This window comes from Tinamus guttatus, unplaced genomic scaffold (assembly GCF_059628265.1).
Source record: "Tinamus guttatus ecotype Peru unplaced genomic scaffold, ASM5962826v1 Tinamus_guttatus_pri_ptg000133l, whole genome shotgun sequence".
Classification (NCBI taxonomy): Eukaryota; Metazoa; Chordata; class Aves; order Tinamiformes; family Tinamidae; genus Tinamus; species Tinamus guttatus.
This window is the reverse complement of record NW_028288667.1, coordinates 3,116,224-3,179,001: the sequence shown is the minus strand read 5'-3', so window position 1 is coordinate 3,179,001 and position 62,778 is coordinate 3,116,224. Positions and strand designations below refer to the sequence as shown.

The 62,778-nt window shown below is 43.2% G+C and overlaps 1 protein-coding gene across 1 annotated transcript; it reads left to right on the top strand.

The window, feature by feature from the left end:
* Positions 1–31,846: 31,846 nt before the first annotated feature.
* Positions 31,847–58,877, top strand: NXPH2 (neurexophilin 2). Its single transcript, XM_088521759.1, has 2 exons — positions 31,847–31,932; positions 58,043–58,877. The coding sequence occupies exons 1-2, from the start codon at positions 31,888–31,890 to the stop codon at positions 58,784–58,786; spliced, it is 789 nt and encodes a 262-aa protein (XP_088377885.1). The 5' UTR covers positions 31,847–31,887; the 3' UTR covers positions 58,787–58,877.
* Positions 58,878–62,778: the final 3,901 nt, after the last annotated feature.

Sequence of the window (62,778 nt, the reverse complement as noted above, 5' to 3'; positions counted from 1 at the left end):
AAATCAGGCAGCATGCTGCCAAGGAAAAAGATCTGGGGGATATATTATGCCAGGAATCCTTTGAAGGTTACAGAAACGTGTTTCTAAAGAATTAACATGGGGATTGTGGAGGAGGAAGGGAAAATTATCAGAGGCATAAAATATACTGTAGGGTTTTGCGAAAGCTTAAGAAAAAAAAAAGGACTTAATACTGAGGGGAAAAAAAAGCGAACTACGGATGCTCTGATCACACTTCTTCAAAAGTTTTACAAAATTTGGGTTTACATATGTATCTAGACAGCCCAGTTGCAGTGCCCTATTTCAAGTTAAATCCTTTAACTAGCATAACATATTACGGAGTTGCAAAAATCTTGGGAATTCACAGCGTTTTTGAAACGGTGCGGTAACGAATGCCCGATTCCCTGGGAGGAGGGAAGAGGGAGAAGGAGAGGGAGAAGGAGAAGAGCGGCTGGAAGCTGTGGCCCACTTAGCAGGATGTTCTCCCTGGTGCCGAGAGAGGTGCCGGTTCCGGCCCGGATCAGGGATGGCCCTGCGCCTCCTCCCGCCGAGCCGGACGTACCCGGCATCGCTGCCGCCTGTTTTGGGCCTCCCAAATGGCCATCCCGATGCTCGGCCCCGCAAGAACTGCAGCACAACTGGGCATGAGCCGGGTAGCCAATTAAAGATTTTATTTTGAAACTTAGAGTAGGTATTTAAGGTCACTTAGGCAACGAGCAAAGATCCTCATGAATTACTCTGCTACAATTAGGAACCTCGGTAGCACCTAGCTGCAAATTCAGAGGTGCTTATGTGTTTTCCCCAGCAGTTTAAGGCAGGCTTTTCTCCAGCCACTCTTCCCTGACCTCTCAGCTATGTCATTGCAATTCTTTGTCCATCTTCTGTGAAGCCAGGTGGGACAAATGATTTATGTTTGGAAGAAAAGAGAAAGAAATCTGGCTCTTACAGGGATTTGACCTACTGATACAAGTGGACTGCAATGCAACAAAGGGAAAACAACCCCAGTTTCAGCACTGGATAGAATGTTCATGTAACTAAACACTTAGATACTGAATTGCTTTAAAAGAGCGTTATCTTCTCTCATTCGCTTAGTATTTTCACATCACACTAGTGTTGGAAGGTTTTAATTAAACATCTGTAAATTGCTCTGGGTTCTTCCAAAGGAGAAACCAATAGAAACAAGACAATTTCATTGAAATGGGGGATGAAATAAGTAAGTGATAAAAGCAGTTCTATTCATTACAGCAACTCTAACATCTCTAGCATCTCTGATCATCTTTCTTTCTCATTATTAAAATCAGCCTTTCTTTCCAAACGTAAGTATGCACATCGTTTTTAAATGCAAAGATTATTGAAAAAGGCAATTGTTTCAAGAACAAGAACTTGGCAGAAAGAGTTGGCATCTGTCAGGTCTCGATAAGATCAGTCAGCTGTGCTCCATCCTGCAAGGGTGCTCGGGAGGCAGGCTGTCCTTGGGAAATGGCATCTTTGCTATGAAAAGGAGCAAAATGTGATGAATTCTGCAAATAAACAAGACAAGAAAGCAAACCCTCAGAGCTCCTTTTTAGCCGAAATACCAACCCCGTATCAGGGGGAAAAAATATGGGATGAGAGGAGGATGACATCTTTATCCAGCAGTAGAGGATTGTCTCATTTTAAATTCTAATCTAAAGTATTAATTTCATTGAAAAGATAAAGGTAAGAGGCCACTTAGGCAACAATAAGGGTGATTTTGATTGACATCAGGTGAGATGTTTTTCACCCCGAACATGGTTGTCCAGGCAGCCTGTGCTTCCCTGTTCCTTGGAGACCTGCTCCGCTGGACTGGGAAAGGCCCTGAGCTATCCTGTCTAACTGTGGTGTCAGCCTTGCATGGAAAAGGCAAGGACAGAGCAGAGGGCATTCTCATCCTCATTTTTTACAGTGATTCTACAAAATGAGGAGTTTGTGATTCTTTGGGGAAAAAAAAAAAAAAACAGGGAGGTAGAACAGAATTATAGGAAAAAGATCCCCAAAAAATTTAGAAAATTGATAAGATTTCATGGGAAAAAAGTCTCCTAGTGCTGGGCACTGCCAGGCTCCAATACTCCAAGTGAAAATGAGGAGTGTCCAGATACACATGTCAGCATTCATGCTCCTGCAGAAATGAGGCACTGAACATGCTTAGAAAAAGGGGGTTCAAAGCAGAAACAGGCTGCTGTAGGGCCCTGTTTCTAAGGCTGTATCAGGAGGGGTACTCAGGTCTGTTCTGGGCTGGAATTAGTAAAAAAAGAAAAAATAATGAACTGAATGACGGGTTAAGATTTACATTAAGAGGTGATACATTTGGAGGATAGGTTTAGAATGCAGCGTGAACATGAAAAGCAAAGAAATGTTCTTAAAAAGATGCAATTCAGTCCAGAACTATACAGAGAATACTACATACAGATAAGAATAACCAACTGCAGAAACAAATGATGAAAAATGACTAGAAGAAAATGATTTTGGAGGTGTAGCATATCATAAACAAAATGACAAACCTTTCCAAAGTAAACCTCGCACAGGGATGCATATTTCATCAAAATTGCTTTCTGTACTGTTTTCTATGATTATTAGCCCTTCCACAATTTCTACCTATGGAATATCTAGCTGGGTGGAAAATCTATTTAAATTTGTAAATTAAAGGAATATTACGTGCAGGGAAATACGTAATCTAGCTACTGTGGCTGTGCAAATGCAATGATGGAGAGGGACTTGACACTGTGAATGCCAAGCAAACCAGGCAACAGAATGACACAGGCTATTTATAACCTATTAAAGAACTAATAAAGGTCTATCGAAGGCATGTGCAGCAGAATAAAAAGAAGTTATGAGAACCTGAAAGCTTCAAATGGAACATTTAAGGAACACATGATGCTCCAGAGCCTGGCAGCGTATGGCAAATGTATAGACATGGTAATTAATGTATAAGAAACCCCTGAAGGAAATTTTAGCCAAGTGAGAGTTTCTGGGCCGGGCAAGAGGCAGCCTCTGGAACACACGATACCTGAAGTGTCTCCTTGCTCCATGGCCAATGCTGGAACGGTTGAGCCCACGCCAAGAGCCCCAAAGGGCCTCGAATTGCCAGTGACACAGAACCAAGGAGAAACAACCACCTGCAGCAGTCCCCAGCCTGCCTGGGCTGTGCCCAACACCCAGAATAAAGCCAGAGACTACTTTGCTGCTACACAGAATGTGTTACTGCTTATTTTAGCATCTGTAATGAAATAGAACAGAAATGAAATGCATGTTATGGTGTGCCTTGACATTCCAGCAAATGCCATAGCATTAGAGGGTACTTTACTACACGAGACAATCCATTGATTGGCACATTTCAGCTGCCTGTGACAAATGAGCAGATCCTTACCGTGCAGAAATCGTATTTCTCTGCAGTTCTGGTGCTGAAGGTTCACACAGTTTGTGCCACCTCAGCGTATCTGTGAGGCGCCGGGTGGCCCAATTTCCCCCGGCATGAGCACTATATAGGAAAAGTTACTTAACAAATCAATACTGTTAGGAAAACACCACCACTCTTTAAATGCTTTAATTAAGCCAGTTAAACTGTTTAATTAATTAAAACAACTTAAAAGGCACATTCTCATTTCCATTATGGACTTTAAAGATCTTATGGCCTCTAAAAGTATAAAAGGGTCCAAAAGTAGCCGCAATGTAAATAAGAATTACCGACGCTATTTTCCCTGGCATTATTTACAGTTAGTGATCATCATCCTAATTCTAAAAGGCTAATAATTTCACTCCATTTCCCTCCAGAACGGGTTCTTTCTTTCATAAGTAGTTTAACAGATGCCAAAATATATTTTAAAAAAATGTTTATAAGAGCCTAAATGATGTAGGGAAGGGAGGCTGTTGAAAGACAACACTGGGCAATTCCTGCACCAGTGATTTAAGAGATAGTTGGCCACCATCTCCATCTACTTTAAAGTCATTGTCAGGACCAGAACATAAATTTTGGCAGTACCACTCTTCACGGGCTGGTGCATTACCTTAAACCAGACGAACAGCAGCTTCAAAGGGGACCTCAGACTGTCAGTTGTGGTGGCTGAGGATCTGGTTACTTGTGCTAGCTCTGCTGCCCACGTAGTGAGCTCAGCCACACGAAAAGGCCAGACAGCTGGGGCAACAGCACCCAGAAGTGTACAGACAGGAACTTCCAAAATTCACCTATCCATAGCTAGCTTCATTTCAAATTCCACAAGGTTTGGGTCCTTGGAAATGAAATTAAGAAAATTTGGGGAAGAGAAAAAAGCAACAGCATTGAGATGTTGATTAGAAATGCAGACACACAGTATCTACCTATGTGCTAACACTCTTCTGTGTACTACTTGTAGACCAACAGCCACCAGGAACGCACCAAAACTGACCAACATTGGACTGAAAAGTAGTACAAGAGACCTACTTTGTATATTCCATAGGGAGAAAACGATCGTATTAACTGAGACTAATTTATAAGGGTGATGTTCAGCAGGAGAGCAGTGAGCAGAGTGCCTCGTCTCTCACGGTCGCTACCACTTACTGCCTGAAGACGTCTGCAGCGGGACACGGCGGGCAGAACCAGCCATGCAGCCAGCCAGAGAGCCAGAGCCCAGAAACAGGATCTGCTCCTCCGTGTGTGATAGAAACACACTCAGGAACTTCACATATTCTGTAATCTCCACTGAAAACCTCCCAGGACGCACAGCTGCTGTTCAGCAGAGATGAGCAGCAATTCCAGGCCCAGGAGAAAATGGGAATGAGCTCAGCGCACGCTGGGGAAAACACAACCCATCCCTGTGGCTACCTGACCACGTATCAGACGTGGTGTGGGCTAGTTGTGAACCCCTGGCTAGTCAGTCTGCTGGCAGGATTGGAATACTCTCTTAGAAAAGTCTCCCAGCCTCGATTTCTCTCAGGTTTGGTATTCTGTTATGCTCCTATTTTAGGCAGAAGGGAAGCCTACATCTCACTTTAACATTTGAGGATGTGTTTCCATTCCTAATAATTGCGTGTCACCTTGGAAAATAAAATAACAGCTCCTGTTCTAATTGTATATGAAAGTATAACTAAAGCAAATTTTATGGCACTGATTAAGCACTGTATTCACTGAAGTATAGAATCCTATTATGGATCTTCCTATACTGGTGTTTGGTATGCTGCACAGTAAGTAAGAAAAATCAGATTTCAGTGCTTACAAGCATGACAAATAGGCACTGAAGTGGCCTTTAGCACTGTGATGTAGGAGCTGAGAGGAAATTAAAGTATTCAATATCCTGAGGTGCCCGAGTCCCCTGCAGATGGGTCTGGGAGACTTGTTACTAATCTAGCCAAAAGAAAATTCCCTCAGTTTTTTAAACTTTCAAAAGAAATAATCTTAATGCACGCAGTATAATGTGAATAACAATAATATGGACACTAACTTGCAGCAATTACTGCAGGTGTTCATCTCCAAGCCAAATTCACAATTTAGCATAAAAAGTACCTTTCATAGTAACAAAACTTCAATTTCATGAAGTTATTGTTTATTTCTCTGTTAATTGGGAGCTCTGCTTAATTTAATTCAAGGTTGCTGATAGAAAGACTTGCAAGCAGGAGTATTTTAAACTTCTGACTGACAGTAACAGCAGTGCTACAGTCTACTGTCCTAGCTGGTCTACATGTTCTGCTCATCTTCACATCCCAACATTTCATTAAATAAGTTAATGGTTAACAGCTTATTTTAAAATGTACATCTATTTCATAGTTTCATAGTTGTATATATCTGCACTTTATAATTGCATGTATGATTTAAATGCAGACATCACATTACATGCTTTTATTTTTATGACTGTTTCGATCTGGGAGGCACATCTCTGGAGAGAAATGTATTCGTAGACAAACATAAAGATATATAAATATATAGGTGTCCTGAAAATATCCATATCCACTTAGATATGAAGACGAGATCAGTAGGTATCTGATAATTAGATGCCATTAGCACATGCATAAAGACACTTTTGTTTTAATGTGTTTCATTTCATTGAAAGCATGATGGCTTAACCTTTTAAATTTAAGAACTTCTCTGGTTTAGATTTGCAAATAGATGGAGGTGTTACAATTCTGAAATAAAGTTTAATATTAAAGAGAGTGCCAAGAAATAGTAATAGTGATACTTCTCTAATCCTGCAGCACACACAATGCTGTATCTTTAAATGAATTGCATTTAATTATTTGGGTTGGAGGGCCACTCATCATGTGGAGTACTAGCAGATTAGAACAACAAATTGGTTATTACTAAGTAATACACACAGGTGTGACCCAGCAAAGGTCAACAGCCAAACACTTTGTTCAGGCGTGGAAAGCTAAAAATACACCATGCAATTACAGTTTATATAAATAGGTGATGTACAGCATACTTCCAAGGCCAGTGCAAGTGAAAATGTGTGATTAATTACCTCAAATTGAACTGACCTATACATGACAAGAAATATGAACAGCTGAATAGTTTTATGAAAAAAATGAACTGGTACTTTACAAGAATAATAGAATTTATGTTGGCTTTGTGAATAACTGTGTCCTTGATTACTTTGTTTTCCCACAGCAAAAGAAATTTCCCACAACAAAAGAAATGTAATTATTGCTTAAACAGAATCTGAGCACTTCCTCAAACACAATAATTTAATAAATCATGATGGAACCCCAATTCAGAAGCAGAGCCCATGTGGGTGCAGTGTACTGCAGACTGACACTTTGCTACCTCTCCTTATGCTACAGGACAGAAGCAAATCAAGCAGGGGATGAAATCAGGTAGCTGTTGCTTGTGCTAAAACTTCTCCGTTACAGCCAGCCTCTGCACACCTGCGATGCCTTCAGGACCAGCCCATGGTCTGGCAGCAGTGATTGCCCACCAGGGGCCCACAGTGGCCACCTGGACAACACTCTCCTTCAGGAGGGAACAGGGCTGTGTTCCTACTCACCGAGAAGAACCAAATCAAAATGATAGCAAAAAATAATAGACTCTTCTGACTCTTCTCAGGATGGCAGGACTCTTCTCAGGATTCTTCTCAGGATGGCAGAGCTGGTGACAGCTGGGAATGCAGCTTGCAGTGCTGAGGAATGCTGCAGGCTCTCCGAAGACCGAGGCAGATATTGCTGCATCCACTATGTCTGCATCTAGGTAATAAAAATCAACGCAGATTTACCTGGTGATATTCTTCATGCCTCCTTTCAGTGGAAGGAGGGTTCTTTGAAAATTTAGTATCAATGCAAAGACAACCAACCACCACATCTAGCAGTGACCTATCTGTAAAGCTTTCAGAATCACACACGAGGTCTAGATTCTGCAGCTGAGGGTCATCCATGATACTCAGGTGCAAAAACTAATGCTGATTTAAAATTGCATGATTCTGCACCCTCAAACTGCACATTTTTTAAAAAAATAATAATTTATACAGCCAAGATTCATCACTAATCAATTTTATTAATATAGCTTGGTACACTTTCCATAGTACTTAATCTTTTGTAAATACTAGTTACTGTCTTTTATATCTTTTAGTCTTAGAAAGTCTTTAAATTCAAAATATATCTGGTACTTGTGTTCCAAGTAAAGATTAAAAACTAGTAAGAAAGAGCTTCAGACTGACCTGAAGCCACCCTAGAATGGTTACAAACATGCAGAGGTTACAGAGAACAAGTCGGAGGCCATTCAGCAAAGAAGCCTACCTTCTTTTTTCCTCAAGATTAAATGTGAGCTTAAGATCCAAGAGAAAAAAATGAAAACTATCAAAAACACACAGAATGCGAATCTGCAGCAAAATTTAAAATAGAATTGCCTTTAGCTATTCAGCACCAAAATAAATAGTGGGAATGCTATAGAATGTGGTCAGGTGAAATTAAATCCAGCAGGGACTAAAAACTCTGAAGATGATGTTTAGACTGTCCAATTTTAGGCAATCAACCTATATACCTAGAGAGGGAATCTTCTGCTTATTGCTGCTAAACCATATAGGACAGCTACACTCTCAGTTCAGGTCTCTAGATTGAGATGCCCAAATTAGATTCTCTGCATCTCACCGAGACAGCTGTTCAGTCTCAAGCTTTCAATAGGATGAGACAGCAATTTGCACTGAGGTTGAAGAGGTTTTACTAGGTTTTACTATTGAGAGTAAAAGTAAAGCTTGATGTTGTCCAAATGAACACATCAAATAATCACCACTCCCCAAAAAAGTTTGACGCACTATTTATCCAATAACTCTATCAACTTAAGGCTTGAACAGAGAAAATACATTTTTTATGTTTTTTTTTTTAAAAAAAAAGGATGGAAATTGATAGAACTGCAGATATGTTAGTCTGACTTCAAAAATATGTGAGTCTTTAGAATTAAATTTGAAGGATTTTATTTAGTGGAAATGAATGGAGAGAAAAACAAAGGCTACATACTAAAAGCAGATTGTGCCACACTTGCACACTCTCTCAAGAAAGAACAGGAAGAAAACGCAGCCAAACTCTACCCGTATTTGTAGATGAACGACCACATGTGAGGCAAACCCAGAGCCATCGTGTTTTCCGTAATATTCCACATGCAGCTGCGAATCTCTGCCTTAATGCCAGTTCATCTGCAGAGCTATGCAGTGAGGAAAGGGAGTGCTGGCCTCAGTACTGGAGAAATCCACCGCTGTTCAAACACTGCAACCAAGGGGCTGCAACCTCACATCCTCCTGGACCCCAGCAGGCCGGAGCAGATGGGACCTCAGTAAGCACTAAATGAAGGAATAAACATTAAGGGTTTGAAAGGATATTAAAGCAGGGGACCAGGAACAGCTCTGCTGAAAGCACTTCACACTTACATCTTTTTGTGATGCTTCCAATCAAGTGAGGAGCTCATGGTTTGAACCAAGACTAGCAGCGTACCATTGGTCTAAATAAATCTTTTTTTTTTTTTAAAAAGAGTAAAATAAAAACCAAAGAAAAGACTCCTTGGGAGAGCACAGTGTGGCTCTGTATTTACGTGGTGCATCAACTTCAATCAGTCCTGCAGTTATCTGAGCTTTTGCATCCTTGCAGTTAAGGCAGAACTTATCCCTTATGTCCTGCAGTAGGAGGGAGCCTTTCAGCTTGTTTGGGGTTTGTTTTTGTGGAATGCCTGGCATTCTCTTTTATTCCTACTCCAGCTGAAATTTGGATTTTTTTTTCTCCTTCCAGTAGTCAAAGCTCTAGAGAGCAAATAACATGAAGATGAAAAATTCTTCTTGCTCAGCTCTTAAATTAAAGACTTTTTGTGCTCTCATTTTCTGTGTTTCTTCTAATTCTTTGAAATCTTACGGTCAGTAGAAAATGTACCATTTAACTGCCTCTTTTTTCCTGAAACCATAGCAGAAACCCTCTATCCTTTTGGGACAAGCAAACCAAGATAAGACACTCCTTTGTTCCTCTTGCCATGACTGAAGACAAAATGGCTTGCACCACTGGATTATAACTTCATTTTACAGGGATTTTCTTAATAAGTGGAAAGTAGGAATCAGACCAGAGAAAGAAAGATGAGGGAAGAAAAGCAGAAGAGACCCATAAGAAGAAAAAAACCCTCAAAAGCCTTTTTTTCCTTTTTTGCAGATACCATATCCTAACTTTGATGTATACCACCTCCTTGTAGAGTGATTCCTATTGCAAACTTTTTTTTTCATATGAGCTATGTTGCGTTTAGGGAGGTTTTTCACATAAAATGTCATCCTGTACATCCCATTGCCTTACAAGTGGCCCTACTGTTTTGCCAGAAAGCATTCCTGTCATTTTATGAAACACCCCGAGGACAGTGTTAGTTGCAACAGAATTAGATACAGAAGAGGATGTGAAATGAAGTCTTAATTCTGAATTCCCTGGCCAACCTTCTTGTTCAAATAGAAATAAAGAGTGTGGAGGAAAACCAAACAGGCGAAGGAGAACACAGTTTCCTTTGCTTATTCAATGGATAAAGATATCCTAAGGGAACTAATACAAGAAAATGAAATTGTACATAGGACACCTCTAGTACATCTAGTAAGTCTTGTAGGAAAAAACAACAACAAAAATCAATAACAAAAACGTATTCACAAAGAAGAAAGCTAGGAAAAAGTCAAGCTTGCTAGAAGCAACACTTTTGAAACGCATATAGTTTGCTGGGTTCTAAAACCTGAAAATTATTATTCATAATCCAGGCTAAAATTTAATCAAGATGTTTAACCAGAATTCACCTCTTCCATTATGTAGCCAGGTATCAATACCAGGGAACGAGAAAACCTGGCAAATCTCTTCAGCATAGTCCTCAGCATGTTCAGTTTCAGCTCAAAACAGGAGCTTTTGCATTCTGCACAGAAATGTGTGCATGCTTAAAAAACTAGACCACATGTTATCATTCTGCTCCCTTTGCATAGACGGTAACTTCTGTTAAAGTTGGCTGATTTTTGCACAGGACAAACAGCAAAACAAAAACATTCATAGCAAAAAAAAAAAAAAAAAACCCAGCTTGCTGCTCCCTCTGCACAAACACACCAACACTGCACAGGGTGGAGAAGAGACAGAGCCAGCCACTTCTGCAGAGCAGATTTAATACAACACATGTAACAGGAAAGAATAAGGACAGGTTTTTAAAATCTGTTTATTTTAAAATCCTCTTCAAATTACCCCTATAATTATCTCTTTCTGTTGAAATGGTGCATAGCAAAAATAAGACTCCAAATGAGAATTGAATCAATTCTGAAACAAGGAAAAAAAATAATTCCTTGAGTGAACTGGAATGGCATTCAACTGAAAGACAGGAATTTGTCTTCAGGTCTGCTATGATGTACATCTATATAAAATCAGACAAAAAAAAATACACATTACTAGTCCGATGCACATAAACTAACTTGTATTTGTAAACGCAGACAATATGCCTGTAATTCTTATATCACATGTGTGTAAGTCGGTCTTAAGAGACCAGTCCTTTGCAAAGCTTTTGAACTGGGAATGAGACCAGGATGCTACAGTGCTACTTACATTTGCAGTTAAGCCAATGTCCCAGGAGTCATCGTATGTAAGGGACTGGTATCTCAAGTGGCCATCTCTCAATTTGTCAAATGATACATATTAAAGATTGTAGGAAAAGTCCATTTTTAGTATATTTAAGGACTGGTCATGCATTCTACTGTATTAGCATCAACAAAGTCTGGAAAACAGAAAGGTTGTGGTTGAAATTCATATTAATACAGCACAAGATCTCCCTTCTTTCCCATACTAAATGCTTTGTTAAAAATTTAACTAGAAGGAAGATAATTATATTTTAAGGCTACTCTGCACTGAGCCCACATTTACCCTATAAGAGCTTCCTGCACATGGTCATTATTAAAAATAAATGCAACTATAGAGCATATAACAAAAACTCTTTTTTTAGCTCTCCAATAAATATGCCATTTATTTTTCAGGAACTGCTGAATGATGACAGTGCTGTCTCTAAAATGACTTTCTGCAGTCAAACTTTATGCCTCTAATACAACTCTTTTATTTTAAAATATGCAATACTAAAGTAGAGCACAAGACGGAATCTAGGAAAAAAGCCTTAGGTACTGATTCTTATTACATCATATTTTATAACCTAAAGCCTTAGCTGTGTCAAAGTTTTAAAACATTTAATTCTTACATTTCCCCGCTCTGTTTTTCTGCTAAGCTGCACTTTATCAAACGGTTACACAACTAAGTAGGGATGGCCTGACTGACCTCTCTCTTCTCTTAAAAGTCCAAGATGAATTCCCACTTACGATAAATGATCAAAGTTTTATGGACTAATGACAGGTTAAAATACTCTTTTTTTTCAATTTTACTGCAATACTGTCATTAAGACTAACAATCTAAACTAGCTAAGAGAATGAGTAAGCAAGATGATTTACGCAAATGACAGCGCAATGGAAAGAAGTAGGGCAAGATTCTTCGAAATCTTTTGTTGCTAAACCATTGAAAAGATTTACACCAAGGTCTTTAAGTGGAAAGAGAGAATTGCCAAGGAGGTCTGGCAAGCTCTCCTATCAATAAAATACTCTGCCACATAAATTTAGTCAGACTCTCGGGTTAAAACCTGATTAAAAGCTGGAAGGAACTTGCTTTTTCACAAGAGAGAGCCCACCAAGCCGGTATCCAAAGCGACTGCCTGCACCAATCAGTGCGGTGGTACTTTTATAAAAGCTTCCACCAGCACTAAATCTCCTCTATTTCTTCATGAGGTGATTCCATGGTAATTTGGGAAGTACTGAGCATAAGAGAGGTAGAGCACAGGTTTGAAACCAGGACAAGGCTATGCCAGCATTATTTAGCATGAGGCACAGCATTAAAAATATATATGTCTCTGCAATAGGCTGATCCATACCCTACATTGCAAAAAGCCTTGACTTGAGAAGACTCATAAAATACATACACATCCTTATAAGGTTTTATTTCTTCAGAAGGTTCTTTAGTTGGAGGCTTATGTAGTACAAGGTCATACGTTTTTCTCACCCACCTACTACAGTATTTGGTTGTTAGGGATAGCCCGAGGAGGCACTGATCAGATCTGGATTCAGGTGTAAGACAGGTTGGTGTCAAAGCTTGGTTTTACAACTATACTAAAACATAAATTTGGAATGTGAAAGCAATTATATTCAACAAAGTTTGCAACACAATTTCCAGACTGAACAGCTGAAAGAAACCAGGAAGCTTTCTGCTGCTTAGTACACCAGAACATTATTACTAGCTTGGTGCCAAAACCAGGCTTAGGGCTGTAAAACACAACTGTTTTGACAGTCCTTGCTTCAAGATCAGCTGTTCATAACATTTACATCAACTTGGACTGCAGCCTATCCATCTCCAGAAAACAGGTGCCTTCCAGTTTTGGACTTCACCCAAGTTCAAAACTGTAGGGATAGATACTCAGATGCCTTCTCCCCCTCTGAAAGCCTGAATAAAGACACAGGGTTTATCCTGTGTGATCCAACAGTCAACAAAATCGAGCAGGAAGAAAAGTAAGGAGCCAAAGAGGTGCCCCAACACAGAAAAGAGCCCATTGCCTGCTTGGTCCTCTCATGCAATAGAATTTCAAGCATCTGTGCTGTCTGAGCCCCAACCCAAAACCAACAACCCCCTTGGCAAGTCATTGCTGCTCTTTGGCTGTCCCTAGGCAGGAAGAACGGTCAAGAGATTTCAACCACCCACAGTGGTCACGGGGGCTGCCAACAACATGTGCACACTTGCCCCGGGAGCGAGGCCGGCCCAGCTCCTCTTTCTGCCCGGCCTTTCCCGACCTTTCTGGAGTTTGGTCTCCAGCTTCCAGTTCTCCAGCTTTGCCCAGGCCCCGGGCTACGCACAGAACAGCCCTAGCCAACAGCTCTAACCTGCTGTCACAAAATCCAGCCATCTGCATAGCACAGTAATACAAAAAATCTTCAGGAAGCCAACAGCACATCAAAGGAAAGTCAACATACAAGAATAAATTTTATTCTTACTTAAGCTCTTCTATCCAAACAGAAGTATGATCTATTGCTACCTTGAACATATTTGACATCTCTGGTAGTGTTCTGAGTAAGACAGGAAAAAGCCCTGAAGACTGCTTTTGAAAGTATTGCTTCTTTTGGTCAGAATTCTTTTGAATTCTTTTGACTTCATATTTTGAATACAAATAAAATAACTTGTCCCAACATTACATGTGCTCATTCAAAACCATGCATTTATATGCATAAAAAGGAGTACTCTGAAGACAGAAATGTCTTCTAAGTAAAAAATGGGATAAAAAGTGAACCTAACGATGACAAAGCTTTAACTGAATGCAGAGATTTTAAGCAGTGTTTCAGATGGGAAGAAAATGCTTGGTTCGTGTTAAGTAAAAAAAAAAGTCTATCAGTCACAAAAGAGCATCCTGAAAGGCACAAAGATGGGAATTGGGAGAAGGTGACTTTGGAAACAAGAGGAAGAGGTGTTTGGGAAGACATGGTGGGAAATGAGTGGAGGCAGTTTGTGTATTTTCAGCAAGATGTGCTCTCAGCTGTGGGAATAAGGGTTCACATAAGGGCTGCTTATGCTGTTTCACTCTGAGAGTCACCACTTGTTTCAAAAGCCAAGAGACTATAGACATTTCTGCAGCTTTGAGAGGAACGCCTCTTCTGCAAAGGCAAATACCTCAGCTTACTAATTGCTGAAGACAAGCTCGGTCATAAACAGAGTAATTTTGCCCTCAGGTCGACATCAACATCCAGACATAGCATCAAGTTGCCAGGATTTTGATATCAATTCCTTCTTCATGTGGATGAAGAAAGAACTGCACATCGTATGCATTCATACTCAAAAATTTTAACTGAAAGTAACTTTCATAGAAAAGGACAGTATATTTTTTTTTCTCTTAGCAATCTGAGAAACCAAACCCATCATGCATTCAAAAAGAGTTTTCAAACCGATTTGTTAAAAGCACCAAAGAATGCTTTTTGCTTATATATTTTCCCTCCGATGATATGTTGACCGCATAAATACAAAGCCCCCGTTCCTTTCAGACCTGTTTCTAGAGACTGTGCGAGAGAGTTAAAAGTGACAAGAAACATTACTCATCCGAGTATGTGACGCTAGATAGGTTCAGAGGGGACTGCAGATGTGATTTTTTTCCACTGAATCTCCTTCACGCCAAGTACCGCTTGCTGCACATGTTCACAGCAACACTCCCCTTTGGCTGCGCAACCATTAGCTCTCAGATTTCAATCCTGAGCATCTCACTTGAGGGAAATGCTGTGGTTTTCTCCTGTTCTCGGTGTGCTGGCAAAGCACTGAAGCTGACTCATAAAGAAATGAATTATCTCAGTCCACATTTCCTCTCTAATGTGAAGCACAATTTGTAAATACTGCACGTTGATGACTTGTGTGCTATTGTGATTGATTCATGGCCCTCGTTTCACTCATCTTCGTTGCAGCTTTTGATTATGCTCTTTGTTTGCTTAAATACAGATGCTTTTTTGCTTGACTTAGTCTTTCAATTACTTTTACAGTGTACCAATAGGGCAAAAAACTTAAATTTCACAGTACTTGATATTATTTGTTCAAGAGTACCTATTATGCCTTTCACCAGGAGATGGCAGCAAGTTGCTGCTTAGCTTTTAAGGGCCCTGTGCAAAAAGGAAACAAACTTTCATACAGAAACAACTGTTGTTTGAAACCTGCATTCCAGTATATTTTCTCACAACGAAATATTGTACCCAGGTCTCTTACAACCCCTCCAGGGGTTGAGTGAAAGAGTGAAGTTTTTCTTCTTTCTCTCTCTCTTTTTTTTTAACTAATGTTTCACAGAAATCAAAAGATTTCTGGAAACCAGAGATAAGCCAAAGTCTCTTGGTTCTGATACTGAAAGGTTTGTAAATTTTGAATTCCAGCCCTTTATCTGCAATCCAGGACTTCATTTCTCTCAACAGAAGAAGCTGTTCTGCCACTGCCTCTTCAGAATTCTTGACATAAAAAAAAAATGCTATTATACAAAAAATCCACATAGGTAAAAATATTTCCATATTCTTACTAGCATAAGGAGTGATTGTGGTGTATCCATAAGTATAAATCAAACAAAAGTAAATAAATTACTCTGAAACTTTACTACTTCTTTGTTAAGTGTGTTCCACATTATAATCTTAAAGCGACATGCAAAAAAAAAAAGTAGGATATGTACGGTTCTTAATCATTCTAAATTCCTAATTTTCCATGCCTTCAAAGCCAAAATAGGCTCTAAATGAAGTGAGCGTTGCTATTTGCACTTGCAATCAACAGCTTCTTCCCATCAGTAAACACTGGGCCAATATGACAAAAAAAAACCCCACATTTTCCCTCCATTATGTGCATGGGTTATTTCACCTCAAAGCTGTGGTTCTTTCAGGGTAGAGGTTTAGGGCATAGGTACTGTAGTTCTCTGCTTGTATAGGCAGATTTCTCTTCCGTCTTCCACTATTACTGACACCTTTCATTTGTGCTAATACAGCAACTGAAAAATCTAAGCGACTAATAGGTAGTTTTATAACAGCAAGGATCATGGGGCCAGCTCACCTGCGTCATGTTGATGCTATGGCTGGAATGACTTGGCCACTGCAAAACACATGTTAAGGAACTTAACATTTTACTTACACAACTTACCTTTACATCCACAGGAACTTAAGGAATCAAGAATCTAATTTGGATTTTCTGTGTTTTGTTCTTACCTGCGGTGATCTTGTTAGCCTTCCTCCGCCTCCCAAAAGTGACCCAAACTCCACATTTTCCATGAAGCAAGTGGCAGCTGCTGGAGCACTGTAGTGAAAGAAACCCTCTGTGAAACTATATAGTGCTTTTACATCCCAACATGTCACACACGAGATAACAACAAAGCAACACCTCAGGAGGGCCTGCCCACATGGAAAAGCTTAAAAGTGCTTTCAAAGAAGCCAGGCCACCGGGTTGGGCTCAGAAGGCTCCAACCAAGCACAGAGACAGCGGGTGCTGTGGGAGCCCTGTGCTGCCCGCCAGGGCTCCCGGCGTCCTCGCCGTGCGCTGACGTGTCCCCACGTGGCAGAAGGGCCACACGCTCCCTCGGGCCTCTCCTTGCCGCTCACCGGGTTATTCCGTCTCCGCACGTCCATCTGCCAAGGAGCAGAAGTTGAAACCAGCTGCTTGCTCGCTGAGGGCAACAGCAAACTACGACGCAGAATCACCACACGATTCCTGCCCCAACTACCTCAAGGAGCCCAAACTGCACCAGGCCTCTGAAATTCAGCGTGCTTGGACCTAAACTGGAAAGAAAGCTGTGAAAATACTTTGTACTGCTAAGTCGTATTAATGGAGCAAAATGATGATGGGATTTAAAGACCCCCAAGGTAATGATGGTTTGAACAGCAGCAATTACAGTGATGCACAGCAGTAAAAGGTTTGCATCAAGCTAATGCTGTATACACAGGCAAACAGATTTCCACTTCTCCAGCTTCTCACTCTGCCCTAATATATCCCGCTTTCAAGTATTGCTTCTCATTTTCTGAACAAACCTTATATTCAGCATGACAACTAATAGCTTGTCTCTTTGATAAATACTCATCCTCTGATTTTTCATTTCCCTTTTTTACTGTACCATTGATCCATATTTTCTTCCTCGCTTATCTCTTCCTGTATCCCAGTGTTTCTTCTCCTATTTCTTCAGGTCTTAATAAGCTTCATCCAGTCCAATATTAAGAGGGAGAAAGAGGAAATCTTCTCTAAAGCAGCATTTAAAAAAAAGAGAAGGTTAAAGGAGGGGCAACAGGATCTAATGTCATTACACATTTAAATACTACTAATAGTGCAGGAGCCACCATGCCAAAATCCACCAGCTGTTCCTAAAGGTACAAGCCAGCTTTCTGTCTCCTTGCATTATAGCCCAGTTTAACTTCTGTCTGAATATTTCTCAGGACAAAAGATATAAATGCTGCTCCATTAAGAGCTGGAGCTCTAATTTATCTACTTTCAAATAAAAGTTTTGCTCCCTGGGAATAGTTAGAAAGATAACAATTATACTCAGTGCTGTACATAGCTAGCACAGCACAAGTTTAATGGTATTTGTTAATGCAGAGTGGTTTAGTTTGACTAACAGGATAAGATTATGCAGAGCCACTAAGCCACGGCACATATATAAATAGAGAGAGAGGAACTATGATACTTCAAAAAATCAGCAGACTTGGCTTAACTGAGTCATGCATGAGAAGTACCTCTGGACATAGAAAGATGCAAGAAATTAAACCACGGTTTAGAAAAGGCAAGAAGATAATTGTCCTGTCTCCAGCTAATAGAACAGCTATTGAGCTGCAGCTAATAATATCTGATCTAGACAATTTCAAATGTTCAGGTTAATTGGGGCCTAAATGCAGTTAGAAAACAAACAGACAAAAACTTACGAGGAGGCAACTCCCTCCCTGTCCCCACTCATCATCACCATGGCTAGGCTTCACAAACGAGGATATGGGAAGGGCTTCACCTACGTGCAGGAAAGGCAAGTCCGATTGCAAAAGGCACAGCGGAAGGTCTCCTTAGGCAGTATTGGTGAGGCACAGTTCTTTCTGCATCTTTTCTCTTCGAGACTGATTCTGCATGTGTTCTCAAAGGAAGCAGCAGCGTTATGGATGGCGCATCTCCATGTCTCCTGATTCAAGGCCAGAATGGACCATTGATGGTAGTCAATATGGCCAAAGCTGAGATATTGTTTCAGGGAGTCCTCGTATCTCCTCTTTGGGGCTCCTGTCTTGCAGTAGCTGGTGGCAGGTTCACCACAGAGCACAATCTTAGGGAGGCAGTGATCTTCCATTCTGGAGACATGTCCTGCCCTGCGCAGCTGCGTCCTCAGCAGCATGGCCTCAACGCTGGTGACCCCTGCCTGTTCAAGGACAGCCACATTAGTCACGTCATCAGTCCAGTGGATGTTTAGGATTGTACGGAGGCAGCGCTGATGGAAACGTTCGAGGAGTCGCAGGTCGTGGCGGTAGATGACCCATGATTCAGGCCCATATAAAATAGGAGACAGTACAATGGCTCTACAGACACTACTCTTTGTACTTCTCTTCAGGTGTTTATTGCACCAGACTCTTTTATAAAGTTTTCCGAAAGCTCTGTATGCCTTTGCTAACCTGTGCCTATCTCATTGTCAATCTTACCATCCAAGGAAATAACGCTTCCTAGATAACTGAACTTTTGAACTGACTTAAGCTCTGATTTGCCTATAGTGATGTGAAGATGATGGAAGACTTCCTGAGGTGCAGGTTGGTAGAGAACTTCTGTCTTCTTCAAACTGACTTCCAGCCCAAAAAGCTCAGCAGCCTCTGCAAAGCAGGATGTTAAGTGCTGCAGTCCTGCTTCTGTACGACCAATGAGGGCGGCATCATCAGCAAAAAGCAGCTCACGGACAAGGTGATTTAGGATCTTAGTGTGGTCCTTCAGACGCCTTAGGTTGAATAGGCTTCCATCGGTACAATATCGGATGTAAATGCTGTTTTTCATCGAGGTCTGCCATGGCCCTTTGGAGCATCATGCTGAAGAAGATTGTGAATAGAGTTGGTGAGAGGACGCAACCTTGTTTCACAGCATTGGTTATTGGAAGGGCTTGGAGAGTGCATCACCATATCTGACTTGGCCGTGCTGATCCTCATGTAACAGGATAATCATTTAGAATCCTTTGTTCTGTTCCCTGCACTTTTCTTGCAGTTGTCTGAAACAAATACCATGTCTGTGGTACTCCTATTGGCTCTGAAACCACATTGGCTTTCAGGTAAAAGTTCTTCTCAGATAGCGAGTATTAATCTGTTCAAAAGTATTCTTGCAAGGATTTTTCCAGCAGTGGAGAGCAGAGTTGTACCTCAGTAGTTTGAGCAGTCTGACCTTTCTCCTTTCTTCTCGTACAGGGTGATGATGACCGCATCACGGAGATCTGGTGGTAGTTCACCTTTTCCCAGCAGCGCACAACGAGCTCGTGAAATTTGGCATGGAGTGCTTGGCCTCTGTGCTTCCAGACTTCAGGTGGGATTCCATCAACCCCAGCTGCCTTGCCACTTTTCACCTGCTGTATGGCCTTAAGAGTCTCTCCCACAGTAGGAGCTATACCAAATTCATTTTTCACCCATTGTTGTGTAATGTACTGAATTGCTGAACCCTGGACTATACGGTTGGCACTGAAGGGAGTCTGGAAATGTTCAGATCATCAATTCAGGATGGAGGTTTTATCTGGCAGAAGTATTTGGCCATCTGTCCTGAGTAGGGAGTTTTGAAGGTGGTATGTGGGTCCATACACTGCTTTCAGAGCCTCATAGAATCCTCTGTGGTCACCTGAATCTGCGCAGAGTTGAATCTTTTCTGCCAGGTTGGTCCACCACTTGCCCTGAATGTCTTGAAGTTTCTGTTGGAGCTTCCTGCATGCAAGACGAAAGGGTGCTTTTCTTACATGACAAGATGACTGAGCAAGATGTGCTTGGTGAGCAGTTCTCTTCTTTGTCAACAGTTTCTGGATCTCTTGATTGTTTTCATCAAACCAGTCTTTGTTTTTCTTGAAGGAGAACCTCACTGCCCCCACTACTAAAGAGTGAAAAATAGGGCCTCCAGATCAGAGGCAGAATGAACTTGTAGAAGAGTGTGTGGATACAGAGAATCTGGATATGCAATTTTGGCCATCTTCATATGTATGTGCAACTTTTAGTGTTGTGCATGGCTTCCCCAGGCCATGGCACACAGGACTGCTCTTGGTGCAAGTCTGTCACTGGGAGGATTTAGCCTGGCCAGCGACACCCACCTGGGACAGCCCAGCAGCCCAGGTCTCCCAGCCTTGCTCCACACCTGCAGCTAAAGCCCTTTCACATTGTGAAAGGGTTGCAAGGAATTCTTCTTCGGCAACCTCATGTTTTAAGACTGAAGAGATATCATCTATCTGCTTCCTTCCAAGAACTTTAGCACCGTTATTAGAAAATAAAAGAAGCTCTTAGAGTCCATCTGATGTTTCTTGGTATGTCTTTAATATTGCCTGCATTGAGTGACCCTTGTCCTTTTGCTACGTAGGTTCCTGTGCCTCCGAAATAACTCCACTTACCTGTTTGTAAAACTTTCATTTCCAGTTTTCCTGACACTGCTACAGATGTTTCAAATAAAGTATCTGTCCCTCTTGCTTTTGCGTTCAGTGGACCAAACACTTTGGAAATGAGCCCAAGACACAATAATCAGATGTAGCTTCCAGAGAGACAGTAGAGCTACAAAAGTCATCTGTGATATATGAGTGCAGGTCTGACTGCTGAAATTACAGCTGAATTCCTTTAGTCCTTTCAAGAGCCTATGCACAAAACATCCAAAGATGTTTTTAATAACCTGCCTCATCCTGAAGGAGAAATAGGAATAGGAAAGCAGAAAAATGTGGGCATGTAATCCAGGACTGTAGACTGATAAAAGAGGATTTAAGTCACACACAGGCATGATTTGATGCATTTTCCTCTATCAGCAAATTGTTGGGTATGTCACTCTCCCTTTCTGTGTCCCTCTGGGCAATTGTTACCATGCACGAAGACCCTGCAAGTAGGAAGTCTGCAGTACCATGGTATGAGGGACGTGTAGTGCCTTGTAAAGCACGTAGCAATTATTTGTTGCCTAACAAAACAAACTGCTGGGACAAGCAAGCTCACAGACTGAGCGGTGCGCAGCTCACTACTCCCAAGCAGACAGGCAAGGAGAGTTTGCCAGCCCAGCAAGTCCTGTGAGGAGGTTTGGCCTCCATTTCCCCCTAGAACAGGCTGATCTTCAGTGCTGCAGAGTCGTCACCTTGGATGCGGGTTACAGGTACAAAAGACAATTCTGGAAAATCCTATCCAGGCTACCTTGTGGGGAGCTGCGTCTTTCATTGCCAAATCGTGCAGCTATGAGGAAGCAGAGAACAACAACACAGACCTAATCAAATAAAAATACCTCTTTGCATCTCATTCAGCCCTGACACAATGATAGCAGGGTCACCTCTCCCTGTTTGGGAGCACGACTCCCACGAAAGCAGATGAAAGCACATAGCAGAGCTCTTCATTTGCACCGAGTTAAGCAGCAATGCACTTATGCCAGCAGATGGTTCATGCCTGCGTTTGGCTTGGATTTGAGCACAGAAATAGCAGAAGCTGTTAGTGGCCATCCTGAACGACCTCCTGCCTGCAGGCACTGATTCTCTTTTAATGCTGAGTACAGACACAGTGAGCGCCCAGAGACAGGTCAGATGGCAGGTCTCATTAGCTGCCACAAACAGAAGCAAAGCAGGCACCAGGTAACTACTCTGCCTCGAGCAGTAATTGCAGGATAAACCACAGTCAATCCCGGGGACTGCGTGAGACCCTGCACGCCCTGGGAATGCAGGCGGAGAGGAATGTCCAGGCAACACTGCAGGAAATGCCCAAAAGGGGCAAAAAGGCACGATGGAGGTACCAGCAGTACTGGTGACGCTGCCCCTCCCCTGGGATGAACTAAGTTCCACATGCTACTGTGTAATCACAGCTAACTGAATAAAACTGATGCTTTATCAAGTTGAATAGCTAAATCAGTGTTTTCCACCCTTTCCCAATTGACCAATCCCTAAAAAAGCTCCAATATAGAAGCAGATTTCTATGCTGCAAATTAACTTCTCAGAAGTTTAAAAATAAAGAGAAATCTACCTTGGGTCAATCTGTCTAGAAAACTTATCTTTTAGAAAACCACATCCTATCTCCTTACAAAGACAGACGATACCTCTTTTCTCTACCTGTACTTGCTTAGGCATGTTAGGATGTCTTTAAGTTCTTTATACCCTGGACTAGCTTAAGCTTTAAAAACATTAAAAATATTTGTGTGGCCTTTTGGAACTATCCAAAGTTAACCTTGATATTCAGTAATTACAAATGTTTTATGAAGATTTTTTTAACCACTCCCCACACCAAAGATGATGTAAGATAAAATAATATATCTGCTTTATACAAGAGATTATGACTCTTTCAAGAATTGTAATAAGAATGAAAAGGAAGTGGATTTGCAACCATGCACCAATCGTATTATTTTTTCAATACTAGATGAATGCAATAGCAAATTCTAATCTCTCAAATCGTAGCTAAGGATCATTTTAGCACAGCTCAGTGGATTTGATTTATAAAGTTAAAAGAGATTTTCTTAGTAAAATTACACAGCAAATAATTTCTTCATAATGCAGGTTTTCTTATTTTATCTGCTAGGTTCAAATACAAAGCATGATATATCTTCTTCATATTCTATGGAAAGAATATTTAAATATTTAAAACTGTTATATGCTAAGAAAAGACTTCAAAAAATAAAACAAATTTGTAACTTCTTTTCAAGTGTCCTCTCATTTTCTCTCCTGTTTCTCATTTAATTTTCAATTCTGCTAGCATTCCTGTTCAGCAGCAGAGGCTGTGGCTCTTTGAGCAGTACCCACAGCTCCTGGAACCGAACGGCTGCTTTAGCAGTGGGTTCCAGCAGCAAGACCCCACTTGCCTTCAGCAGTTGTTTCAAGCTTCGTGTTGCTCCCGGAGGCTGCCAGCCGTCTGACACACTTTGCATTTCCCATAATCTGTGATTTCTGCTGTCATTCATATCTGTAATCAACTCAGAGTGGCAGATTTCACACCTTGTGTGCACCCACAAGGTAGAGAGCTATGGTAAAACCAACTCTTATTTTTTCTGTTCGCTCTAAAGTAACAATTACAAGACTTTGTGAAGTAATTTCATTTTGAAACCACTAAAGGAATCGGATCTCGGATCTCTGAATTTGCTAAAAGTGAAGAATTCCAAAACTTATGTACGCCTAAACCTGCCTGAATAAAACCTTTTATGCATCTGTAGTGTTAGGTTACCAAGTGGAATCGATTAGGACATATGCCACAGACATCTATAGAACACCAGACCCCGCAGAATCACGTATGGCTACAAGATTTCTCTCAAGTGAGCTCTTCAGAATAAAGCAATACGCAGATACGTTGGATCACACCAGAGCTGTGGCTGTTTGGAAGCACACAGGAAGGACAGATACATAGTCATGTAAATAAAACGCCGTGTGGAAGTGCAGAATGTGCTTAGAATCCAGGCAAAAGCTCTTTTAGATCCACACGAGACCACAAAAGAGCTGGAAGCAAACGTCCAAATATTTCCAATAGACAAGAAGTTCACTAAGGGAACGTGAAACTGAATTAAAAGCAGAAATACTGTTTACGTGATAAATAATTGTATTTCAAGTTAGAAAAATGGGGCAGCATTTAGTATGCAGTGTGAGCCAGCAATTACTAATTGCAGCATATTTGTGTCATTAATAGTCCTGACTTGTTGCTTCCACTGGTATTTTCCTATTCCTTGTCTATGACTTTGCAAGCCATGGAAGAGCAAAAAGACTGTGAAACATAAGAAAAGTAGCTTTTTTAAAAAAATAAAATTAATTAATATTATTTTTAAGTGTCCTTTTACAGCTTTATACCTATACAGTGAGCTCAATGCTGTAACATTTTATGGCTAACATTCCTCTGGCAGCTACCTGGATATCAGTAAGTTTTGTGCTCAGTTACACTCTTATTTACATGATATATTTAAGTGACTTCTCGATTTACAGTGCTGTAGCTGAGATCTGAGCCGCGCTACCTCATTAGGCTATTCCAGTGAGCAAATATGAAAGATAAATGCCCAAAACATGCATGTGACATTCTGGTCTTTAAGAGCACAAAGATTCCAAGTGCACCATAAATTGTACTTAAATAATGAATGGTTCTAGGGCAGCAATTCATAACACTCCAGCAACGTTCTTCTCTTCTATCAGAAAAAGACAATTTGCCTTTTCTTTTCTCCCCACATTTGTGAATTTGCAGCAGGGTGACAGCCAGCTTTTTTCTTCACTTTTGTCAATCTGTGCCTCAACTTTCATGTTATTTCAATATATTTTTCCTACATCTAATATATCAAAGTATTTAGCATTGGTTTTGATAAGCTGAGAAGATGTATGACAGAAGAAAAGTATAGACCCAGCAGGAATCAGTAAAGAACAAGTCAGTTTAAGATATTTTCCTGATTTTCATAGCCAAAACCCAGCAGGTAACTTTTACACTCCCTGCTAGTAAAATACTCGCTATGAGTCTGCATGTTTCTGGGGGGATGAAAGCACCACTGGCTTCTTCCCATATTACTTACATAAGAATTTTATCTTCTGCGCAATTAAGTGACTATGTGACCTCTCTGTGCACAGGACAGATGGACTGGACGGAGCAGGGAGAAACAAGGTGAGGGACCTAAGAGAGCCACGAACTCTCCCACCAGGATGCATCGTCCGGAGACACGCTGCCCGCGACGGGAATCACAGGAAGGCTGCTTGGAGCCAATACTTTCTTCACACAAAATGAGAAAATGCACACAAGAACCAAGAACAAGTACACAGGGAAGCTGCAGCACGAATTAACCCCATGCAAGGAATCCACCTTAAATTATATAAAGTATTCCCTGAAAAATAAATAAATAAGTAAATAGACAAACCTTTAATGACTGGTGGCGATACAAACATACAAACTACTCTGAAGGCAGAAAAACGAGCAGTATTCCTTGGCAATGCAGGTACACTGCCCTCATATGCTACGATATCTTTATATATTTAGCATTACAGTGACTCTAATTAGTATAATTTGTAAAAGCAGTTTTAGTTAATAGGTCTTTTTACCCATTTCCTTTAAAATGGAATTTTCATAATTACTTCTTCTGATTATTATATCTTATAAAATCTTTTCTTTGTTCCTGTCTTATACATACCTAGCCATAGCTTACGAAGTTTAAATATCTAGCAAATTACAGCATATCTAGTAGATTTTAAAACAAAAAATGTTCAAAACTTCAGCTGTCCTACTTAAATTAATCAGCTCTTTATCAGCTGTGAAACAATATACTATATACAGAATTAAACTGTCTATAGTGCCTCCTGGCTATAGGAGCACACACAACTGTCGTGGGCAAGACTAGTTTCAGTGCTACTTGTTTCACCTGCCAGTTCTGCACGTGGCTCCAGTTCAGGAAAGCTTCTCTGTACAAGATACTTCTACCTGACTGAAGTCCATAAAATTGGGCAGCTGCTGAAACGCTTTCTCGAACAGGCCTTCAACACAGGCTGCAGCGTTTTCCCAAATTGGAGCGACCAAATACATTAGATTCACCAAACTAAATACCTAAGTTTAACACATAAAGTAAACATATGCATTTCTTCTGACCATACCACCGATTTCCTGCAAATGTTTCCTCACATAATGAAATAACATTACTAATGTAAAAAAAGTTATAATAAAAATATGCTGAACTGTTAAGTTTGATCTGGTCTTAATAAAAACAGGAAAACTAGTCACCAAATTATCGTCTAGGACCTTTTGTATCAATTCCTTTAGTACTTGCTCAAGTATTTTGCTCAGCATTAGACTCTGACTAACGATTACTAATTTCCTGGATATCCCCTTTTATTCATTCGTTCGTGCTCATAAAAAGGTCTAAAATGTATTGATTACCTTTTCTGCATGCCTCTTAATTTTAATTAGGGCCCTACTCTCACCAATCTTCTTCAAGTAGCATCAGCATATCTTCTGCAAGTTTTGTTTCATCAAAAGGTTTTATTTGTCCACAGGATTTGATCTGGAGGCATCTTCTTATGCACTCAGAGACCTGTGAAAAGAGGTAAATTATGTTATTCCTCACTTGCTTGATTTGTGAACTCCTTTGGAGACATGCAAACTATAGCAAGCACAAAAAAAATAAGGTTTAAAATTACCGGTGAGCTATATGTTAGTTCAAATGGTTCTCAAGCTCAAAAACTAAGTAAAAGGGTGAGGAGGAAAAATAGCTCCATGTAGTGGTTAGTCACTCCCTTCCAATGCCACACTTTAAGTCTAAAAGTGTAATGAAGTCCCGTGAGGATGTGAACTGGAATTTGAGAGTGTCGCTGCAAGCTTGAGCTGCCCGAGTGGAAGGAGCTGAAGCAAATTGCAGGAGCAGCCTCTTAGTTCCAGTTCAGACGGGTCAGTGCAGCAAACCCCAGCACATTAGCTGCAGGGAGAGAAAAGGTGCATAGCCCAAACAAACTTGATATAAAATTGGAACGGAAAGGCAACCCCTGTTTCAAGCCATGTTAACAACTTCAAGACAACTGAGCACATTGGATAAATGCAAAAATTGAATAAATAAAAATCTGAAGGATGAGCAGCAAACAGGCAGGAAGTGCTGCTGTTGATACAGCAGGAGAGAAATGAGTGATAAAGTTGAGATTTAAAGAGGATGTGGAAGTCCTTAGATCTAGTCAAAGAAAACCCTCAGATAATCTGATGGCAATGTGTGAATCATGGGGAACATGATGCAAAACAGGCCAGCTTGCCAGGTCCTGCTTGAGGAAAAAGTGATGCTAATATTCCTGCATGGAGTTGGATGAAACTGGGTGAAAGAGGCACTGAAGTACAAAAAAAAAGGGGGAAGTTGATGGAAAAAAAAGAAATCTGGGAAAAAACAAACCTGCGGTTGTTTTTTTAATACGTAGCAAGTATAACCAGAGAAGATAGTCATAGAAAATCAACTTGTAATGATTCAGAGAAAGCTCTACATGGTTCAGACTGAATGGATGCATAAATAAAATTAGGTGTGCAACTAACACAGTGTCAAGGGTTTCACGCCTATACGGATTTAAAAAAAAAAACTTATATTAAAGGTAGGCATAGATCATAAAAAGAAATGTCAAAAAGGATTTATAATCAAAGCTAATGTGTTTATCAGATATCGGAATGTGTAATAAAATGAGAATTATTTTAAAAAATCAATAAAAAAGTACACAGGATTCTTCAGCCTTATAAAAATACACAGAGGGAATGGAAAAAAAAATCTATCTCTTTAGAATGAAGAAAGGAAGTAAAGATAGTCAAAATGTTCCCCAAAGTGAATATGTTGTTTAATACATTAAGCTTCTTAATATTAGGGCAAAATTTAGTGAGCTAATACAAGCGACAGGAGAAAATGGAAATGGAAGTTATAGTATCCATGGCCAAAGAAAACTCCCACAGCTGATATGTTCAGACAAGCTTAGATGGGAAAGCGGTGGCAGGCAATCTCCAACTCCGAATTCTCAAATAACTAACATATGAAATTGCAAGTCAAGTCGAAAAGAATGGTAATAAATCTATAAAATCAGGAATGGTATATACGATAGAACAGCGAATGCAATCCTCATCCTTAAGAATGCAGAAAGGAAGAGAAACACAGTATCAGCAAACCTGAGGTTCACCGATATGCAAAGCTGCCAAAAGCAATCTGAAGGGAAAAATAAAGGCCTGGAAACAAAGGGAAAATAGAAAATGGGACAAAATTTGGATTTTTTAAGAAACACAGATTATTCAAGGATGTGAATATTTCATTACCTGTCTTTGATTAGGTTACTAATTTTCCAGACAAATGAAATAGAGTCAGGACTTCAGTCAAAATGTGATTGGATGTCACACTGGAAATTATTAGAAATGCTGAAGAAAGTGATTAGGAAAAAAAATAAAGAGACTAAATATGGTTTAACAGGTTTTATTCCAGGTTAAAATATGAATTTGGAAGGACATTACAAATAGTTGGTCAAGTATTAATCTTGGGTCCACTATACTTCGGAAGTCACAAGAATAATTTTGGTAAAAGGTGTTACTTATTAGCTACAATAAAGAAAAGGAGACAGATCTGAGTCATAAATGTAACATATTCTTGAAAAAGAAAGAAAATAACAACATGTATCAGAGAATACATGTCCAGTCAAGATAGATGACGCATTAATGACATTCCACAAGGCTTTATTAAGAGCTAACTTTCAATGCTCACCCGTGTTCAAGAAAGATTAATTCCAGTGGATATGGACAAAAGAAACGCTTTATTAGAATGACAGTGAAAACTGAATCCTATTGTCTGAGAGATATTTAAATTGCCTGGCTCACATAATTAATAAAGTTTGAGAGGGAATCTGTCTGCACCTTATAAATTTGTCAGGGCAAACACTGTCAGAGAGAGGAAGAAGAGTCAGTTAAGATAAAGCACAGTGTCACAAAAGGACAAATGTGCATAAAAGTGGGTATCAAATATACTGAATCTGGAAAGAAGAAGTTAGAAAAAGGTTTTCAAATGCCAGATGAGTGATTTTTTGGAACAGCTTCCTCATGCAGCACTGGGACTCCAACACTCCCAAAGTCACCAGTTTTAAGATGGAGCTTGAAAAGTTTCTAAAAAGCCCTATGTCTCCCTGAGACCAGGGGAGATGGACTGAATGTCAGAAATAGCCCTTTACGGTCTCGCCTTCCTGATATTTGAGAGCAGAGTGAGGAGGGGACTTAGGAAGGAGAAGAGCCAAGGATGAAGTTGGTGTTTTAAATTAACCCAGAGAAACAGGATTTGAGAACTGGAGTTGAACCAGTGACCCACTGGTTCAAAGTTAAATAAATGTTTTACTCTTTTGTGCTCATGAGTTACTTGATAAAAGCATAAAAATTACTATTGCCTTTAGGCTTTATAAATCATTATTTTAATGTCGTATCTCTCACTGTATTGTAACAGCCCAGAGGGTTTAGTAGGACCCTGAGATCTTGCTTTAGTTATTCCCTCACTGGATCAACTATCCCTTTCTTGAGAGGGCAGGATTATACACTGCAGTATACAAATGTTATTTCCTCAGAAGATTCAACTGTTTGTTAATGTGCCTTAAAAATAGGCCAGAAAAATGTTCAATTCCCAATTTAAATAGCGTTTGAAGATGCTTTATGCTAAGACACCAAAGCTGGGGGTTGCAGCTCCCAGGCCTTACACTCTATTCTTATCCAATGCTACTCTGAATTTCCTAGGAAGCAATGCAAATAACAACAATACTTATCGTGTACTGTGCATGGTACTTTCCATCTTCAAAGCGCTTTACAAACATTTACTGCTAGTTAATCTGGAAAAAGCATGATTTAAGGCCAGCTTCTGATTGCTTGTGTGACAAAGTCAATGTCATTTAAATTGAGTCTGTTTGTATTTAATAGGATAGAACTAGGGTACTTTAGTTTAAAGACTATTGTTCCATTAAAAGCCAATTATAGAAATTCAGCTTTGCTTGAATTTATAGAGCACAGCTTTTCATTTTAAGAAAGATCTATCTAAATACTTCATCCGAATTTAGTCTACATAATTCTAACTAATTGCATAACATTCTTTTCACCCTGCTGCATAATGCAATTCGTCATGAGGAAATGAAACCTTTGCACTGTGCTTGCAGGTAGTACTGCTTTTAAGCAGTAGATAGCGCTCAAGATGTTTCCATTTATTAGAGGGAAGCGAGATGGGATCATTGCTCCTGTGCTAGGTTACCTACCAGAGGCTAAACTCGGACCTGCCTGGCTTATCACAGCATAGCATGCTCCATACAAGAGCCTTGCTGAGGGAAACACGACACTTTCTTATGGTTAAGACAAGTTAAATACTGACTAATTTTCATAAATATAATTTCAATACCATAAAAATATTATTTTCATATCAAAACCTCATCATATTCATATCATTTGCATGGAGCCTATTATTTATTTTACATTCAGGATGTGAAACCAACTTTGGAATTTAAACAGTGACAGATAAGTTTTAACATAATTTACACTGACTCTTCCATACTAAAAAATAATTTTAAAAAAAAATCAAATGGTGGCAAAACACATTGATGACTGCTAAAATAAACACTTAAAAAGAACTTTCAAATGCTGCTAGAAAAATTTTCCATGTGGATTGCGTGATAATATATTGGCTCTGTGAGCATCACTGTTTGGGGTATTTCTCTGGATCTTCTTTCTGGGCTGCATCAAGCGAGCCTGTTTTGGAGCTGCTCAGTTTGTACATACTTTCCTTCACTATAAATCAAGCATTATTTTCTTAAACCAAACAGAAGAAGGTGATTTGTGGCTAGCTCACACCCTGGTGATGCTTTTTGTGAGACACCTCACAGCACATCAAGGGGGAAACCATGCTGAAATCGCTGGTGCAATCAGGGCTTCTCTAAGCCTGAAAAGGGGCTGCCAAAGCAGCGCACGCTGCATTTTAGAAGTTTAAAATACCTGGGGAGTCGCAGAGTAAACTGAGCGAGGGTGTAATGAGGAGCTGAGATGGGGGCAACCCTAGTTTAGGAGGAAACTCATCTGCTGAACAGGGTGCAAAAGCCGAACGCTGCATCCCCTCAGGCCCAGGGACACGGAGCTCCCGCGCTGGGCAGCGAAACATGGCCCGGGCCGGGGCGCGTAACTCCTCAGTGCTGCAGCTGGAAAACAGAGAGGAAAAATCAAAAATGGGGTCAGAAACGGGATTTGATCATTGGTACCATCCAAAGGACAGAAGCTCGGGCTGGGCCTAGGGCTGCCAGCACAGGGCTCCTCGGCTGCTCCTGCTCAGGCCTCACAGCCGATGGGACAGCAGCGCCTCGGGACACTGCAGAACTAGGGGTGCGGGACCATCCCCACCGGGGCTGGGGAGTGTGGGATCATCCCCACCATCCCCATCGGGACTGAGGGTGTGGGATCATCCCCACCATCCCCATGGGGCCTGAGGGTGGGGGTTCATCCCCACCAGCTGGGGAGTGTGGGATCATCCCCACTACCCCCAATGGGGGCTGGAGGTGAAGGATCGTCCCCGCCATCCCCATGGGGGCTGAGGGGTGCGGGATCATCCCCACCATCCCCATTGGGGCTGAGGGGTGCGGGATCATCCCCACCATCCCCATGGGGCCTGAGGGTGGGGGTTCATCCCCACCAGCTGGGGGTGCGGGATCATCCCCGCCATCCCCATCGGGACTGAGGGTGTGGGATCATCCCCACTACCCCCAATGGGGGCTGGAGGTGAAGGATCGTCCCCGCCATCCCCATGGGGACTGGAGGTGAAGGATCGTCCCCGCCATCCCCATGGGGGCTGAGGGGTGCGGGATCATCCCCGCCACCCCCGCGGGGGGCGCGGGATCGTCCTCACCGGGGCTGCCGGTCCTGATCCCGGGCCTGGCGCTCGCTGCCCCCGCGCAGGGCAGGGCAGGGCGGAGCGGCCGCCCCGTCCCCGTCCCCGCGGCCGCCGCGCGGCGGCGCCATGTGGCGCGCGGGGCGGGCGGCGGGGGCGGGCGGCGGCGCGGGCCGGGGCGGGGCCGCGGGGGCTCCGCGCCTTTAAACTTGTCGCGCGGGGCGGCCCGCGCTCCTCAGCGCCCGGCCCTGCCCGGCCCCGCGCGGCCGCCTCGGGCTCCCCCCAGCGGCGCTTCCCTTCCCTCCCCTCCGCGCCCTGCGGCGCCGGGCACTGAGGGGCGGGGAGGGGAGGGGGGCGCCGCGCTCGCCGCGGGCCCACGCGATGCGCGGCGGCCGCGCCGGGGCAGCGGCGGCCCGGAGCGCCGCCACGATGGTGCCGCTGCCGCTCGTGCTGCTGCAGAGCGTCCTGCGCCTGGTGAGTGAGCGCGGAGCGGCCCCCGCCGCCCCGGGAAACTTGGCGCGGGACGCGGCGCCCGCCCGCCCGGCTCGGCGCTGCTTCCCCTCGTTCCGCGTTTTTGTCGTTTTGCTCGAAATTGCCGCGTCGCTGCGCGGGGCCGTCCGGGTTTGGGGCCGCGGGGGGTGAGGGAGGCGTGAAGTACCCGTCGTGTCCGAGGTGTCACCCCCTACCAAAGGTGTCACCCGCTGCCCGGGGTGTCCCCTGGCACGGGGGGAGCAGCGCGCGCTGCCTCCCGCGGGCCCTTCCCGAAGGGAAAGCTCCCTGGGAGCGACCCCAGTTCCCGTTCTGAGAGGCAAAACCACCCCAATATATATATATGAATCATTAAAGCATTTATTTTAAAACGACTTAAGAACAATTTTAACAATAAAAGATTATTTGGCAGCCCACCCTGCACGAGGCGTTGTCATCGTGCTACTGCAATATTACTACTTTCTCCTTTTTTTTGCCCCCAATTCCCACCACAGGTGCTGCCCAAAGTTTGTGGCTGCGGGCGGTGGGAAGCAGGGGATAAACCTCGACGGGATTAAGCATCCTCCGTAAGAGCCAGATTCCAATGCTACAGCACAGGCCGATTGATTAGTTTTTGATGGAGCTTATGTCAAATTCTAATCCGTATTTTTTTTGATTATGCTTGTCTTGTAATGCGTATTTTTCTTTTTTCCCCCATCTTCTGCTGGAGCACTTTGTGGTGGCGGTGAAGCAGCGAGCTGCAGCGCTGCGATAAGGCACGCGCCGCTTTTGGGCAAAAAAAAAAGGCTATTTTTACTGGAAAGCAGGGTTTCCAGCTGCATGGGGATGCCGGTGCAAAGCTCTAACTGGATTACAAAGTTGCTGAGTGAAAAAGCACCGAATAAAACCGACTCCTTCCTCCCACCCCCTGCAAGTTCAGGTGACTTCATGTGTCTGTAAACCAGTATCAAAGAGATTTAGTAAAATTTGTTCCATCAGGGTTCAGTTTCTTACTTTCTATGCTCCTAGGTAAGGCTTGAGCACGTGCTGATGGAGGCAGCAAAGTTGCTGTTTTGGGTAGGACAAAAATCACATAGAGTCCGTGTAGATTTGGGCATGGAGGTGGTGTTTAGCTTGCAAGGGAGTCTCTGTTTTTCTGCATTCTTTGGGTAAAAGCAGGCAAAGCTTTGTAGCCAAATTAATTCAATAACAGATGAAAACAAAAGGAGACTTTTTAGGTTTTAGTGATATTTTAGCTCTACCTTGCGGTGCTGACCTGTAACTAGAAAGTTGTGTGAATAAGTTTCACCATTCTGCTAGCAGAACATCTGGTTAACTGTAGGTAAGTTCCAATTTATTAAAACTGGAGTTTGCAGGTTCTTGGTGGCGGCGGCGGAGGGGAATCCGAGTCCCTTTGCGGTCCTTTGTTCTGCAGCCAACGTGCTGAATGACTGGAATCTGATTAGTGCCTCGAGCAGGCGGGCATTGGCAATATTAATTCATAGCTCTCCTTTTTTTTTAAAAAGAGCAACATGGTTAATGTTAACACAGTGTGAAAGGCTCAGCGTTTCTGCCAAAAAGAAAGAAAAATGTGGCTTTCACAGTTGCAAAACAGCAACAGTCTTGAAACCCACAAATTCCATTGTCGAGCCCTCCCACCGACTGTGCGTTTGTAATTTTTAGTGGAAACAGAGATGCTAAAACTTAGTTCTTTCTCTTTTTCTGTCTGCTATGTGCTATATTTTAATAAAGGTAGAAATACTTTTTCATTAGACTTCAAAGTGTAGCTTGGTTTTGCAATAGAGAAGTGTGACACACGTAGGCACAGATATAAGGTAAATACATGTAAAACCTCACCAATTTGAAGAGGCACTAAAGACTGGCAGATAACTCCGCTGTGTTTCCGAAAGGCAAGTTAAATGACTGTTTATATGCTAAATCCGATATCATTCAGTCAGCAGGTAATGTTTTACTACCTTTTTCAGAGAGTATGGAAGTATTTTTATAAAGCTTTACTGGAGTACTGTTTTAATGGTAAATGGCATACCGCTGTGCATCCAGTGTAAGTACATATATATTTCTTAAACTATTATGTACACTTGGACATATTAAACACTGGTTTCATGCTGCAGCATCAGGCTACTACTGTACTAACCTGCTTCTATGTAAATATCTTCATTTTAAAAGTCACTTTATCCTATACTGTCAATATAGATCAAAGCAATAATTTGCACTGCACAGTTAATACGTCTGGGCTCTTGCTGATAGCAAAGCAGGAATTTGTTGTACAGTCATTAGTAGATACTCTTGCTTTGCATTGACTATTAAATTTTCAATAAGCCTTTCAATTGTCATGTAATTGCTCACTGCCCTATTAATTATTTCTTTATAAGTAGTTGGGGTGTACGTTTTGGAAACAGAAAAGACTAAGTGATTAGGTTATGTAGCTTAGAGTGCGCCTTCTGCTGTGTTACTGTCTGCCTTGCAATGCCTTAAAACAAGGGCTCTTGTCACTTCCCTGGGAAAATTATTTGTAATTTTTAAGAAATTTTTAAAAAGATATCGTTCAGGATTTGTTTTAGTTTCATTAATTTGCCCCCTTTAAATGTTGCTTTCCACAACATTGTTTAGAAGCAGCTCATGGGGCTCTTCAGAATGCGCGTTTTGTCTCTTTCCTTTTAGAAATGAGAGAGAGAAAAAATAAATAAAGCCTGTGCATTGGTTTTGAATCCAAAAGTCAAGGCTGCTGCAGCCCCAGCATTTGTTCATTTATTCGGGACTGAAATTTTTGCGTGCAATGGAAATTAATTTGCCATACGAGCCAATATTTTTGGTTTTAGTTTGTTAAAATGGAGTTAAAGGTTCCTAAAAATGTTAGTGGGGAAAGAAAGAGCATTTCTAGAATGCTCTTGTTCAAGACAGTGCTTCAGGAGCACAAATAGATTGAGCACTGGCCTAAAGTTAAATTTTCATTTTAAATATATATACCATGTAAGGTATGGAAACACACTTGTGTTATTCCTGGCTGCTTTAATTTTCTCTCCACAGTTTTGCAAACTTTCTCTGTTTAACCTGTCTTTAGAGTGAGAATCAGAAATTGCTACTATGTGAAAATAAAAGCTTCAAAAAGGTAAATGTGACCCTCCAGTTGTCCTTGAGCCTATAGATGAAACTCTGGACCCAGCGAGATCTGTGTTGTAGAGAACATTGTGCCCAACGGCTCATTTGGGTGATTTCGGGGTTTCTCTTGAGGCACTAGGCATTATAAACCTGCAACTTATTCTGGGTGTAATGCAAGGGGTAAGTTGCCTAAGGAGGTGAAAGCAGTTTGAGGACAGCTCTGCAAATGCTGGTTTCAACGTGGTCCCACAATTTCTTGCCCCAAAGTAGAAGTGCATATTAAGGCAGGCGGGAGCTAGGTTAAGTTTACGCAAGATGATAAAGTGCAGCTTAACTCGTAGGTCGGCTCATCTCAAGCTGCAAGCCTTGCCTTCCTCCCGAGTTCCCAACGCTTGGGTGAATTTTACCCTTTTTACAAAAATGTGAGTTCCCCGAGGAGCAGCAGGACTCTCATCAGCCCATGGTCTGCAGGTGACGTGTGTGTGACCCGGGTCACCATTCCTGGAACTTCTGGTGAGGTGTTGCAATAAGGAGAGTGTCTGGTGTGCTATGTTGAATGGTTTGGAATCCAAGGATTCCTTCAGAGAAGGAATATATGTGTAGTTCCACAGGTGTGGGTTGCATCTTTGTCTGAAACCGAGCGGGATGTTTCAGTGCGCAGGGAGGAATGTGCGTTTGATTCCTTCACACATCCCTGTAGCAAAAGCAAGTGCAGGGAGGAAAAAAAGGAAGATTTTTTTTTACCCTTATTGCAAAATTGCTGTGATAACTGACTGTGTAAAAGTGCGTGTATTTCGTAAACGCAAAGTGCTTTTGCCGTGTTAACCTGCTTGAGTTCTGTTTTTTGCCAGCATTTTAACCTTGCCGTACCCTGTTATAAGCAGAAGTTGTGACCTTGGGATTCATAGTAGATCAAAACCTGCACACCCGGAAAAGTGGAATGTGAATATTCCCATTTACATGGCTATTACTTATTTATCCTGAATTTCATTTTCAAATGCCCTTTTGGGGAATGGTTTAAGCTTTCTACCAGAATAACTTACTTTTATTTGAATTATTTCCCCCAATCCCATTCATTTTTTTCCCATTTCACTTCCATTTGTCCCATGTCCTGCCATATGTTATAGGTGCTGCTTCTGTAGTCACTTTGGATGGTTACAGAGTCATATAAGGAGAAAAAATGGTTGGACCTGCTACATAGCAGGGATCGTTACCAGTTTCCAAATTCTCCCCGACGGAGTTGAGGCCGTGACTGTCACTTTCAGGACCCTTAGGACCCTTTCCCCTCGTTTAACTCATCATGTTTGCAGGTTTTCTCCGATACGGTTTGAATTCACCCCGTCCCCGTGTGACGGCCGTGGGTGATGGGGATCTCAATGGAAAGCGGGAAGCTGGGAGCCCGCGGGGACAGCTCTGCTCGGTGCAGATCCCATGGGAAAAGGCCGCCGTGCGGGGCAGGATGCGGAGAGCAGCCTGGCTCCTTCCCTCCTGCTGCTCTGCGCCAGTCAAGCTCATTGCAGCTGGCAAGGAGGTTGTTTTAGGACTGGAAGGACAAGGAAACAAATTAAGAGTGGAAGAGGACATAAAGTGCTATGAAGATGGATCCACAGCTAAGACTAAGCAGCTTTATCCTTAAAGCAGAGAGTTTTTTGATGCTGGTGTGATGCTCTCTCCTCCCCAGGGAAGCAGCACTCGCTCTAAATACAGAATTTGAACAACTTGACTGTAATTTAAGGTAAAATTATTTCTAAAGAGCTTTTAGAAATATAGTTATTGAGATCAGATTTTCTCTTTGATCCAAATGGTTCTTAGAAGTTATTAATAGTAAGAATAAAAAGTAAGAATAGGAAGAAGTTAAAAAAAAAAAAAAAAAAACCTGATGTTTCTGTAATCAGTCTTTATTTGTGCAGGGACGGTGATAGTTATTGTGTCGCTATAATGCAGAGTTAGGGTTACCTAGGAGGCCGTATCCAGCATACTTGGCTTATGTTTATGCTCAGTGTTGAGTAGAGAACTTCCTCACTTAATAATGTTTGTTTTTGGTGGTGACCTTGTGTTTCTGATACCATAAATGACCAGAATAAACTCCTTAGTTCCATCTTTCTTTAGCCATTATCTAGGAATGGAAGTGGCAGATGTGCTTCACTGTTTGTTTTATTTTCATGTAAGGGTATTGATGGCTTTGATGGAGAAGGAGCTTGGGGCTGACCTGAGGAGAAGGAGCATCGAGACTTGGCTCTGGGAATCAGAGATGATGGTGAAAGAGGAAGAGATGGAGATGGCAATAAAAATAATGACAATAAAATAAATAAAGCAGGCAGGGCAGGTGGAGCATATCCAAGCACTCATGGAGTCACTGCAGGAGAGTGACAAGGTCACGGATCTCATTTTACAGAAGCACTTAGGTCTGTGCACGAGAGGTGGTGGCAGATCCTTCCTGCTCTTACTCTTCCCACTGTAGGGAGTTTGGAAGAAGCATTTTCCCAACCAGCCCCTTGGTAGTGGGAAAAGTGAAGTAGGAAGACTTGAGGTCCCTGACTTTGTCTATATTTATCATTGTAGGTGTGCAAGAATCTGGAGATGTGCGTTAGGTATTCTGGGTACTGTTGCTGTTTTCATCCCTTGAAAGAGTTGAAGAGCCCAAATGATTAAGTATTTGACCTTGAATTGTTTTTCTCTCATAGGAAAAAACATAGGAGCACATAAGTGTATTGCAGCCCCCGGGCGCATGGGCAAGTGGAAGTGCTGCCCCTCCTTGGGCTTTCTACGACCTTGTAGTTGGACTTCATGGTCCTTCTCAGCTGAGATTTGCTACATGTTTGTCATTATTTGGGGAAAGTGAGGGAGCAAAGCCTGGCTCTACCCAGCAAAGCAGTGCAGCCTCGGGGGAGCTTCTCGTTGCCCCCAGGGCCTGCTCGGTTTGTGAGCCCTGGATTTGGGGTGCGAAGGCTGAAGCAAGGGTGAGCTCGTTGGAGAAGCAGCTGCCTCCTGTGATGTGTTTGCATCCAGGTAAATGACCGTGGTCACTGCTGTGACTTACTGCTTGTGGGGTTTAACCTGCTACTCTTCAGGTGACACTGCACAAACTCTCCGAGTTTTAGTCCCACGTGCTCTCCTCAGCTTCTAATTTATGTACCTTTTTAATGCATTGACACGATAATTTGACATTTAGTCTCCAAAAGACAAGAAAATCTGTAAGTGAGTAATACTAAAAGTAAAATACACTTTTTGGAGGTTATAATTATTTCAGAGCCATGTGTTTAGAAACGGAGGAAACTTATGCTGAAGCAAAAATAACTGAATGACACAAACAGATTTACCCCTACACCTTATTGACAGCTTGAGAAGGAAAATAATAATAGTTAAAAAAAAAATCTTTACCATATCGTTTCACCTCAGGTCATAAGTATAATTCTAATATATTTATTTGGCGTCGCGTGGGGCATGGTGCACCATGAGGCTGTGGCTGCATGAGCACCTGCTGACTCCACTGTCCTCCATGGTTGACAAGGCTCAACTCAAGACCAGTCTGGAAGTCCAATCTGGCAGCCCAAGCCGGTGGGATGGGAAGGGTGGTTTTCCAAGAGATGGACCGCACAGCCAGGATGGGAGGAGCCTGCTCTGTGAGCAAATGTTGCGCCGATGAGACGGCCGGAGCCTGTGCCATTTTCCACTCATTAAACTAACAACACTACAACACTAATCGGCTCTGCACGAGGATCCGTGGCAGAGATAGGGTTACCTGGAACTTAAGGAAAAATTTATTAGCAGTGAGGGTGACAGAGCACTGGAACAGGCTGCCCAGAGAGGTTGTGGAGTCTCCTTCTCTGGAGATCTTCAAACCCGCTTGGACGCAGTCCTGTGCCACGTGCTCTAGATGACCCTGCGTGTGCAGGGGGTTGGACTAGATGATCTCTAGAGGTCCCTGCCAACATTCAGCGTTCTGTGACTCTTTGACTCTGCCTTCGTGGCACCACCGAAGAGCTGTGTGGCCTTAGCTTCATCTGTTACCACAGTTTCCAATTAAAATGCAAGGTGCTTTCCTTTAAAATAGGTGGAATTTCATCCCTGGGCTCTTCTGCTTTCTAAGAACCGGGTGAGGAAAAGGCTGGCATTAAACTTCTGCCTGGGGCAGGGCAGATCTGTTTCCCATGTCAAAGAGGAAAGTAAATTAATCTTTGGGTTTGGGTCTATTTTGTTTGAAATGACTGAAATGCCTCTAGATGTAAGAACAAAAGAAGCATGGTGCACCTCCTGCTATCTGTTTAATATTTATCCCTTAATCCCTTCCTGCCCATGTGCATGACCTAAAACTAGCAGTGGGCAGCCCAACACTACTTGGGCTAGAGGATGGAGACTTCAACATCTTATTTAACAATTTGTGGAGACTGCAAGGAATCTGTTACTCTTAGACTCTATGTTCAGTGTTCCTGTTAATGTACCCTTGCTTAGTGCTGTACAACTGGGGAACAGCAACAGCTAATGCAGTGTTTGTGATGACCAGGAATGCCCTCTGCAGAAGGCAGCCTTCTGCTGAGCTCACGTTGTAGTGTTGTGAACAACATAACTATAGTGGTGATGGAGTGACAAGATTAATATGATAAATACTAAAGTAATAGATTTCCTATCTTTGGTTTTGCTGCATTGGTTTGTCTTGTCCAGTTTAGGTTAATTACTAGATTTTTTTAATTGATGATAAAGCTGATAGTTATGAAGAGGTTCAACTTTATGTTTATTTAAATATTTAATTTTGCAATCACTGTAATGCAAAGCAGTAGTTACTTTAACTGACTTTTCCTTTACTAGTAATAGGAAATTCTTTAGCATGGTCAGTGAGTATAAACTGTTGGGTGAGCAGTTAAAGGCCACTCTGCTGTGAATAGGGGCCCTATGTCCATATTCCTGTGTCTCCTGTGGCATTTATAGGAAACCAGCTATCCCCAAGATGGCCAGGTCTGTTGGATTTAGTTGAAGTTCACAGAATAGTTGAACAGTTATTAATGAGTCTGATGTCTAGCTCATAGGCAGCAGAATCATAGATACCCTAATTTCCTTCAGAAATGGGCCAAAATAATAATGGAAATGGACAGGAATCTCAAAACCAAAGCAAGTCTGCACCCTGACCAAGAGTTCACTAGGATTTTCTGGGGTAGCTGCAATTCAGAGGTTTTGTTCTCATTTTGTAGAAGTAACAGGGGCTACAAAAGATGCTTCAGTCTTTTCTTGGATTTAATGAACATGTGGGCTCCGATATAATTTGTTTAGTTCAGGCTCTTCTTGGGAATACTCAACCAGAAAAGAAGAAATAATCAGTCTTAATAGTACAAAAAAATCTTTATTTTTCCTCATATCTTCAGTTTAAGAATAACAACTAGACGTGCCGTGTCTCAGGGCACACGGGGTGCTGCGGGAGGGCACGCGGGCCCTGCGCTGGATGCTCCTTTCAGAAGGAGGAAGAGCAGCTACAAATGCAGCTGTTTTTGGAAGCGGCATAGATTGGAAGCGGGATGGGTATGTTCAAATTCAGTGAGAAGGAAGTGACTAGCCTGGTGTCACGGCAGCCCGTGATTCAGGAGCTTTGCTGCTCAGTGAGTCAGCACGAGCGTGCTCCAAATGCAGCTGCAGGGAGTTGGTGCCCTAAAACACGAGGGCTGCAGGGCCGTGTGCCTGGACCTGCGCCCCCAAAGCCGCCCTTGGAGCCCTGCAGCGCCCTGGGCACCGTAGGACGGCGCTTCCATCAAGGGCCCCGGGGACAGTCCTTGGGAGTTTCACAGCTCCATGTTTAGCAAGTTCTCCCTAATACTATGCACAAGACTTAAGTCCTCTGCTTCTGCTCAGCTGTCTGTTTTTAATGATTCTTAAGCATTTCCCTTTAGGCTGTGTTTAGGTAGTTCGTGGGGGTGCGAGCTGCATCCAGTTTTGCCTGTTTGCTTTACTCCTCTTTTCTACCAATCATGCAGATTTGGACTGACTTTTTCTTTCTGTTTTCATTTTTCTTTCCTGTTTGTTTTCACAGAATATCTTTTTGTGAAGATGTCTGAGATGCTGACTCATCTGTGCTAGCGTAACTTGTTAGCATTAAAAGATACTGTCTAAGCACATAGGATTGTTAAGAGTTTGGCAGATTTGCAGAGAAGGAAAATAGATTAGATTCAGAAGGAAGACATTATATTCTGAATAATTCTGTTGGCCAACTCTTCTTTTGAAGAAAATAAATCTCACATCTGAAGCTATTGAAATTAAGTATTTTCTATTTTCACTGCGGTATCTTCTTTCATGTTCTATTGATGAAATGTCTTTTCCACTTCAAACTGCAGTGCATTCACTATCATTCTTTTATATCCATCTCTGAACACTTCATCCGGGTAGCTGATGTTTTTCAGGACATCAGCAGTCAATATTTCTGGTCAGCTCATGGGAATAGGACACTATATATTCACTGCCTGTATTGTCCTGAAGATGTAACTCATGAGATTAGCACCATAGGCAAGCTAACAAGCAGAACTCCAGAAGGTAGGGTTTTTTTTGCAGTTTTGGTGGGCTCAGAGGTTGGGGAAAGGAAACTTGTCTGTAGTGACTTTACCATTACGAATCTTCCCAACATTTGCCTTTGTTGCGAGTGCTTCAGAAGTGTCTTCTGCTTCACGCACAGGGCTGAGCGCACATCAGTGCTCTGGGAGTGAGTAAACACAATAATAGCTGAAAGGAAAAATGACAGCAGGAATTAAGCATAAACAGATTGTTTGCCTAAGCAAGCTCCGTCCCTAATTTCTGATTAAAGCAATATTGCATGAGTTCCCGAGGGACACGTTTTGCAAGCAGTGGCAACCTTGGTAGCTGTCAATGTGCGTGAAAAGCCCCTCTTGAAAGATCCTACAGAAAAGCGTCAGGTGTTGATGTAAACCTGGTATCACTTCAAATTTCCTATTCCTGAAACGAATACATTTGGAGTAGTCTGTGAAATAGCCTTACGTGGCACTCCAACCTGTTTCTCATACAAGCCATCATCTTTAATAGATAAACTTTCCATTAAGAGCTAGACAAAGCTGCTAGTTTTTCTTGCGGTCGTCAGAAATGAGGACAATAAATGTGTGGGAGAAATTCATCAATTTGGCTAGAAACATCAAGGTGCGTGCTTATCTGAAATATAGACTGTATGGAAACACAAATCCTTTCAGAGAAAACTCCAAGTATAGAATTATTGACCCTGGAGGATAAGATAGAGAAGAGCCTTGCTAGGCTGTGCTTTGTCAATTTGAAATACTATTTGCAAGGTGAGTAGTTTAATAGTCTTATCCCTCTCAGCAGAGATTTAATAGTGGAAGTGTTGGAGATATTTCTAGGATTTGTTTAATTTTATAAATTACACTGCTGTAGGGGTATATTGATGCTCTCTATATTTACATATGTTCTATAAGAAAGTATAAGTGCATCTAATTGATAAAAGTCTTTAAAGTCCATAAATACAAACTGTGGTTTTGCAATCTGAGTGCCCATTTTCTGATGGCAGTTTTAATTCTAGGGCCACCTCTCTGAGCCCTGCCCGTCAGTCCTGGAAGCCGTGAGATCGGCAATACGATGTCCATGTGTGTGACAGATGAGGTCAGCCCTTTTCCATCTTGGTGAATCTTAGCAGAATGCCCTGCCAGGGGCTCTTCCTTCCCAGGTGCAGGAGCAGATTTGGCCTTGCTGGGTTTCTTGAGGTCCCTGTTGATCCATTGCTCCAATTTGCCTGTGCCCTTGAGCATGTTGAGTGCACTCCCTTGTTTGCCATTGCCAGCAAACGTCCACTTCTAGGGCGTTGATAAATATATTAAATGGGATGTGTCCCAAGTCTTCCTGGCCTCCAGGCAGAGTATTAACCACCACCTCCTGAGCTTGGCACTCGAGCCAGGGTGGTGTGTGATCCTCCCCCCCCTGCCCTCAATAGTAGTTCATTCTTCTAGACTGTAATGTCCCATGCTTGGGTGATGGTATCAGAAATCTCATTAAAGTCAAGGTATATCTCTGCGCTCTCCTCATCTATAAGTCTAGCCTTTTGATCACAGAAAGCAATGATTTTGGTCAAGCACATAAATCTGTGATGGAGCCTGTGCTGACTATTCACACTTGTCATGATCTTCATGTGCCCTGAGGTGACTTCCACGAGAGACTGCAGTGATGTGAACTAGCCCGTTCTTTCCCAGGTTGTTTGTAGCCACTCTTGAAAATGGGTGCAACATCTGCTTCTCATGTGAAAGCCCTGCAGTGTCCAAAACATTTCAAACAGGATAAAGACCAACCTCACAACAGCAGCGTCCAGCACTCTCAGCTCCTTTGGTTGCAGCCCATCTTGGCCTTGAGCTATATGTTAGTTGAGATTGCCCAGTGCATCCTTGACTCTGTTCCCCTATGCTACTTGTAGCTAAGATAAGTTAGGAAATTGAACCAAAGCTTTGGGATATTTGAATTAGTTGCACTTAGTTCTGCAAGGGTCAAATTCATCCCCCCACAGGTTTTGCTTATCTATGAAGGCTAAATCAACTAGGCCAAGCTTAAATAGTCTGCAAAGGAATAGGTATAGGTAACAGAGCTTTTTCTAAAGCTAGAAGGGCACGTTGATCCATTTCAAGTCTCCTTTGTGAGAGCTGAACTTTACTTGCAGAGATGGGTCTTAAGGTTGGCCTTCTAACATTGTACAGAGAATAGCTTTATGGGATCAGAAAGAATTGTTTCGCTTCCAGTGCATCAAAGATGTTCAATATTGGTCATCAAAATGACCAACAACTTCTCTTCCTGCAAAAAGGATTTGCATTTTTAGTCATCTGCTGGTTTGTGACCTACACATCAAGGTCTTGTAGGTAATTATTATATTCGGCAAACTCTAGGTAGACAAGTGAATGTCAAAATAATTCCAAAACCTGAAAATTGATCAACTGTCTTGATAGTTTCAACTTTGGAAGCAAATTATGGTAAACCATTGTCAAATGCTTTAAGTTTTTCTCCTAGGGAACTTCATTGTGCCCTCAGTTTGTTAGCTGATGCAGTGACAAGCTGCCGAGAGATGACAGATTTCGCAAAGGATTCGGCGTCTGAACACCTGGGCCGTGTCATGCATTTAAAAACAGAATGTGACAGCAAAACACATCAACCCTTTAATGTCCCAATGGAAACCACAGGAGGTTTCCTTCAACTTTTATCCGGAAAAATAGCTCTCAATCATTGATGCCCAGCAAAATGTATAAAGCAAAAGCTTTTTTTGATGAGGTTCACAGTAAACAGGCACAAAGGTGCTTGTTCAGGCACAGTGACAGTGAAGCCATGCAATGATCCTCACTGTTTTCCTCTAACTTCAGCTCTGGCCTGTATCTTAAATTCAGCGGATCGCCACGTCTGATCTGAGGTCGCATCTGAGGTCTGATCTGAGGTTCACCCCTTCTTGGGGTGAAGGTTATTACAGGTTGGTGGCAGTTTCTGCAGGAAGCCCAGGCTTTACCATCTGTGCTGTCCCAGCATACAGAAGTGGCTGTATTTTTGAGGAGAGCTTCAACTTCTTCCTGCCTTTGTGCAGCCCTTTCTGCACCAGAGGTCCTGAACGTGGATTGCTAAGTGCAGACCTCTGTGCCAGGTTCTGTAACCAACAGGTTGTGGTGGAAAAAAGCACTCACATTATTTAGCCAGCAGCTTTGTATGGTGCAACGGAGCTGTATGGAGCTCCCTTGGCAACCTCAGAGCTAGCACCTAGAGAGGCAGCAGGGTTATCCCAGGATGGCAATACAGTGTGGGGATAGGGCCAGTTAATCTGAGAACAGCCTCAAATTGGCCCAGCCCGGGTGGCTCCCAGGACACAAACTGGTTCTGCTGCGTGGCCGGTCACTTAGTGCTGGTACAACTTCTCCAACTGGGCATACAACTATTTTGTATTTTATTATTAAAAACCAACAAAATAACCAGATAATCTTTGATTTTGCATACTGCAACAAGCAGAAACTAGGGCTGTGAGAAATAAAAACATAACCGTGCTTGGTTTCTGGGTTAGACTTGTGCATTTTGCTTTCCTCTGAAGGAGCCTGTGTCATTGACAGTATTTGAAGGGAACAGCTTTGAGCCCCATCTCCTCTAATAGTGCTCTAGAAACCTTAATCAAAACCAAAGCACAAAGCAGAGCCTCTTGCTGTCACAGAGCATGACTCTGCCAACTCATATTCTCCCTTCAGTAAATTTTTTTGTTGCCAAAGGTCTTATTTTGATTCTTTGTACTGGGTGCCACTTTTTGCCATGATTTTTTGCCTCTTTTCTGCTACAGTTTTATTGTGTTAAAAAGCCCGTCTCAGCAAACCCATTGATTCAGCATTTCAGACATCAGTTTTATGTGATTATGTGATGAGGAATTAAGCAAGGTCTGTATGTTGCTTTCTTAGTGTGTTCTCATTTATGTATGAAAGAGACAGAAATCTACTTTAAACTGAGATAAGAACATTTTGGATGATAAAAGTTATCACACATGAATGGGTTTCTTCTTGAAATCAATGAAATGAATTAGACTCCTTACTTAGGAGCATCTGGCACCCTTAAGATCCAGTTCATATAATGACATCTCTGTTTATTAAAAAGAGTTATGTAACAGCTTGGTTGATTTATTTCAATGTGATTGACTTAGCAATTTAATTGGGCTACAGACTAGACCAGAGCAAGAAAAAAAATAATTTAATTAACTGATTCATTTGTGGATGACTGGAAGCATTGTACATCATGCTCATCATCTTTAAAGATATGCAGCCTTTTGATCCTGCAAGAAGTGAACCTTTTAGCACAGACACCAAATTGGGCTCCAGTCAAGACCTACCAAAGCCAGCAAGGACTTTCCTCCAGTTTCAGAGCTACCTTGATGCCTTCTTGCAGATGGAAAAAGCTTTTCTGGAGAAACAGCAAGGTGAAATGTGCTTGGAAGAATAAAGCCAAATTTCCCACCCTGTGGTCCCTCTTTTCCCTTGAGCTGATGAAATTGTTATTTAGTTCCCATTTTCCAAGCCCCAAGTGCTACTAAGATATTAGAAAACTGGTGTGCTTTATCTGAGCTTTCTACCCATCCTGGTGTGAAGCTGTATTATTTCCTTTATTTCCAGGGTGACTACTTGAACCTGAAAAGCGTGCTCTTGCAACAACTTTTGACTGCTTTAAAATGATACCACACCTCAGCCGAGGTAGAAATGTGGAGTTTTTGATTGACCTGTTGGTAACACAGAAATATCTGGGTTATTTATTTAAATGTGTTCAACTTCCTCAATGTGCAGTAGTATTTTCAGACTGGTATTTGACAGTGGTTCAAATAACTTGCAAGATCTCTCCCCTTTATTTTGGTTCCAGAAGCTGCTTGTTGTGTCAGCCAAAAGACTGTTGTCTCGAGGGCAGATTGCACTTAAGTGGAGTTAATCACATCAGCATAAGTTGTTTCTGTTCTCTGGTTTAACACCAATTCAAATAAAATTAGTTTTGGATGTGAATTTCCCTTGTGTTGTCAACTTGAGATACTCTGACTCCCGGATGATTTCTGCTAGTTCTTTCCTGTAATTGAATGCCAAACTCCCCACTTCTCTCGCACCCCCCAAAACACACCAAAACAACACAAAAACCTACATTAAAATCAGGGTAAGGTTTGACTTAAAGCATAAAAGGAGAAATAAAAGAAGAAATTCCATACTTATTGTACCCTGTTGTACCTAGAAACTGCTGCACATCTGGTATGTGAGATAATGCACTGCTTAGAGACCATGTTGCAAGCACAGAAAATTGGAAATGAGGTTCAAGTCTTAACGCTGCATTTCTTTACTACTGGGAGCAAGTAAGGCCCTGGTTTTCACTTTTTTGTAGGGTGTGTGATTTGATTCCTTCTGTTTGTTTGCTCTATAAATAATATAAACATGCAGGAAATCAAAAAAGGGATGGTTCTGTAAGAAGAATTTTGTGCAGCGCAGCTGAGAAGTCTTTTTATAAATCCCTGAAGTATCTACAATGGAGTAATTACAATATTAACCACACAGCAAAAAAGAAAAGGGATGCTTGGTAGAAGCCGTAGATAGAGCAATAACAAACACATGTATTTTGTTCAATCATTTATCACGGAATATAAATAATTAAAAACCTATCTTAGTCATTCTTGAGCTTTGGCAATGGGATATATTCCCTCAGTACTACCTGATGTTATAATTTGCTTTTGTCAGTCACACATATTTGCATGACTCTGGCCTGACATGAGAAGTTCACCTCGCAGCCAACATGCATTTAAGCCACTTAGAGAAACTAATGCAGGACTGCACAGGTCTTAACTTCTGATATGGAATATTTTCCATAAAAATGCAAATTTTTTATTACAGAAAATGAACAAATCATAGTACATTTAGTTTGGGCTTTGAAATCCCGTGCAGGAAATGCTTCTCTAAGAGTGGAAGATTGGGCAGCCTTTGCTTGGCTTTTCAGTCCTTACGTTCTGGTGGGTTGGGTGGTTGTCCTGCTTTGGCGTGGACGTGGCCCCGCTCGGGGGGTCAGGGCTGAGCGGTGCGGGACGAGCTGGACCTGGGGCAGGAGCCGCTTTCCGTGTAACGCGGAGCCGGGGGACAGCAGCCTGCACCAGGGAGGAGCTGAACCCGCGGAGATGCCGCTGGCACGTGGCAAACCCCAGCTCAGGCCTGAGCAGGGGGACGTCTGGGACCTCCGGAGGAGCCAGGAGAGCACGAGCAGCGGGAGAAGCTCATGGTCCAGCTGCGACGCCAGGAAGCGGCAGCCCGATCCGGAGAGGAGCGCGGGCAGCCCGGGGACATCTCCGCTCCCTCCAGTCTGTGCCAGGGCCTCGTGTGAAGTGACCATGAAGGCCAGGGCTGAGGAAGCAGCCAAGCCAGGCGTGCCGTGGCAGCCCGGGGAAAACCGCTGCTCCCGACGCCGCGGTGACGCGCGCTTCGGAATCGCTTGGATCCGCGCTCCGCTCTCGGAGCTGTGGCTGAAGCAAAGGCGGACACTCACAAGGTGTGTGTTGCCCCGTGCTGACTGCAAAGAGAGACGACAAGATTTTCTTTTCTGGATCATGATTGGGAAATATCAAGCCAAGTGTTTTCTATGTTCAGTCAAACAATCTCTTCAAGTTCTCGTTCTCTGAACGCGGGTGATAACGTCCCCACAGTCCCTGCTCTCCTTGCAAAGGTTCATGAAATCACATGCACTCAGTCCTGCATATGCATATCTATAAGCTTTCTTTTAAAAAAAAAAAAATCTCTCCTTTTTTAAACCTGAGTCATGTATTTCTTACATCTGGGCACAGATGACTAAGCAGCATCTGAGTCAAACCCTGCTAAAAATTACACGGGGACTGGATGTCAAGTGTCTCAAAATTGTCATTTTAGAATAAACACTGCATGTACCTCCTGGTATTCCTGAGTGGGAGTAACTGGTTTTCCTTCTCTTCTTGCATAGTGCTGAGTTTTTAGCTTGATAAGCCAGTGAAAAACAATAAAGCTAAGGAAAATGTTTCCATTCTAATTCAGAAAGAATTTGACCATCTCAGCTGTTCCCCGAATTTTCAAAGCACAAACAGTTCAGTCTGATAGTAGTCAACGTTTTCCTTCTTCTGGGGGCCTCAAAAGATGGCCGAATGAATAAAAAGGGATTAAAACCAGGTTTAAGTAGGACCTTCCAGCACAAATACAGCCTGGGGCACGAGGGCTGCGGCCGAGCGCTGCCAGGCAAAGGGAGACGTCGCTTCACTGAGAAGTGAATAACGCGGCAGCTCCCGTCGGTGGTTTTCTCTTCTTTAAGAGAGTAATTAATTTAGGAAAGCAGCATGTGTGCATGTGCGTAGGCAGCAGGAAAAGAGCTGGAAGAGCCCTGGTGTGCTACCTCATGCTAAGTGATTTGTGAAGGAAAAAAAATAATAATAATTTAATTCAGAGAACTGCTCTGGTCTTTCAGGAGTAACCTGGGGAGGCTGGAGCAGGGCGCCGGGGCAGCAGGAGCTCCAGAGCGTCACGGCTGAGCCCTGGAATGTGTTTTCTGGAAGACAGCGCTGATTTTGGATGCTTAGGTGTCCCCCGCTGCACCGGGAGCGGTGTCAGGAACGCACACCCGTGTTTTCACCCCTTGAAAGCAGCATTTCCTCCTGCCCACCACAGACTGACCCTGCACACCCTGCAACGAGATGTGGCGGCAGTGAGAGCTGAGCTCGTTCGGAGCTCGGGTGTCGTGGGGGCGTCTCTGCCCCGCGCAGCTTGCGGGCGACGGGCGCTTTCAACCATCTCCGTCGCGGCCGTGACAGGTTGTTGTTAGGAAATCCAGCCTGCAGTGAGGCGACAGGGAAATCTTACGCTTTATTTGAATAAGGGTGTTCATTGCCTGTTAAAATGTAACTTCTTGCCTTAAAATAGGATTAATTAAAATGTACGAGTGCAATTCAGTCACATTTTATGCTTCAGCCCAGTGCTTCCTTATCCTAACTCGTTCCCAGCAGTAGTGTCCAGGGCAGCGCAGCATCCTCACTTCTCCCATTAAAAGCAAAAATGGACATAAAACCCGTCCTTGGCAGCAGCTCGGCTCAAGTGCTGCCATTGCCGTTGCTCATAACCCATTGCTTTGGTCATTTCTGCTTTGCAAGGTAGTTGTATCGGGCATCCAACTTTTGACAGCATCCAAAGTGGCTGCCAACAGTTTGCTGCAGCACCTTTGTCTTTCAAAGGCCGTGTGGGGCTTGTTATTTTAATCCTTGTGCAGCCTGATTTATCACCTGGAACATCTGTCAGCTGGGCTTTGTCTCGAAATTGATAGTGATGGAGCTAGTGATTTTTCAGCAGCAGCTGTTAGAGGTTCATTAGTTGGGCTCTCAGAGGGGGCAGATAACTGTAATATTTTTCTTTGTTAATCATCTCTTACGCGTTGCGATAACACAGAGTTTGGGATCTGCTGGAAACGCGCAGCGTCTCTCCGTGTCTTGCTTGTCAACAGCATTCGTGTTTTCATTTGATCTGGCTGGATTATTAAAACTCTCCTCCTCATAATGCTGTAGAAGATGTGAGTAGCAACGGGTAATGAAATAGAAAATCATTATTTACTGTTTCGTATTTCCTGTGGAGGGAGGTCAGTCGTGGTCTCAGAGATCTGATCCAAACACAAATCAGTTCCAGCAATGAGATTGAGGGCTCTTCTATAATTCATTTTTAATTTAAATTTTACAAGGCAGCACAGCCTAGATGACAGCTTCAGTAAAATCAGGCTTATTTCTAACAGATGCAGCAGTTTTCCATTACCGTACTTTCCTCACTATGCCATAAAATATTCTTAATGGTTAACTATGATCCTCGAAACACCTGGAAATCCTCCCAAATCCGTGGCTGCTGCGAGGAGCAGCAGATCCCGTCAGCGCTGCTGCTGCCCCGGCCGGCGCTGGTAACCAACAGGTAATTACAGCTTGAAATTAGTATTTTAATGAACTCATCTTAGCAAATGTAAAGGGAAGTCCCCCAGGCAATGAGGAGATCAGCAGGAGGGAGGATGATCAACGCCGCGCTCTGCCGACGGGGCAGCGGGTGCCCCGGCTTTGGCGTGTGGTGCGAGCAGCATTTGGAGGCCTTGGTGCTGCTGAGGAGCCACTGCGGGTGCCAGGTGGCCCCAGAGGGCCTCAAAAGCACCTGGGACAGCTCACGAGCTTGCCAGGCAAAGAGAAATGTCCTCCAAAAATGGCTAAATAGGGATCTGGATGCAAGGTTGTACCTAAAGCGCAAATCTCAGTCCCATTAGCCAATGCACGTGCCCATAGTACTGGTGAAGTTTGGTGCAAAATGGATGGCAAAAGCGTGGCCTGAATTTCAAGCTAATGTACGTAGTGATTCAAAAGTACGTGAAAATCAGTCCTTTACATGTCCTCACAGTTCTTGTCCATCTTTCTCTCCTGGACTAAGCAGCAGTGACAATCGTGGCCTTCAACCAGTTCATGGAGTTACTTCTGAGTCCACAGTGGGTCACCAGGAAAAGCAGTCCAGAAACAGGCCTAAATTTATCCTGCTAGAGCCAGCATCAATACTGGAAAACTTTTATAGCTCAGCAAATCAACCATACCCAAAGGTTGCAAACTCTTTTGGTGTAATGGAAAAGAAAAAGTCTGCTGTCCAGGTGTATTAGTTATTGGTTTGCCCGCTCTGGGCAACACAGAGCCGCAAATCTGGAGGTTTGATTTAAGAGCAGGGAGGACGGAGACCAGGAGGGGCTGAGGAGACCTCCCTGCCTGTCCCCCTCCACACACAGCTGAGCTGCAGCAAACTGAGTGCAGCTTCCCAAGACGAGCTAAAATGCACGCGGGTTATTCCTAGGAATCAGAGCCACCGATCCAGGGGGTAAATTGTCTTTCCATAGTTCCCCTCTGCCGTGTGTGCAGGTTGTGTTTGAGGGTTTTGTGGCTGTTTTGTGCAAGGTTTCTGACATGGTTCCAGCGTGGGGTGTTGGAGCGTACCCCGCTCTCCAGCACTGAGGTGCCATCCAGCATCCCGGGACTGTTAGAGGATCCTTGCTCTACATTTAAGGAAAAAGTAAGCAGAAAGAGGCAAAGCCTTCATGAGGAGCATTTGTGCACGCTTTTTGGCAAGAAGCAGTTCTGAGAACAGATTTTCTGTTGTCTCAGCAGTATGGTGGATCAATGCAACACATGAATATCACTTAAAAGCTGTCTATGCTAGAAGCAATTTAACCAATTGAGGCTGGGGGAGCATTTGAGACAAGCAAAAACTACTAGTCTGCATTGTGTGAAAAAGGGCATGATCCTTTGCACAAACAACTGCATAGAAAAAGGAAATAATTCTGAAGCCTTTTTCTTACTTGCACTTGTTTTTCTTCTGCTTCCTCCTCCCAAATTTGTTTCTTTATTGAAGTGCCAGTCTTTGAAAGATACAGTTTTGCTTTCTTATAGAAAATTGGAGGGATTCAACATGATTTTTGACCTGTAAAATACAATACTGCCTTTGCAGTATCTGCTTTGAGCTCAGAGCCGGAACTTGAATGTCTCCCAACACAACAGTTTGGCTTGGATTGATGCGTTTTGCCTGGGATATTTGAATGTTATCTCATATTCCCAATAAAGCAAGAATTCCTCCCTCCCCACGACATTCCCTTGCCTCCGGGTATATAGAGGGGTTTTTCCCTCTCAGATCCGGTCAGAAGGGCCACAGTCCCCTCACGGCACAGGGCCAAGGGGCCATGTTACCCGGGGGAGGAGGGTGCTGAGTCTGTGCATGCGCTTTTGCATCACCAGTTTGCGTTTCCCAGCTTCGTTCCCATGGCAAGTTTGCAACTCTTGAAAGGGAAAAGGCTAAAAAGTTAAAGCTTCAAGCAGCGTGAGCAGCGTTTTCCATAGTTTCATGTTTCCTGCAAGTGCTGGAATTTCTCTCCCCGTTTGCCAGTGCCCGCTGCCTCTCAGACCCCGTTCAGGCAGGAATATTCACAACGGATCTGCTGATGCCCAGCTGGAGTCTGTCGTTCCTCGTGTTCTCCCCATCCCAATGCTGCTGCTCCGACGCCTTCCCGGCCGCGCCGGGGACGGCTCTGCCGCATCCCGCGGCGCGGGGAGCCGCTCTGCACCATTCAGCTGCAAGCAGGAAATTAACAGGCTGCAGCGGTCGACGGGGAAGGATTTTTACTCCCGGAGCCGGGACAATTTTTAAAGCACTCCAGATCTATACGCTGTTGAGCGGGGGATTTCTGGACACCGTCATTAGGGAAAGGAAGGAGCCGCAGCCATGGGACCGGGCGGCCGCCCCTTGTCCCAGACCTGCTTATCCACCCGTGGGAGCAAAGCCGGACACGGAGCCGGCTCTGCCGCTCTCCTGTTACTGTCCACGCCATCCTCAGATGTTCACACATGCCTTTGAACTTACAAAAACAATTTCTAGTAAGTAGCTTACATTAACTACTCAGATAATCCAATTTAAAATACCTTTTGAGGAAAGCAGGGGCCCCAAATCCTGCTCTGCATTTCCTTGCTCCTCGGCTGTCACTCTGGCTCCATCCCACGTGCCCTTGGATCGTGGCTGGAAACAGCTGCGGACTGCAAGTTCAGAAGGAGAAGGGATCCCGGCAGGATCTTTGACCCGTCTGGAAAAGCAACATTCAGAGTCAGTGCAAACACCTCTGTTTCCTTCATGCCGGCTGGCCTGCACAAGCTCTTGTTTTGCTTTCTCAGTGGAAAGTAGAAGAATTTTGGGGAGCTGACACCAAAACTCAGAGTTTTCCCAGTGAGCGCATAAGCACGACTGTGGGCTGCCAACCTGAGGACTTCTGCTTGGTGACTCAAGTTGCTTCATTCATGTTGCTTCGTTCCTAAATTCCTTGAAGCGTTCCTGACTGCACATCTGCCATAAAACCCAATGTGGCCTCTGCCTTTGGGAAGAACGTATTTAATAATCAGCAAAGTCCAAGCTCAGCTCGTTGTGATGAATTATTAGAACCTGCCATCATTTCCTTGCAAGAAAAGGCTATAATGAAACACAATTTTATGTTTTTTTCCATTTAATTGATGGCAGTCTGAGATTTTATTAATCTTTCTGGGCTCTAGTGTAAGATGCTGAAAAAGCTAATATGATATTGTATCTGGTTAATGTGTGCTTTGCAAAATTGATAAGGCCTGTCAAAACATAAATTATTTAAGATTTGATAAATGTGTTGAAATCACTGAATTTTCAAACAGACAAAGCAGAGCTATTTCTCTTCCCTCCCTCCCCGTCAGCTCAAAGTCAGGTCTTTGTGCAGCGATCCCGCATTATTACAGCAACACGTGGCATGAAAAGATGCAGGAATTGGCACGAGGAAGCCGACCGGCGAGATGAAACCTCTTGGATATTGTCAGCAGATGAGGGGCCCGCTGGGAGCTTCCCCGGGTGCCTGCGAGTGCTGGGCTGGAAGGAGGTCCCTGAGGAGCACGGCCCTCCCGGCACCGTCCTCCTCCTTTGAGGGACCTCGAGATCCCGGTGGCACCGACGAGTGACCGAAAGGTGGTTCACAACTATTGATTCCTGCAGACCTGTTGTTATTTCAGCTATTTGCTGAGTTTTGAAGCAATTCCTGGCAGGGGTGAAATGATTGCTGGTGACGGATTAATAACCTGGAAATGATTCGCAAAGCATCAGGACAAGTAACTCATGGGAACACCTGGTTTTCCTCAGTGCCTCAAGAAAGTTTGGGAGCAAGTTCCAGGTTAATCAAATGCAAACTTAAATGGCAAATAAGGAAATTATAGCACTTTCTCTTATCAGCATCTCACCAATACAGGCTAATTTCTCTGTAATAGTTCGCAGGGAACATCATTATTTAATTCTGTGCCTCTTCACCACGACCCAAATCACTCTTGGATTTTGACAGGTAATGAAAGTCTATCAGATCAGCGAAGCACACGGGAAAAAGCAACGGTTCAGAGGCTGAAAACGTGAACATACACCACGTAGCACTTCTGGCTTGAGCTGCTCTTGTGATCAACCTGTGCTAAGAAACAAGCAAGGGATATGGGGAATTTATACATCTTGATGGTCCAAGATTACGACCGTTACTGGAAAAAACCTCCGCATCCTAAGGGAAATATTTGGAATCAGTATAGAGGTACCTGGGAGACGTTTTCCAGCCGCAGTAACACGGGAGGAGATGAGGTGATACCTTCCATTTGGAAACTGATGGTTTGGAGGGAATGGGAAAACGCAGGTGCGGCAGAGAACTGCAGCAATAACCATCTATTTACACGTACACACTGGCTTTAGTAAGCAAGTATTTTTGAGGCACCCTACCAGCAATATTTTCCACTCTTGAAAAGCATTGCAGTAAAATAAGGAGATGCTGAGGAAGTCATTTTTCTAGCCCTTGCTGCGTTCTTGTCATGCAGATTTTTTTTATTTCCTAGAAATTGCTAACCAAATGAATAAAGAGCTGAATAAAAAGCACCAGCCCATCCTTACTCATAAAAAAACCTGTGATCAAGCAAAAGGCCTTTGCGACGCGTCAAGGAAAATTGTTACTTAAAATAGAAAAAATCTGCACACCAAGAAAACTTTGCATTAGAAAAGCACAAAAATTATTCACCTTTCTGAACAATGCAGGCTCATCCCCACTCCTGCCCGGCTCCGGCGGACCCAAGCGCTTTGTTAGACACCTTTTAATTACTGAACATTCGCAGAACACAACAGAAGTCCAATCCAGAGCTTGTAAAGGCTTCTTCCTTGCAACCGATTCAGCTCCCAACTCTTTTCAGCCTCTGTAATGAAATCAATGAAACAAGACAGTGCTAGGATGAAGTAGAGTCAAGAATTAAAATTGCACATAGGTTTGCATGCTATTTCAGTGTCGCGGTCTGCAAACTATATCAAAAAGGGAAGAGGCCCCTTACTCAGTGTAAGTGGAAGATATAACTCCTTCGACAGGAATATTTTATCCTCAGAATTCAACATATTATTGATTTTGTGCTCCCGCATTGCACAAGCATGAAGCAGCGCGTGTGGCTGTTGCTCCAGGGACGCCTTCCGCAGCCGCCCGCGCGGCAGCTGCTCAGCGCAGCACATCCATAATTAAAAGTAGCACTAGTTTAGCTTGATGCCACCCCGGGTCTGAAGTAATTGTGCCCCAAAACCATGCTGATGTGACAGGCCCGGCGGCCTTTGGTGCGTGTCACTTCCCACGTGCCAGTCGTGCTGAACCGAACGGCTCCGTCTTGTTTTTTCTTTATGCAACAGAGCCTTCTGCAAAAGCAGTTTGGAAGGTAACGCAGCGCTGTCGCGTTTGCAGTGAGAGCCCCTGAAGAGACATAGAGGGAGCATTATGGGGAACACACGACTCAGTGCCCTCCAGATCTCCTCAAGAAAAGGAGGGGGAGAAGCCAACCGACTATAGCAGGGATTTCAGTAAACACTGCAAGAGAAAGGTAGCCCCAGAATTCACTTCTGTCGGCTCCTCTGCCCTTGTCAAAGGACAGCCGTAACTGTGTGCGGGTTCAGCAAAGGTAGACACACCTATGGGCCAAATGGTTTTGAATCCAAGGGCCTTTTTTCCTCAAATTTCCATCTGCAATTCCCTCCAAGTCAACTAGAAATTGCGACACCAGCTGTAGGGGCTGATGCTTCAGGGGGTCCTTAGCAGCTCGAGTTTAGGCGCAGTGGGGCTGCAGGCAACAGTGGTGGTTCAGCATTGCCAGGCTCTGGTCTGGGCCTTGGCCGGGGCCTGGGAATGCAGCAAAAGAGCTTCCTTCACACTCCTGAAAGCCCTCGTGTCTGTTCCCAGAGCGCAAATGGGCAAATGTGCCCATCAGTTCCTGTGGCATCTGCCCAGCACCACTTGTCCCTAGCAGGGAAGCTGCTTTCCTGGCTGTGCTGGGCAGGTTGCTCTCAGTTTCCTCGCGAACAGGCTTAAGAGTGGCTGGAAAACCATGTAAAAACGTGACGTTACCTCACCAAGAGGTGGCCATCGCAGCAGAGGGGTTTCTGCAGCATCCATCGCGAGGACAGCACGGCTTGTCCCGGGCCAGATAAGCGTCTGCCACGCGTTCCAGTAGATCCTCCTGTTTTTATGAGTGCACAGCTCAATAGGCATACTGAGAAAAATGGATATATTTAGCAGAAATGATGGCTGCCTTTCAAATTCAAATGAGATCAAGCCTATCTTAATTATTACATTAATAGAAGATATGGAAGAGGACCTGGTATAATGGGTTTGGGTTCTGGTTTAGAGCCTATTTCTAGAGAAGAGACCCTAGCGAGGGGCTCGGTGCAACATCATCCCTTCCCCGTGAACCCCTTTTCATTCTTTTTACACACTTTACAATGTGCAAGGGGATTAAGAATTGCAGCTGAACAGTTTTTCTTCATGCATATGAAAGATGGCATAAAATTGTCCTGAAGAGGAGAACGAGCAAGAAAGCAAGCTTTACAAAAGCATTCGAGAGTTTAAGGAATGAAAAGTAAAAAGAGAAAAAGATGATAATTTTTGGCATGTCAATAATCCTACTTCTGTCCTCTTTTTGAATTTGCTTGAGTTTTGTATTTTTAACAGGATTTCCTTATCGTACAACATGCAGAATAGAGGTACATGGGCAATATGCCTCTACATGCAATTGGAAAAGTGATATTAAGTTTTGAATGTTTAACTCTGAAATCTAACAACATTCTGCCACTACGAAAAGCAATTATTTGCATTCGGATTGCAAACTAGACTTAGCATTTTTCAGAAGTTTGACACGGCCAAGGTTAGAGGAGCTCTATGCCTAGTATTGCTCAGGCCTTCTGGAAAGCCAGAAACACTGTTAAATATGGGCAACTGGGCACCTGAGCCTGAAACTACAAAAAGGACAGCTATTTTCATGGTCTCTCTCAAATGAGGAGGACATATTGATATGCTACATGCAGAAAAGGGAAAGAGGCAAGACCAGAAAGAGCACAAAAATATGGCAAATATTTTAATGCAAAAGGTTTACAGGAAAAGTACACCAAAAGCATCTAAGTAAGAGGATTTAAAGCTTAGAGGTGCTGGGAGGGTAAGAAGGGAAAGTTCTGCTGTTCTGTTTCGCTCCATCTTCCACCACCAGCAGGATCACGAAGCGGCCTGAGGCTCCCCCCTGTTCCCAAGCGAGCCCCAGAGATGCCAGGTTGCTCTTCAGGTTTTCCAGCCTCTTTAGGCATGTTTGGTTTTAAAGGATCTGTAAGCAAAGGGTGTCTCGCACCCATCACAGTCCTTAACCTTCCTGCATTTGTTCCGCCAGGGAGGGACTCCCTAAGGTACAGGGATCACAGACATTTTCTCATCTTCTGCATAAAATACTTGAGCTTTCACATGGGGCAGCAGGAGTTATTCATTGCATTAGTCCATAGGACTGAAACTACCTGTCTAAAGACCAGCATTGTAACCAATGAGTTACATTAGAGTCTCTTGCTATTAAAAAAAATAAAAATTAATGCTTTTGTGCATTAACGGACATTTTTAATTTCTCACTTTATAATTCTTTCGTTCTGTTTTGAAACAGGTATTCTGTGACGCCAATCAGGTAGTCCAAGCCACGGACGTGCTGGATTGGGAAGACAAGGATGCTGCAGAGACGTTGGTCAACAACGTGGTCCATTCCCGGATCATCAACCCTTTACGCCTGTTCGTTAAACCGTCACCAGTGCTGAAACACGGCCCGGTGTCCTACTCGGACAGCATAGAAAACTTTTGGGATTGGTTGTCCAACATCACGGAGGTTCAGGAATCTCTTGCACGAACTAAACGCAGACCCATAGTAAAAACTGGGAAATTCAAGAAGATGTTTGGATGGGGCGACTTCCACTCTAACATCAAAACTGTTAAACTGAACCTGCTGATCACAGGGAAGATCGTGGATCACGGCAACGGAACCTTCAGCGTTTATTTCCGGCACAACTCGACGGGGCTCGGGAACGTTTCCGTAAGCCTGGTGCCACCTTCCAAAGTGGTGGAATTCGAATCCTCTCCGCAGTCAACACTGGAGACCAAGGAATCCAAGTCCTTCAATTGTCGAATTGAGTATGAGAAAACAGACCGTGCTAAAAAAACTGCGCTGTGCAACTTTGACCCTTCCAAGATCTGCTACCAAGAGCAGACGCAAAGCCATGTCTCCTGGTTGTGTTCTAAACCCTTTAAAGTTATCTGCATTTACATTGCTTTTTACAGCGTAGATTACAAACTGGTGCAAAAGGTCTGTCCTGATTATAATTACCACAGCGAGACTCCGTACTTGTCCTCGGGCTGATACACAATGGATACGCTGGGTAGAAACACAGCATCCCTCATAAAAATAATTATTTCCATTAACCTTTTGGAGAGGAGTATCTTCTCCTTTCAGGTTAACATGTCTTTTGAAATGTAGCTGTATTTGTGCTGTATCGTAAATAATCAAACTGTTTACGTAACAAACATTTTCATTCGAGACCACTGCGTTTTAGCACTCTCATTAATAAGGGAACTATGAGGCAGACACATGAGAAAAAAAAAAAATCAAACAAAATTATGCACGTAATGAACATTGATCTTCAAAATTCAGGTTCTTATTAGAGTTGATGGCAGAGAGATTTTTGTCTTTTTTTTTTTGCTGCAGGAAGTGATCCCAATTTTTTACTGAAAACTGTACAAGCTGACAATGTAAAAAAATATGATAAATTAAGGCAGCTACCAGCTGCTTATATATAAAATCCAAGCAAACAGCTCTCCCACTAATTTCATGTCACCCACATAGGGCTCAGAGGATCTAACCCAAATATTAAAAGCAAGTGCTATTTCTATGAAAGATGGGAAAGGAAATGGCATTTCTAGGGGTTGTCGCAGTTCTGTGTGTTCACTGAGGAGTGAGTAGTTCTTCCTTCAGACTCCTTACCCACGGATGTGCAGTCATATAGGTAGACACTGACGCGCTTTAGTTTGTAAGGCACAAGCGTACGGGTGTTCATTTCTTCCTCGTGCAGTCCCCATTATTTTTGGCCGTTCTCAAATATTTACACATGCACCAGTACTAGTCTTACAGTGATAGTTTGTATACCTTTGGGGGGGGAACTCTATTTAAGCCTGAACATGATATCAGAGGCTGGCTTCCATTCAAAGGAGACAATCATCTTATCTTGCTATCTACTCCTCTTAGCATTATGCAGGAGCAAGGAAGGTGCCTCACAGCATAAGGATAATACCTGAATAAAATGAGCTTTCTGCATAATGACACCCCGTTGTCCTTAGGAGCGTGTTGCATATTTGAAGCCAACATATCAGCACTGAAAAATAAAGAGGATAAAAGCACTTCACCTTGCAAAGCAGATTCCAAACTACTGCTGCAAGTTACGGAGCATCCACCCAGCTCTGCCGCCAGCGCAGGACAGCGCCGCGTCGTCGCGGTTAGCGGTAACGACGGAGGGCCCGGGCGGCGCAGCGGGACGAGCAATGCGGGTGCAAGCGCAGAGCCCCGGTGCTGTCGCTGGCTGCTGATTTTACTGCTGCTGCCAATTACTGAAAAAAAGAAAAAAAAGTTTGTAAAAAGGCAAAACATCAGCTCTTACTTTGGGTTTTTGCTGTCATAGCCCTTTGTGGCAGCCTGATGTCCCAGGTCCTTTGGAAAAGGCAGCTGGCTGAGGAAGTGCTTTCTATTACCTGTAAGCAAATAACTCTCACGGTGACGGAAGGGGCTGCGACAGCTCAGAAGCACTCACGAGATTAATTCGCATTTCCTTGGTAAAGGCTTATATAGAAAATTCTTCTGTTACAGACATACAAATACTTGGTTAATTTGTTTTTCTCTAAGAGACACATTTAGTGTGTGGTTTAGTTTGATCAAGAATCTGAATGTTTTCCTTAACCTTATTCCATATGTAGTCCCTCCTGGTCCAAGTGAAGCTTTTTAGTTTGTCTATTACTGTTGGTTCCTACAAGATGTTCTACTTTGTATTCTGTATACGTGCCCTAGTTTTAGCTGTATATATGCTTGGATTTATTGCTATATTCTCCGAGTTTGGTGTTTGGTGCTTTTGTAACTTAGCTGTAAGCCATGATTTTATTGCCATGTATTTTTACTGAGCACTGTAGGCAGTTAAAATAAACCCTACATGCTACTTCCTGTAGAGTATGTGGAAATCATGTATGTATATACACCTAAATATGTGTACACATACAGAACATGTGTACATGTATTTGTATGTAAATAAAGAGAGTTTGCTAAATCTGTCACTAGCTTGTGGCCTATTTTATTTTTCAAAAAGTTGCTTTTATCTGTAGAGACACTGCAACACATCACTGGGCATTTTTCCCACTGGAGGTTGTTCTTACACCACAGGATCACAGAGTCGGTGGGATTTGCAGATGATCTCTGGAGATCATCAGGTCCAAGGCCCTGCTCGAGCACTGCCAGCTAGAGCCCGGTGCTCGCGCCTGAATAGCTCCGAGGATGGAGACTCCACAAGTGCTCAGTCGTCCTTGCCATGGGGAAGAGTTTTCTGGCATTCCAGGGAAGGTTACGTTAAGTTGTTAAGCTGTTGTTGTTAAGTTGTTAAGGGGTTAAGTTGTGCCCATCACCTCTCACCACTGAGCAGAGTCTAGCCCCATCCTCTGGGCAGATGAGCGTTGCTCAAGGAACACTTGAGCTGTCTAGGACACAGGACTTCCCACACAGAAAGCGCCATTTCTCAGTTAAACCCTCAGGATTTCGCTCGCTATTCAGCATCAGCTGACAGGCACCTGCGCAGGTTTGAGCACCTGAATTCCTCAGAAGAAGTGCCCTAGAGGAGCACCTAGAAGAAGTGCCCGACCTGCGGCCTTTCACTTGAGGCGACTCCCAGGCTCCTCCAGGGAAGCTTGGCGGGCGGCACCACAAGGCGGGAGCGGCGTGAGGGACGCAGAGCTGCGGACGACGAGCGCAGCCGCTGGAGCGAGGGATTAACCACGAGCAGCCCCGTTACCTCACCCAGGGACCCAGCCGCAACCAGGCTGAGGCCTGTCCTTCAAGAGAGCATCAGGCAGAGCCATTTCATCTCCCTGCTAAATCCCCCCACGGAGCTTTCCTTCCGCGAACCTTCAGGCTGCAGAGCGACAGCGTCCCCAGGCAGGGCTGGGAGCAGGACGTTCCGCTCTGCTCTAGGATGCGTCTCGAGTCGCGCAGCGTATAATGGTATTTCTGCGGTATCTCAAGCAGCGCTGATGTGCGGAAGGGGAATTGCTGTTTTGTTTTTCTCCTTTAGCCCGGGAAGACAAAGCCGGGAGCCTCTCCCGGGACGGCTGCGGCGCAGACAGCAGCAGTGCGTGCTGGCCATGATAAGACTGCGGCGGCGCAACCCGAGCTCCCCAGAGACCTTCACCATCTCCACGTTGGCAATGACCAGCCTCAACATTGGTGATAACAACAGCAGAGACAGAGGAGCCGGAATATTAAAACTCAAAAAAAAAAAAAAAATTGGACACAGAAACATTAATTTCTTCCACTCACCTGCAGCTTCAACAGACGAAATCTCACTAGAGAGGAGCCGCTTCCTCCATCCGAGAGGTGTTTGGCCTCCTGGGAGCGTTCGCGCGGCAGGAGCCGGGTGCGATCCCAGCTGCCAGACCCGCTCGTCCGCCCCATGAGCCCACGTGGCCTACGCCGTGGCCATGTTTCTAGTCACCTCTTTTACAAAGAAGGGTTTTCAGTTATTTTTAGACAAGTCTCAAATTTCAGTAATTGTTCCTCTTGTGACTCTTATTCAGAGGATTTTAAAATGAGAATTGAGATACTATTTCAAGCATCTTAAAATAGCTTTGTGTAGAAACCGGAGAACACAACATACCATCTCTAGAAAGGGTCCCAAGCAGACAATAACTACTGATGACTGCTGCAAATGCCTTTCCCATTTAACTAAAAGGAAAAAGTCTAATACATTTTAATTTAATGCAAACCTCATCAGTGGAGTCTTGTATGAACTGATATCACTACAAGAATGCATTTAAATTCCTTACTAAACATGCTTGCTACCAGCCTCTCCAACACAGGATTTTTTTTCAGATAGGTATATCCAAGTAGAAGAAAACTCTCTATATACACATCAATACCAGCCTGTTTTCCTTCAGCTGTTACGCAGTAGTGTGTGGTAGGAACAAGGGACATTCACTGTTTTCTTTTTTAATCATATCATTCTGAACATGGAAGATATTTTGTTTGGTTTTGTATTTTTTTTCCCCTCAAGAATTCCTCATTGGATCCTGAGGTGCTGCTTCAGCTCGTAGATCACTGGTGCA

What these genes read in the sequence shown, in the direction of transcription:
- NXPH2 (XM_088521759.1), top strand. Translation starts at nt 31,888, where the DNA reads ATGGTGCCGCTGCCGCTCGTGCTGCTGCAGAGCGTCCTGCGCCTG. An exon ending in TGCAGAGCGTCCTGCGCCTG is followed by an intron (nt 31,933 to 58,042) that starts GTGAGTGAGCGC and finishes GTTTTGAAACAG; the next exon opens with GTATTCTGTGACGCCAATCA.